This window comes from Equus przewalskii, chromosome 14 (assembly GCF_037783145.1).
Source record: "Equus przewalskii isolate Varuska chromosome 14, EquPr2, whole genome shotgun sequence".
NCBI classification, from domain to species: Eukaryota; Metazoa; Chordata; class Mammalia; order Perissodactyla; family Equidae; genus Equus; species Equus przewalskii.
The window spans coordinates 1,853,849-1,925,937 of NC_091844.1; the positions used below are offsets into that span (position 1 = coordinate 1,853,849).

The window sequence follows — 72,089 nt, forward strand, 5'->3', positions numbered from 1 at the left end:
AGTGGTTTTCCTTACTTCATCAGGAGACTACACTGGTGCAAATTCATAGAAGGGTAGAGTGGGAATTAATGGTAATTGGAGAAGCTCTCCTGATATAGCAGCCCTTTTTGCAGCTGAATCTTCACATTATTCCCTTTTATGGCCTCTGATTTCCAACTTTGAGGGTCTTTACAATGGCCCACAGCTACTTCCTTGGAGCCCTGTACCACTTCTAGCAGTTTAAGGATTTCTGGCCCATGTTTGATTTCTTTACTACTGCTGTTAAGAAGTTCTGTTTCTTTCCAAATGGCTCCACTGAGCATGAATTACAGAGAAAGCATATTTACAGTCTCTGTATATTGTTATTATTTTTTCTTTTCCCAATTTCAAAGCTCTGGTTAATGCAATTATTTTTGCTCTTCAGGCCGAGGTGCCTGGTGTCAGCCCCTTGCCTTCTATGGCCACATGCAGAGACACTACTGCATAACCTGCTTTTCTTTGTCCATTACTCATGAAGCTGCTCCCATCTCCAAACCACACTTGCTCTGCATTAGGCGATGGTTTACTCTGGAGATCTCTGTGACTGGAGTAAACCTGATAAAGCACTTCTGTGAAAGAATGAGTAATAGGCTCACTGGAATCAGGGAGCAGGGTAGATGGGTTTAAGGTATGAGAGGGTTTTAAAAAAATCTGAGGGGAATCTAGCAGTATAGCTTGATATTGTAGTATTCTATTCTGGGAGAGCCAGAGATGTCCTTTGGTCTCCAGTAGGCTAATGACTTGATGTGGGATCCACACCATCATAGGTTGGCCCATAGTCAGATTTTTGGCTTTCTTGAAGAGGCAGGTGGATGCTACAGCTCTCAAGAATGGGGGCCATCCTTTCATCATGGTGTCTAGCTGCTTTGAGAAATGGGCTAACACTCTTTTTATGGATCCCAACATTTGGGTTAGTACTCCTATAGCTATTCCCTGTCTTTCATGAACATATAGATCAAATGTTTTGCTCAGGTCTGGTCAGGCCACTGCAGGTGCTTATTGAAAGCTTGGTCACACAGCTTATGCCATTCCAAGGGGTCTTTTTCTGTCCCTTGTAGTTTATCATAGAAAGGGTTAGCAACTAATCCAAAGTTAGGGATCCAAATGTGGCAAAAATTAGCCATCCCCAAGAATCCTCATTGCTGCCTACAAGTTTACAGTAGAGAAAGTTGGCATATTACCATTTTCTTCTCTGGGGGAAGGCAATGTTTTCCCCTTAAAATGATGAGCCTCAAGTACTTTACAGTCTCTTTAGACATTTTTCCTCCCCTTTAGACACCTTATATCCCTTACTGGCTAAGAAGTTTAACGTATTTAACTTAATTTTGACACTGTCTACCTGGGGATAGAATCAAATCCCACAGGATTACCCTTTAGCCCCCTATTTTAGATGCCAATTGCAAGTTCAAGTTGTCACCTGTACTTCTGGCCAACTGGACACAGGCCAGAGGTTCCCACAATCCCCTCTGTGGGTTTGATTAATTTGATAGAAAGGCTCACAGAACTCAGGAAATCATTTTACTTAACAGCCAGATGGAAGAGATGCATAAATATGTGGGGAAGGGATGTGGAGCTCCAAGACCCTTTCTGGGAGTGCCACTCTGCCAGAATCTCCATGTATTCACCAACCTGGAAGCTCTCTGAACTCCAACCCTTTGGGTTTTAGTGGAAAGCCCACCACAAAGGCACAGTTGATTAGATCATTGGCCATTGGCAATCGAAATCAATCTTCAGCCTTTCTCCCCACCCTGGAGGTATGGGGAGGGTGATGGGGCTGAAAGCTCCAACCCCCAAATCACACAATTGGTTTCCCTGGCAACCAGCCCCGCACTTAGGGGCTTTCCAAAAGTCACCTTATTAACATAATTCAGGTTGGGTTGAAAGGGGCTTGTTAGGAATAACAAAAGACACTCATTTCAACTTTACTGCTCTGGAGTTATTTCAGAAAAGGAAGACTAAAGTAGTTATTATTATAAAAGTTGCTCCTATGGCTCTTATATGGGAAATTACAAGAGTTTTAGGAGCTCTGTGCTAGAAACAAGATGAAGATATTTACTAACATAAACCCAGGACTGTACAGTATTGACAGCACTAAGGTCTTGAACAAATCTATATCCCCCTATTCACAGGCTTTTAATGGGTACCATGGGAGTGTTCCATGGGAATCTCCATGGCCTGATTGATTCCTGTTCTAAAAGCCTATTGATTACAGGAAAGATTTCTCTTTATGGCTTCTGGCTTCAAGGGGTATTGTTTTACCCAGGGCCAGCAATCTACCTGCTTCCATTTTACCTTTACTGGTGTGGCACTGGCTGCTCACCCTACCTGTCCTTGTGCCCCTAATTCTGAGTTAGCTCAGCTTAAAACATTTAGGTGGGGGGCTGGATCCGTGGCCGAGTGGTTAAGTTTGTGCGCTCCACTGCAGCGGCCCAGGGTTCAGATCCTGGGCACGGACATGGTACCGCTCGTCAGGCCACGTTGAGGCGGCATCCCACATCCCACTACTAGAAGGACCTGCAACTAGGATATACAACTATGTACAGGGGGAGTGGGGGTTTGGGGAGATAAAGCAGAAAAAAAAAAAAAAGATTGGCAACAGTTGTTAGCCCAGGTGCCAATCTTTAAAAAAAAAACCAATAAACACAAAACATTTAGGGGAATCTCTTCCTTCTCAGGTGCTGGTGTATAAAGCCAGTAGTCCTATCAAAGTGTTCTCAGTCAGTGGCAACAACTCGCTGACCCCAGAGCTTGGGCAGTGCCCTCATCCCAAAATAGGCCCTGATAGCAAGCCCCACATGCCCGAAGATCCTAATGGAAGTCAAGTCCAGAAACCCAAACTGGGCTGACTCATGAAGAGCTATCTCTGCCAAAGTGAACCTGTAAAGTCTGGAAGAGGAGACTGCTGATTCAGATGTGCAGATCCCAATGTAAGGAATTGAGGATCATGAAAAATCTGGTAAATATGACACCACCAAAGGAAACTAATAAAGCTCTAATAAGTGACCCTAAAGAAATGGAAATCTACAAACAGTCAAAGAATTCAGAATAGCCCTCTTAGAGAAGTTTAGTGAACTACAAGAACACACAGAGAGGTGACTAAAAATTAGGAAAATAACACATAAAGAAAATGAGAAGTTCACAAAGAAATAGAAACCATTAAAAAAAAAAACAGAAACAGAAATACTGGAGCTAAAAAATATAATGGCTAAACTGAAGAATTCAATAGAGAGCTTCAAAAACAGACAAGACCTTGCAGAAAAAAGAATCAGTGACCTAGAACATCGTCACACTTGAAATTATCCAGTTAGAGAAGCAAAAAGAAAAAAGAATTAAAAAGAGTGAAGAAAGTCTATGGGCCTTATAGGACACAATGAATAAGAACAGTATCCGCGCTATGGGAATTCCAGAAGGAGATGAGAAGAAGAAAGGGACAGAAAGTAAATTTAAAGCAATAATAGCTGAAAACTTCCCAGACCTGCTAAGAGAAATGGACATCTAGATCCCTGAGGCCCGAAGGACCCTAAATAGGTTGAACCTGAATAAGGATACACTGAGACACACGTAATTAAATTCTCAAAACCAAAGACAAAAAAAAGAATTTTGAAAGCAGCAAGAGCAAAGAGAGAAATTATATATGACAGAATCCTCATAAGACTATTAGCACATTTCTCAACAGAAACGTTTCAGGCCAGGAGAGAATGGGATGATATATTCCGAATACTGAAAGAAAAAACTGTCAATCAAGAATTCTATACCTGGCAAAGTTTTCTTCAGAAATGAAGGAGAAATAAAGACATCCCTGAACAAATAAAAGCTTAAGGAGTTCATTAGCAAGAAATGCTAAAGGGAATTTTTTGAGTGGAAGTAAAAACATACAAATTAACACCATAAAAAATTAGAAGGTAGCATAAAACTCACTGGTAACCAGTTATATAGTCAAAGTTAGATTCTCTAACATGGTATTGGTGGTGCATTACTCACTTACAACTCTAGTTTAAAAGTTAAAAAAATGTAGTAAAAATAACTATAACTACAATAATCTATTAGTTATGCAATATTAAAAATATGTAAACAGCAATGTCAATAACCTAAAATGAGAGGGGGAGGAGAAGTAAAAGTGTAGTTTAGGAATTCTACTGAAGTTAACTTGTTATCAGTTTAAAATAGGGTATTATAATTTTAAGATATTTTATGTAAGCCTCATGGTAACCACAAGGGAAAAACTTTTAGTAATTAAACAAAAGAACATGAAGGAGAAGTCAAAACATCCCAATACCAAAAGGCATCAAAATACAAAAAAGACAGTAGAGTAAGAAACAAGGAACAAGGAATCTACACAACAGCCAGAAAACAACAAAATAGCAATAGTAAATCCTTGCCTATCAATAATTTTTTAAATATAAATGGATTCAATTCTCCCATCAAAAAACATAGAATGGCTGAATAGATAAGAAAACAAGATCCAACAATATTTTGCCTACAAGAGACTCACTTTAGCTTTAAAGACGTACATAGACTGAGAGTGAGGGGTGGAAAAAGATATTTCAAGCAAATGGTAACCAAAAAAAGTAGTGGCAGCCATACTTATATCAGTATACTTATATACTATACTTATATAGATTTTAAACTAAAAATGTTAGAAAGAGATAAAGAACGTCATTATATAATGATAAAGGGGTCAATCCATCAAGAAAATAGAACAATTGTAAATATTTGTGCATCAACATCAGAGCACCCAAATATATAAAAGAAAACAGAGCTAAAAGGAGAAATAAACAACAAAATGATAATAGTTGTGTACTTTGATACTCCCTTTCAACAATGAATAGATCATCCAGACAGAGAACCACTATCATTCTCAAACTACTCTTGTAGTTATACTTCTGGGACAAAGTCTTGGCTTCTTTAATTCTTTCTAAAACTTAGTTCCTAATTAAGAAGTGGTAGGACATAGCCTCTCAGAGCATGATCTGTGAGGCTGTGTGGCTGGGTGCACAGACTATTTTGCCATTTATTAGCTAAGACCTTGGGGAGGTTTCTTAGTCTTTCTATGCTTCAGTCTCCTCGGAAGTAAAATGATAACAGTAATAATAGTAACCCTTCTGGTATTGGCTATTGTTAAAGTTTAAGCTAATTTTTGGTAAGTTGGTTCTTAGGATTATGTAAAGCACTTGTAGCAGCTCCCAGAACAAAGTAAACAATATATGTGCTGATTATTATTATTTTTGGAGGTTTTGTGTTACGTTTATTTATTTGTTGAGGTCACATTGGTTTATAACATTATATAAATTTCAGGTGTACATCATTATATTTCAACCCATGTATAGACTGCACTGTGTTCAACCAAAAGTCTAGTTGCCATCTGTCACCACATACATGTGTCCCTTTACCCCTTTTGCCTTCTCCCCACCCCTTTTCCCTCTGGTAACCTCCAACCTGTTCTGTGTATCTATGTGTTTGTTCGTTTATCTTTTGTATATGAATGAAATCATACAGTAATTGTCTTTCTCTGTCTGACTTATTTTGCTTAACATAATACCCTCAAGGTCCATCCATGTTGTCGCAAATGATATGCTTTTGTCTTTTTTATGGCTGAATAGTATTCCATTTATACACACACACACACACATATACACACACACATACATACCACATCTTATTTATCCATTCATTCATTGATGGGCACTTAGGTTGCTTCTGAGTCTTGGTATTTACCCAAAGAACACAAAAACACTAACTCAAAAAGATATATGCACCCCTGTGTTCATTGGAGCATTACTCACAACAGCAAGACAATATTTTTTTTATTTTGAGTTGCTGAGCTGTTGATCTAGTTGAAAATCTAAATGTTTGTGAAAACTCCTGGGGGCAAGGGGAAGATCAAGATGGTCATTTAATAGTTGCATATGTATATGATTTCGACTATTCTGGCCATAAAAGGTGACCCTTTTTCCTGAACGGCTTCTTGATATAGAGTCAACAAATTACAGTGAGGGAAGTTCACATAAAGTTGAGGGCCAAGCTGTCCTAGTCAAGCCAGCTGAAGTCAAGTGTGAAGCTTGATCAGCCTCATCCATCCCTCTTCTTGTTCAACACAGGCTCAGAGAGACTGTCCATGAATAGCTCAGGGACAGAGGGAATCTGGAGTAGGAGATGGCTGAGTGAAGTAGTCCTTTAGTCAGATTTTCTCTGCGTTATTCCTAAAGGACCAAAGGAAACATCTGTTGGGCGTGCTGGCAAAGATCAGTAGTTTTAGGGTCGTATAGATCAGGTATATTAAAAGAACATTGTCTAAAATGAAAAAAGAGAAATATTAATATGAAAGTTCATATTAATGAGCCAGGAATTGAATCCTGAGGGTATCCAATCCAGAGATTCTAAGTCAGTGGGTGGAAATCTTTTGATTACATAGCACTGTTTGTTGAGTTTCTTGAAACTAAGATGTCTCTTGGTGATGTTGTCCACAGTCTTGGTTACTTTTTGTGTAGGGCACATATTTTATCAGACTGTCTTAGTAGCCCAGGCAGTGGCTCACACAGGGAAGAATCTGGCTCGTGCATGGTCTGCCATGGTGATGTGTCCTTCCAGGTTTATATCAAGTTGTTGGGCTTCACCTCTCAGGGCTTTTTCAGACCCTGAGAGAAAGGACACCTTCAGGGTAACTAGAGTCCTGATGGGGACCTGGGCAGTCAGGCTTCAGTTCTTAGTGACACCAAGTCAGGAGGGAGAGATAAAAATTGGAAACATTAGTTTGGAGGATTGTGGGAAACTAGAAGATCTGAGAATTTGGTAAGGGTTGACAACTTATACAAAGTGACAAGATCCAGTCCAATTTACAGGTAGGCAATAAAACAGTTTTTTTCAGAGTGGGAGAAGAAGTCAATTATATCTCTACCAGACAAGACAGAGTTTACGTATTCATTAGTTACTGACAATTTTCAAAGAGGTGAAAAATAACTAAAAGACAATGAATAGAACCAGAAGGATGCTGTCATGTGTTGAATTGTGTGCCCCAAAAAGATACGTTCAAATCATAACCCTTGGTACCTGTGAATATTACCTTATTTAGAAGTAAGCTCTGTATTAGTCTGTTTGGACTGCCAAAAAAAAAAAAAAATACCATAGGCTGGGTGATTTAAACAACAGAAATTTATTTCTCACAGATCTGGAGGCTGGAAAGTTCAAGGTCAAAATCTAGCAGGGTTGGTTTCTGTTGAGAGCTCTCTTCTTGGCCTGCAGATGGCTGCCTTCTTGCTGTGTCCTCACATGGGCTTTCCTTGGTGCATGCTCTCCAGTGTCTCTCTTATAAGGACTTTAATCCTATCAGGTCAGAGCCCCACCCTAATGCCCCCATTTAACCTTAACTACTTTCTTATGCCAGATACAGCTACACTGGGGCTAGGGCTTCAGCATATGAACTTGGTGGGAACACAGCTTAGTCCACAGCAGGGTCTTTGCAGATGAAATCAAGTTAATAAGAGGTCTGGGAGGATTAGAGTGGGCCATAATCCAAAGGCTAGTGTCCTTATAAGAGGAAAATTTGGAAGCAAATACATACAGGGACACATAGGGGACAAATACACACATAGGGAGAAGGCCATCAGAAATTGAAGGGATGCATCTATAAACCAAGGAAGCCAAGGATTTCTGGCAACCACCAGTAGCAAGAAGAGTCTCAGAGGGAGCGTGGCCCTGTTGACACCTTGATTTTGGATTTCTAGCCTTGAGAACTGAGAAAATAAATTTCTGGGGTTTTAAGCCACAAAGTTCGTGGTACTTTTTGACAGCAACCCTAGGAAACTAACATAGATGTGTTAGAGTTTTCTAATGAAAACCAAAATGCATCCTTACAGTTATCCCCACCCCTTCTTCTGATCAAAGATAATCTTGAAGAAAGAAGATTCTTGAGAAAAATCAAAAAATAAGGCTGATTTCATTAGATTTGGGCTGATTATATAGACACACGAATAAGGATAATTTGCTGTACAGGACTTTAAAACTTTGCTTTGCTGTAAGTTTCCATAAGAAATATCAGATTGGACTTTTGAAAGCTTCTTGGAAAGCAAACCAAGAACTTGCCATTGGATTTCACCTGCAAGATCCTAAAGATTTGTATGAATTTTTCTTTTCTTGAGGTACCGAAAATATACTGTTTCCTAGGGCTGCTAGGAAGTGACCTTTCTTTTTTACCTGTAAAGCTAGAAACCTGTAAGCCAAGTACCAGACTGGTTTTCCCAAGAGGTTTTGTAGGCGTTGGCACCATGAAGTCCACCTTAGCTCCTTAAAAGTGTATGGCTACATCTTATTAAATGAGTGTTATATGATATCCCAGGCAAGGCCTTGGTTGCATAACCACTGCTTTTAATTATATCCTGTTATCAAGGAGGACAGACTCTTATTGAACCTATGCAAATAACTATATTACCATGAAAATAAAAACACTCAACATTTTCTGAATTCTGGAGGGGTCAGGCAGGGAGAAAAAGATGTGTTTTATCTTTGTCAACAAATGCATAGTCTATTAAATTGTTATGAATTATAGATAGTTTAAGAGATAAGGGAAAAAGATTCCTTATATCCAGGAAATAAAACATTAAAACATCGACAATATTTCAAACAAAACCCATAATCATCCTTCATCAGTTTATTCAGTCCTGTGTAATTAATTCTCATTCCACTCACCTTGGATAAGCAGTCTCATGAATTCATCTGCTTCGTGACTAATGGTTGTGGAAATTCATTGTTGTGGTCTCAAATTTATCTGGGCGACATCATCAGAAGCCTGTGCCTGAGAGTACCTGGAACAGTCCATTTGTATGGGCCTCTGAGATAGTCTTCTTTTGTTGAAAATGAAGCATGTTGGTTTGTAATTGATTTGTAGGTGTTTTCAAGGAAGCATCAGAGTAAAAAAAAATCCCCCCGAACAAAAAACCTTTCTGTAGATGATGAAAGATTAAAATGGCTGTGATCATTACTAGTAATTTTCAAAAGTGAAAGATCTGATGAAAATTCATAACAAAATAATGCAACTGACAAGGAAATTTGTTGTTTCTGTGACATTCAAGAAGAAATAAAATCAATATGAAATTTTTTTCTAGATAAAATATCTATAAAATAGTGATTAATCGTACTTTCCAACAAGAATGGATATTATATCTAATTTATGAAAATGGATGAACATAATCCTTCTAGAGAAAAAATCCATAATAATCCTGAGATATAATATTCCATGAATATATCAAACATATTTTTAGGATATGACAAGAGTATATCGAGTATACCAACATTATTAAGTAAACAGATTTGGTAAATTAGGAGTAGGTCATAAACATCTGTATATTAATAAAAAACCCTGTAGGTAAGTGATATGAATCTCCAATTGAAAAGATTTTTGCTTTTATTATCTACCTCCATATTTTTGAATAATATTTTTCATACTTAATAGATAATATTTCTATTTTAAATGCCATCTCTTGATTTCCTATCATGGACAATGATAAGTTACTTCTATTAACTTCCCTGTATATGCACACACTTTCCTTTCCACATTCTACCAAAATAATTCAATCACATTTAAAAAAAATCATGACTATTTAAAACTTCTTCTAATCTGAACCACAAAAGGAAATATGATCACTTTTTTCTTCTTTTTTAAAAGGCTTTTGTTTTTTCTGGAGTTAGTGATTACCTCACTTTCTTTTCATATGTTCAGTTTTTTAAGGACCTATCGCTAATTTATTACCAAACTCTGTGCCAGAACTCTAAAACTCTTACTAAGATCAAACGTCTTTCATGCTTTTTCAGTCCCACGTTTTCAGTTGAGGATATCCTTCATCTGTCTGTTTCTACCTGTACCGGTTGCTCTGTGAGTTTGCTGCACAGATATCATCTTGGGATTTCTCCAAACTTTTGTCTTTTTTCCTTTGTTTGTCTTTACAGATGATTGATAGTTCAGCTTCTCAAATGCTAGGTTAGAAGTCATTTTCATCCTTTTGCCTTCCAGTTTTCTGCATTACTGTTGAGAAGGCCTATGATACTCAGTTTTTTGACACTTTATACATTTTAAGGATCATCCCTTATTTCTGGAGTTCTGAAATTAACTATTTGCTCTAATATGCCAGAAATTCTGTGCTTGTCAGTCAGGAATATAACATCTTTCAGTGTCTTCTTGTATATTTTCTTTGATAGTTCCCCCCATTATTGTTTTTATTTAGTGAAATACTGAACACGATAAATTAATCATACTACTTTTTTTTAACATTTCTTATCTAATTTCCATGTACTTGCCTTGCTTGATTTGCTTTTGGGAGGTTTCTCCAACTTATTCACATTCTTTTAAAAAGTATTTATTCTCTTCTAGCTTTTGTATTTTCAAATTTATGTTCTCCTAGCTTTAATTTCAAAGAATATTTTCTTGTTCTCTAAATGTCACTTTTAAAATATCATCCCATTCTTTGATGTCTGTAGTGTAGAGAAAAATATTTCTTGCTAGGATGAATTCTTACTTTCACTTTTGGAGGTGCTGTAATGGTATCATCTAAGAGAAAAAAATGGAAGATTCTGCAAACACAGCTCTGTCCCGTCCATATTTGGAATTGGCTCTTTACTTCAGTGGGAAGACAATGACTCCGGTTGTGGGGTTAAGCGTGCCTGCATATGTACATTTGGTAGTTATTTAACTGATTAAACAGTGTAGCAAACATTTGTTCAGTGACTATTATCTAGTGGTAGGGAAATACAGATCCTACCTTCAAATAAATCATTCTGTGCCCCTCATCCTCCCTCTTGGTGTGACTATCACACAACTGGTTGTAAGGGCTTTGATAATAAGAACAGAGATTAAATACTGGAGGCCTGGGGTAGCCTGAATGAAAACAATACAATAAAAGAGATTTTGTAGGGGTTAGAATAACAAGTGCCTTAATCCTAGGGGGTTATATTTATGGACTGTAAAGGAAATGCCCAAGTCTCTCAAGAGCTTGTGTGAAAGGGATCCTGGGCTAACAGCTCGTACAAGGCTAATCTTGCCTCACCAAATTTTGTCTGTAATTCACAGCATTGAAATAAAAACGGTGCTCCTTCATCCTCTACCCATAAAGACTTTATTTTCAGTATGCTAATCCCAATATCAAATTACTTCATGCCCCAGTGGATTTCAGAGCCAGGATTTCTTTTCAGAGACTTTTACATAAGCATTCACGTAAATTATCCTTTTTGTTTTATACCAAGTCATCTCAAGGCTTCTGGGAAATAAAAAATTATTTTCTTAAAAAAAAAAGCTTTGGGAATTCTGATCAAAGTATTCAGTGTAGGTAACCATCTCAGAAGTAAATATAGATACCAAGGATAGATAAATTTTGTGTCATTGCCTCGCACTTTTCCCTTAAGGATTGGGAGACATGGTGAGGTGCACAGGAGTTTTATGCTGTAGAACTGTGATAATGTGGAACACTTAGAAATCAAATAATAATACATGAAGCAATCAAGCTATAATTATGTGCTGTACTTGCTCAGATTAGAAAAATGTTAAATTTAGACTGTTAGTCCAATAGCTTGAAGAATGGGCATGATACAAATGGCTTCTCATTCTATGGCCTTTAAGACACCGGTCCCAGCCAAATGCTTACAAACCTGTAAAATCACATGCAATAAATGGTATATCCTCTTTATTGATTCTTTTGTGTTACCAGCAATACGTAGTACTAAGTTATTTCTAGAAAACAGAGCATCGTGCCATCTGACCTCATTGCTATCAGAACAAACATAAGCTGGATAGAACGTTATCCCTAGGATGGAGAATTGAGATTTATACCACAATGATCTCTCATCCTCTGGATGCAGGACATGTTTCCGGGCTGCATTCCAAAGCTATGCCTTGTAATAGATGGTGAAATACATCACACTCAGCAGTTATGCCTCCCATAATCTGTATTTAAATTAAGGAAGAAGGATGCCGTCTGCTTTGTGTTATTAACTTCCAGAACAATTTCCCTCTAAATGTTATAGTTTCTTTTAGATGTTGATTTAAAAGAAAATATAAAAACTGGGAAGCTGATTTTTTTTACATTATGGCCCAGGAGTGTCCATTGCTGTTCCCACCTCCATTTCCTTCTTGATCAATAGCCAAGAGACAGTTTTTTAAATCCATGTTTCCATCCTCTGCATACATAGATCACAGTGGTGACACTGTTTTTCTGCATCACACTCTGTGCATCATGGGAAGTCAGAGTGGGTGCTGCCGGGAAAACACTTAGTAGGGGGTGGGTCTATCTGTATTCCTGGGCAACTGCAGTCCCAGGTCTGCTCGTGCGTCACTACAGTGCAGGGGTGCGGTGGGGCCAGAAACGGCTTCTGCAAACACACATCTGGAAAGACTTTCCTCTTTAAGCTTTTATTTTGTATCTTCAATTTTTTTGACAAACTAGAATTCATTTTTCATCTAAGAAGTTTATTTTTTCCTCCAAAATTGTCCTGAGAAGCTCTGAGAAGGACAGGAAACACCCCAATTGGAATCCGTTTCCTCACCAAAGGTTACTAGGGATGTCAAAGCTGGAAGAGAAACTCCTTGACAAAGTAGTTTAATGTTATATATTTCTATTCTTATATTCATATGTACTAACATTATAGAGATCTGGCCAGTACATACACACACCAGTTTTAACATTGTGGTTACCTGTGGGGAAGGACAAGGAGAATTGGACTGAGATGTTACAACCAGGCTTTCAATTTGTTTGATATGTCTTATTTCTTTTTTAATAAGAAATATTTGATGCAAATATGGAAAAATGTTAACATTGCATTGCTGGATGGTAGGTACATAAAAATTTGAATATTTTTCTACACTTTTCAATATGCTTGCAAGATTTTATAATAACATTTATATTTTTAAGAAGAAGAAACTAGATTCTGACATTAAGATGTTTATCATTATTAGCAAGGGCAATAATTGTTCCCTTTTAAAATGCTCACTCTAAAAAGTGTAATGATCTGCTGTTGCCTTCCTAGCTGAGAGCCAGGAATCACAGACTGACAGGCCTTGACCACAGAATGTGGCAGCAAAAGGGGGCCAAACACCCAGTGCAAGTTGCTGGGGAGAAAAAGGATGACTGAGTGCTGGGGAGCAGTTGCTTCTTTGAGGAAGACTCTTAAGAATTGATGATAAAAGTAAAGAAATGGTTAGTGCCCCTTCTGAACTATCCATGTAGCAATTAGAGACCAGATTGCTTTCCTTCATAATGGATTTTTCTGTGTGGCTTTCCAGCATTCATGGGGCAGAGTGTTGGAATCTTGCTATATCATAGTTGCTGGTATGCTGGGGCAGAAAAATCACTTGGGAAGAACTAATCCGAAGAAGAAAGTAACCCAGAGGAAAGTAGATCTGAGAGAAACAGAGGAAGTTTTCAAAGAACATCGTTTGAATCATTTAAGTCCTTGAATCTGATTATTCTAAACTCAGCTGTACCAGCTCCCCCGTATTTTGAGCCAATATGTTCCCACTTTTTTTTCTTAAATTATTTTGAGTTGAGTTTTGCCATTTATAATTAAAAGTCTCAAATAATACTTTTTCAAGAGTTGGGTATATTTTGCCTTGGTTCTCCATATCTTTCCTTAGACTTCAGAGGACATAACTACTTTCCTCTGTACCACCTGTTTCACTCCCTTCTTTTGTCTTCAGAAAGCCCCTCCCTCACCCACCCACTAATAGACTTCTAAGCGCCCATCTCAAGAACAGCTGGCACTACACCCAGCGCCTTATTTAGAATACGAAATAGGGCATCCGTCTTTCAACTGAGGTGTTCTATAAGCTCAGGAGTCCAACTGCAGGTAAATATGAAGAAGCCCTCTATTCTTCAGCCAACAAGTATTTTCAAATATTCCCCTCCCCTTTTCCCCCCTCTCATGCCCTATAAGAAAGTGGGAGTTGGAAACATAGACACACATACACACACACGCACACACACACGTACACACACGCAGAGCCAGAGAGAGACACTGAGAGACTAAACATCCCTCTCCCACATCCCCGATTTTCCTTTAAACTGCTATGTTCATTTTCACTTTTTGCATTGACACTGTCCAAGTTTAGCTTCTCAACAAATGACCTATGGCAATATTTTCGTGATTGTTTCTGTCTTTTCTTGTGCTACATCAGACAGTGCTCTGCAGTTGTTCATATACTTTTTATGGAACTTTTCAGAAGTGGGTGAACAAGTCCTTCTTCCTAGTCTGTCTTAGTCTGGAAGCTCTGCTGAATCCCGTCCACCATGGGTGCCCTTGCTGGTATTTGAAATCCCGGTGGCAGAGCTTTCAGCATCACAGCAGCATGCAGCCACCTCTGTATGGCAACCTACAGACCCGTGGTTTGCTTCCCTGACCAGGAACTGAATCTGGGGCCTGGTGGTGAGATCACGGAATCTTAACCACGAGACCACCAGGGCTGCCTATTACAATAGGTGGAGGAGGTCAAACACCTACACATATCGAAGGCCCATGAGGGAGCATGTGGGTGCGTGGGAGTAGTTCAAAGTTTGGGGCATACTAGGTTTGAGGGACCTCTAGGGGAAGATGCAAGGAGAAATCTCCAGTAGGAGACTTGTGCTCTCTGAAGCCTTGTTCTTTGGGGAGTCATGAGCATTTAAGTGGTTCTTCTTAGATGAGATCACCCAGGACTTGAAGAGTGAGCTGGAAAAAGGGCTAGGGAGAAGCAGGTAGAGGAATGAGAACTCAGCCAGGCTTTTTAAACTGGAGATCTGTGAGAATTAGGTCTGAGCTTCCTAAGGTAATGGCTTTTTGAACTCAGCCTGCATCTGAATGACCTCAAAGCCCTGTCAAAAGACTAGTTGCTGGGTCCCACTCCCACAGTTCTTGACCCACTGGGTCTGGGTGAGCCTGAGAATTTGCATTTTTAACAAGTTCCCAGGCGACATCTGTGTTGCTGGTCTGGGGACTACACTTTGAGTACCATACCCTAAGGCATCCATTGCATGCAATGAAATAACTTCTTTCCTTTGCCTCAGAGATTGGTAGTAGTTATGAATCTTCTGGTACACTGGGACTTGGGAAAACAGTCCCTCAAACAGGGTTCTTCGTTTTCTATGTACTGTGGCTCAAATAAGGAGCCCCAGGAGGGAAAGGCTGGGCTGAGAAGAGGAGGACAGAAGGCTAAGAGAAGAAAGCAAGAGGTCAGTGAAGGCAGGAGATGAGGACATTTGAGGAGAAGGCAGTTTGGAGGACCCAGGACTGCTCCTAAGTCAAGTAGAGGAGAAAACATGTCAGTGATTACTTAAGTAAATTAGAATCATGCCAGTGTCATGCACCTCCCAGGCTTCTTGCAAGAACTCAGTGAGATAATCATAGATGAAAGTATTTGGTAAGCAAAATATCAGAAGGTAAATATAAATCATGCTTGTTACTCTGCAGTGGCATCTCTTTGATCATTTGTACTGCTTTTCATCCACAATGAGCCTTAATGGACATTCAAGATTATGTACCAGAATCTCCTTTTTCTGAAGAAATATTAATGGTAAAACATAATTTTTCACCTTTATAGTATTTAACAACCTAAGTGTTTGCACCTGCTTTATTTGATTTCAATTGATACTAAAAAGTCATCCCTCTTTAGAATAAGTAAACTTAGTTTCAGGACAGGGAACTTGGGATGGCTGGGGTAGGGATGGCATCTTTTGGCTCATGAGGCAGTGCCCACTCTACTGCTTCAGAAGGGCACCTAAGAGGTGTCTGAGATGGTGACAGGTGCAGAGCCTCAAAGCCGGCCTGTGTGTGTGGCAAATGCCCACCCCATGTTACTTGTGGCTTCTCTGCCCCTTCAAGAAAGTCAGCCTTGCAGCAACTAGCCTGGGTGCTCAGAGGTCTGGAGAGCTGCATGGCATAATGGACAGGCCTGAGCTTCCGGAAGAAAACCTTAGTTAGGACATCAATTCTATCAGAGCAGGAGCTTGCCTGGAACTCCTCCAGCCCTAGAAGTGTGGTCAATGACTGTGATTGCCCTGACCTTGGGGATCCTGTGTCCTGCCTCTTGTCCTCCGGGACCAAGCCAGTGCTTGGTAACCTTCCATGAGCTGGGCTACTGGGCTGCTTATCTAAAGCAGAGACCACAGTTTGTTTGCTCATTCCATACAGGAGGTGTGCAGCACTTTCACTTGGTCTCAGTGTATTTTCAGGTACATTCTGCTGAGCTCCATAGGGATCTTTCCAACTCCGATTCCTTCCTTATAAACAGTTCTAGTCTTTCATTGAAGAGAACTGTTATCCTTCCAGTTCCATCTTCTGCCTGTGGCATGTCTGGCGACCTCTCCCCACAGTGTCTTTTCTTCCGCCCTTCATTGCTGCTGCAAAGCTCTCCAGCCTTGCCCTGAACCTCAGGCTTCAGGAATTCAAGCTGGTCATCTTCATGAGTTAAGAAAAGGTACTTCTTCAAATCAAAGTTGAACTAATTTTTCTCCTTAATGTCATTATTTGCAATGATAGATAACAGTTATTGAAATGTTGCATTTCATGTAGGATTTATTTTACGTACACAATCTGAATTATTTGTTACATATCAATATAAAGGACTTACCCTCATTACTCCTGTATCTCAGATAAGGAAGCTGTGACTCAGAGAGATGATGTGACTGGTTCAAGGCCAGAGTACTGGTGAATGGCATGGTGGGACATGTGCCCTGGTCAGCCCCGCCCCCAGTCTCAGCTCCAGACAGCCATGTCATGTTGTCTTTCTGAGAGCAGAAGGGCCACCCCTTCTCCTACTTCCACCACTTGGATACTGGAGCACAATGATGTGACGAAGTATAACCATCCTTAAATGTTCCTTTGTCCACGTGTCCATTTCAGGCAGTCAGATAAATGTCTCAATGAGGATGGAGTGTTAATCTGCCTTCAGGGAAGCCCTACACCCCATGCTTGGTCAAGTTGTCCCTAGGACAAGCCTCTGTAAATCTAAAGGATAATGAGCATTCACGGAGAAAGGCCTTGCGGTGGGCAGAATGATGGCCCCCAAAGATGGTCAGATCCTAGTCCCTATAACCTGTGAATGTGCTACTTTACATGACAAAGGGGATGTTGCAGATGTGATTAGCTTAAGTATCTTCAGTTGAGGAGGTTTCTCTGGATTATCTGGGTGAGCCTGATGTAATCACCAACGTTCTTATAAGGAAAAGAGACAGACAGGAGGCCAGGGAAGGAGATGTGACACTGGAAGCAGAGGTCAGAGAGACAGACTTGAAGATGCTATGCTCCACTTTGAATATGGAGGAAGAGACTGTGAGCCAAGGAATGTAGGCGCCCTGTAGAAGCTGGGAAAGGCAAGGAAACAGAATCTTCCCTAGACCGTCCAGAAGGAACGCATCCCCGCCAATTTATCTTTATCTTTATCTTGGGATATCTAACCTCCAGAACTACAAGGTAATAAGTTTTTCTTGTTTTAAGCCATTAAATTTATGGCAGTTTGTTATGGCAGCAATAGGAGGTTAATGCAAGCTTCAAGAATTCTTGAGAAACTGACAATAATCTGACTTTTTATGACCAGAGTATAAGTCTTACATTCTAAATGTTTAAATCTACTCTTCCCTAACTTTTCTCGTACCCTTGGGAGAAGGGGACAAGGCTGAAGTACTAAAAGCAGAAAGGAGCAGAGCCTGCCTGGGGAATTCTGGAGCCGATGGGATTGCTGGAGTGATCCCAGTCAGATTTGGTTAGAGAAAGCTGAGAGCCAAGTCCTGAGAAAGCCAAATGCAAAGCTGAGTTCTAAGTCAGGTGAAAGCTAGGAGCAGAGGCAGAGTCTGGTTTGTTGAAAGATGCTTCCAGCAGGAGGTGAGTGGAAACAAGTAGGAATGTCCACGTGAGCCCCCTGGGTCTGAATGTGGTTCCCAGACACTGGTCTCTGCTTCAGGAGACCCTGCCAGGCTTACCTGAAGCTCTGTGGCTCTGGGTCCCCATCCCTGCCTCCTCGCAACAGACTTAGATGTGTCTTCTGTGGACATGAGTGTAGAGTTCATCCAACTTGTTGCTTGTTTTCTGTTTACAGCCATTAGGAAATGTAAGTTAGTGGTTTAAAATGGAATTATTTAATGCCCAATTTATTAGATCTCTCAGTGTGTGCCTTGGCTAAGAGTGTCTCAGATTGTACCATAAGCTGCCATATTCAAAGTCCAACTTTTAGTCTGTGAACTCTGAATAAATAGTTCTGTGTGTGGTAGATCTCTTGCCTGAGCCTGTTTCGTGGTTAGAAGGCACTGAGCATGAGGTCTGTTCTAGGTTGCCATAAATCAGAGACAAAGGCCATGATTCTCTGCTAGTGTGTTATATTTGTGGGCTTGTATCAGTGCAAAAATGTTGGAGTTATTTGCAATAGAGTGTGTGGTGTGGTATATAGTTATGAGTGAGTGTCCTGTAATTGAATGTAATCGTAATATTCATAAGAACTTTCAGCCCATCACTTCCTCATCTGGTACATAATTGAATTGAATTCAATTGATTCTTTCACTAATAGGCACCCTATAGTTTCTTTGTTATTTTATTGTTGTCAGTATTGACAATATAAACTATTATACTAAAATTCAAAAAATAACTGATCTGGGTAGAAACTTCATGTCATTTTGAAGAATCATATAATAAATGATAGATAGCCCTCTAGTTACAATTTAATTCAACAAACATCTTTTGAGCATCTACCATGGGCAAGGTACATTCCCAAGTTCTTCAATATCATCAGTGGTTAAAAAAAAAATGACAAAAATCTGTGCCAGTGAGCTACTTTTTCAGCCATAGATGTACAAGATTGATCTTACAGTGAATTCACCTCCTTTAAAAATGTGTGTTTGTGGGCCGGCCCTGTGGGGCAGTGGTTAAGTGCACACATTCCGCTTTGGCGGCCCGGGGTTCGCTGGTTCAGATCCTAGGTGTGGACATGGCATTGCTTGGCACGCCATGCTGTGGTGGGCATCCCACATATAAAGTAGAGGAAGATGGCATGATGTTAGCTCAAGGCCAGTCTTCCTCAGCAAAAAGAGGAGGATTGCCAGCAGTTAGCTCAGGGCTAATCTTCCTCAAAGGAAAAAAAAAAGTGTATTTGTAAATGATTTCCAGTTGCGTCTTGTGCTGGTAATATTTTATAGTTCTCACAGTCACCCATGAAAAACTTTCTGGGGCATACAGGCTAGATCCTTAATAGTCACACTTTTTAATTCACAGTTTGAAAAAGGCCACAAAGTATGACTGCTAAGGTTAAATTTGTGTACCTACTGCCCAACACGTCAAAGATCAGATTGTCCTTACAGTCTCACTCAGAAACAACACATTCAGATTGTGGTGCGAGAAGCTAGACTTTTGATCCCAACGCCCTATGTGCCAGGGAACTCTCTTTCTGAGGGGCATTTCCATGTTAGAGCCAGCCATAACCTAGGCATCTCTTATGAGAAAACCATGCCTGTAGAATTCTGGTGTCTGGTCTGTTGGATACATGTGGGAGGACTTGAATGTAGCCTTTGTTAATCATTTCCACTCCCAGCCATGTGATTGCTGGGCTTGGGCAGAGGGTGAGAATGGTCTTTCTGGAGCCTACATTCCAGGAGAGGCAAATAATCACAATGAGTAAATTATAGAGTGTGTTAGAAGGGGATACATATGATGGAAAATCAGAGCAGAATAAGGAGAATCAGGAGTTCTTGTGACAAAGGGATTGAATTTTAACTAGAGTGGTCAGGGAAGACTGGACTGGAATGATACCTCCTGGCAGAAATGTGAATGAGAGGAAAAGTGAGTCATCTGGCTGTCTGAGGGAAGGATAAGCTGGGCAGAGGAACAATCTTGGCCCAAGCCCCTAAGTTAGGAGCGTGCTGGGTGAATTCAGGGGATAGTGGGAGGCTAATGACCTGAAGCAGAGCAAGTAGACAGAGAGGTAGGAAGATGGTCAGAAAGGGACCTGGGAGAGATGGTGTAGGACCTCAGAGGCCATCATACAGTTTGGCTTTTGTTCTGAATGAGGTGGGTAGCTGTTGCAAAGTTCTGATCAGCAAGGAGATGTGAACTTCTTTGATGCAATCCATTTAAAATTAAAACCCATATTGTGGCTGAGTTGAGAATGACTGTGGGGTAATGGTCAAGGGTGAAAGGAGAGAGATTAATTAGGATACTATTGCAATATTCCAGGCAAGAGATGCCAGTGGCTCAGATGAGGATGTTAACAGTAATGTTAATGATCATATAACATTAGTAGTGGTCATATTCTGGATATATTTTGAAGGTAGAGCCAAATGGATTGCTTATGGATTGGATGTGGTGCACAAGAGAGAGGAATAAGATAATTCACCAGTTTTGCCTGAGAAACTCCAAGGATGGAGTTGCCATTTACTGACCTGAAGAAGACTGTGGATGGATCAGGTTGGGGGTAAAATCAGTAACTCAGTTTTTGACTTTTTCAGTTCAAAATATATATTAGACATAGAAGTAGAGATATGAAGTGGGTGGTTAGATTGATAATTCAGGAATTTAGGGTTCAGATCTGAGATGGAGATATAAATTTGGGAGATAGATAGTACCATGTAGAAAGAATTTAAGTTCATGAGACAGCATGAGATCATCCAAAAAGTGAGGCAGAGAAAGAAGAGATTGAGAGCAGAAGAGACAAATGGTTATAATATTGTGTTTTTTCCCCCTGTGTTTATGATTTTTCCTTTAATAGGGTCATTTATTATTTTTTTGTCACATTCTTCTAATGATCCTACCCTCCATTTTTCAAACATATGAGAATTTTCCACCCTGTCTTTATTCTAGTATTCTCCACACCTGCCACTCCACCTCCCCAGATTTTAAAGGTGCATTTTAATCCTATAAGTAATGTTTATTTAATATTTTGCCTTTTTGTTTTGGTGAGGAAGATTGGCCCTGAGATAATATCTTCTTGCCAATCTTCCTTTTTTTTGCTTGAAGAAGATTATCCTTGAGCTAACATCTGTGCCAATCCTCCTCTACTTTATATCTGGGATGCCACCACAGCATGGCTTGATGAGCAGTGTGTAGGTCCATACCTGGAACCCAAACCTGTAAACCTCGGGCCGCAGAGTGGCGCATGCAAACTTAACCAGTACACTGCCAGGCCAACCTGGAATCTCTTGCTTTTTAAGAAGAAAAAGATAAAAGATACTGAGAGCCAATTGAAAAAGTAACGAAGTCTATATTTACATTTGGAGATAACAAAATAGGTGAGAACTAGATAGTTATAAAGTTATCTGTGAATAGGCATTGGACAATTTCTTGCAAATTTTTAACATAATTCCAAAATCCTAATGTTCTTGGAGAATGTGCAAATATCTTGTATTAGTTTAAATTTCCAAGTCAATTGTTAATGTCAGAAAACATGATCAAATCTGTGTCAAAAAGTAAAAGAGAATATCACAAATATGAATATTTGAAGTACTTACACAGGATTTTTACAAGTGTGTTAGTCTGGGTCCAGCTGGGAGAGAGAAACCACACAGTAATTTGAACAGAGAAAGTTTCACATACACAGCTCCTAACTATACAGGAGTTTGGGTAATGAGGGATTGGCTAGTGAGAATTAAAAAAAAAACAACCACCAAACAAACTCTAAAGAATACAGGAATAGCAGATAGAAGGAGCAGCATTACCCCTAGGGCTGAGATAGAGCTCTCAAGAAAGAGCCTCTCCCCTGCTGGCCGCTGGGGCTGAGGTCCAGACCTTGTAGGAGAGGGCTTGGCTGTGGCTCATTGAACAACAGAAATTATTGTGGTTCAGATCTGGCAGAACATGCTGGACCACTCTCTGAAACTCTCTCTCTCTCTCTTTTATTTTTAAACACATACTTCTCCAACAGATTTATTAAGTTTTTTGAAAGGAATAAATTTTGAGGAATAAAAACATGGGGCAGAGAAGTATAGAATAAAAAATAAATACAAAGTAAGCTGTTTTGCTGATTATTTTATACCCACAACAAACTAGTACAGAGAACACCCTGTACAAAGAATAATAATAAAGACTTGAAAGATCAAGGTGTTCCTTCAGGCAAGGCTGAAGATTTCAGTTTGGGCTGCATCCTTGTCTTTGAGTGCATCTCTGGGTGTATGGCACAGTCCTCACGCTTTTAACCAGATTTGAACAGAAGAATGGCCACTTGGCCCAGGCAGAAGTAGATGAAATGCTTCGTTTCATGTGTCACCAAACTCCTGAAGTTCCTCCCCGCAATGTAATGTGAAGTGGGGCTGTATTTCTTATCAAACTCCTTCCTAATATGGGCTGCAACATCCTTCTCTATGTTATATTTCTCCAACACCTGAGTAGCACACTCCACTGAGTCTTGTTGCATTTCCTCTGACAGATTCGCATTTTTGATCGTGGCCTTTTGGATGCATGTGGTTATGGTGGAGCAGTGATTGCCTGACTGCAAGGGTCTCCTGGGGGAGGGGCTGGCAAGGCTCAGACCCAGTGGGACCTACTTCCAGGGGAATCGGCTGGACCACTCTCTGGATCTTGCAGGAAATCTACACCCTAGGGTGCTAGAAATCTGTTCACAAGGATCTGTCTCACTGAGGCATTCCACTGCAACACCATCTTAGGGAGATGATGGAGACACTACTGGATGTCCACACCACAGGAGCTGGACACTGGGGAAACCACACGTGCTACAGGAGCTGGACCTGGAGGAGCTGCCCACAGGGGAGAAGGACTGCAGGAGCCTGGCAAGTGAACACTCTCAAACCGAAAGTAAAACGTTTTCCTACTGCAGCATCTCTCCAGCACTCTCTACTGTCAGTGATTAATGTCATGCTAGCTGGCAAAGGAAAAACACTTAGAAGATGGGTTCACTGTCACAGAGCAGGCACAAAGAGTGAAATTTTGAGCTGAGAGGCAATCAATCGATAACTGGCATAACATGAAACAATTTGTATAGGTTCACGTAGTTTTTATAATATTATTGGAGTCTCTAGGAAACAAGTTTCAAAGGGAACACATAGGGGCTTGTCCTGTGGTGTAGTGGTTAAGTTCACTGCCCTCCACTTTGGCGTCCTGGGTTCGGATCCTGGACATGGACCTATGCCACTAGTCGGCCATGCTGTGGCAGAGACCCACATGCAAAATAGAGGAAAATTTGCACAGGTGTTAGCTCAGGACAGATCTTCTTCAGCAAAAAATAAATAAATAAATAAAATAGGAACACATATAGTTAAATAATATGGCATTTCAATTGCTTTCCATTATTTTCATTACATATATTCCAACAAACATGCAATTTCCATATATTTTGCTATGGACCCAAAAGTGTCTTGCACAATCAAACAGAAAATTTAGGAGAGAAAAATACTACTTTCCTGGAAGTGTGTGATTTTTTTTGTATTCTATGTTAGTAGTATAATGACCATAAAAATTACACATTTAAAAAAAATGTGGTAAAATATATGTAACATAAAATTTAGTATTTTAACTATTTTTAAGTGTACAATTAAGTGGCATTAAGTACATTCACAATGTTGTGCAATCATTATGACTATCCATTTCCAGAACTCTTCCATCATCCCAAAGAGAAACTCTTTTCTCATTAAAAAACATCTCTCCATTCCCCACTCTCCCTAGTAACCTCTATCCTACCTTCTATCTCTGAATTTGACGATTCTAGGTAACTCATATAAATGGAATCATATACACTTTGTCTTGTTGTGTATACCTTATTTCACTTAGCTTGATGTTTTCTAGTTTCATTCATCTTGTAGCATGTGTCAGAATTTTATTTCTTTTTATGGTTGAATAGTATTCCATTGTATGTATAGACCACATTTCCATTCATCTGAAAAAACTTGGTTTTTTTCACCCTTTGGTTATTGTGAGTAACTCTGCTATGAATATTGTTGTACAAACATCTGGTTTAGTCACTGCTTTCAGTTTTTTTGGGTAGATACCTAGGAGTGGAATTGCTGGATCATCTGGTAGTTCTATGTTTAACTTTTTGAGGAACTGTCAAACTGATTGCCACAGCAGCTGTACCATTTTACAGTCCCACTAGCAATGCATGAGGGTTCCAGTTTCTTCAAATCTTCTCCAACTCTTACTACAATAGCCATCCTAATGGGCGTGAAGTGGTAGCTCATTGTGGTTTTGATTTGCATTTCCCTAATGACTAATGACAAGCATCTTTTCACATACTTATTGGCCATTTGTATATCTTCTTTGGAGAAATGTCTATTCAAGTCCATTGCCTATTTTTTAATTGTTTGTTTTTTGTTGTTATAGAGTTGTATGTACTCTTTCTATACTTTGTATGTTAACCCTTATCAGATATATCACTTGCAGATATCTTCTCCCATTCTGTGGGTTGTCTTTTCACTGTCTTGATTGTGTTCTTTGATAGACAAAAGTTTTTAATTTTGATGGCGTACATTTAAAACATTCTTTTCTTTGGTTGCCTGTACTTTTGGTGTCTAAGACACTAATATCCACTGTCCAAGCCCTCAAATGCTTTTGCATACCCACCCCTCCCCCAAGGATTCTGGGATACCACATGATAAAGCAACTAAAGGATTATTGCCTGACACACCAGGGAACTCCAGAACTCTGCTCTAGTATGTCAGTCATCAGCTGGGTTCTCCAAGAAGCAGATGTAAAGACATGAAAAGATGTATAAGAGATTTATTGGGAGATATGCTTATGAAAAATAATAGGAAGAGAGAACAGGAGTTGTCAGGAAGACCCTCAGACTGATTTGAGCTTAATACTTGTGAAAAGAGAGAGAGAGAAGTGAAGGAAAGGTGGGGCAGGAGGAGTCTCAGACTGCTGTGTCGTTCTGAGAAAGTCTTGGCCAGGCCAGTGAAGGATCACTGAGCAAAGGTGCCCATCACAGGAGTTGCACATGAGGCATAAACGACCTGGCCCTAGTACTCCTGCTCAGCCTAGTCATTGGCTGGGGTCAGCTTGGGGAAGTATGACCATTGCATGAACACTAAGATGGATGGATCCAAAGGTCCAGGGCTGGAGGTTGTCAGTCAACTCTTGAATGGACATCTGAGTGGTATAGGAGTCTGATGGATTGGTTCCCAGCCAGGATCTATTGTCAAAAATCTTAAATTATTCTCCTGATGGAAGGGTTTTAAACAGGGGAGTGGTTTGGTGAGGTATTGCTTTAGAAAGAACACATTGGCTCTAGTATGAAAAGGAAATCAGATGGGGATGAGAATGGAGTCAGGAAACTGATGAGAAGACCATGGCAGAAAAGGACAAGATGGTAGTAGATGAATTGTTTTAGAAATTTCAAGATTAGAAAATGTTTGTAAACCTAGATGTGGGATCACAGTGCTCTAGAGCTGGAAGGAGTTTTAGAATGCTTCCAGACTGTGGTTGGTGAAACCGTCTAGCTTGTTTTTATGTGTAGGATATGAGTGACAGGAAATGGAGAAACTGCATTTAGTTTTTAATTTACATTTACTTAATAGGATGCTGAATTTGAGAAATTTGGGAATTAACCATTAAATTCATGATAAGTAATGTTGACCCTTACCTACTGACATTAGATTCCTTAAGCTGCTGTCTTGACCCAATCTCTCTTTTTTTTTTTTTAAAGATTTTATTTTTTCCTTTTTCTCCCCAAAGCCCCCCGGTACATAGTTGTGTATTCTTCGTTGTGGGTTCTTCTAGTTGTGGCATGTGGGACGCTGCCTCAGCGTGGTCTGATGAGCAGTGCCATGTCCGCGCCCAGGATTCGAACCAACGAAACACTGGGCCGCCTGCAGCGGAGCGCGCGAACTTAACCACTCGGCCACGGGGCCAGCCCCTAGACCCAATCTCTCTTATTTCTGCTGTTGGCCAGAGCTGGAGTGCACTATTTAACTAAAGTTTGTAAATTCTTTGAAGCAATAGTGTATGATTAAGAGAATCGATTCCGAGTCAGGATTAATTGGTTTCAAAATTTGTCTCTGCTTCTTATAATTATGCATCCATGCCAACAAAAGAAACTATTAAGCTCAATTTCTGTAAAAAGAGAATATTCCTCCCTAACTCACGGTTGCTGTGAGGACTAAATGTAATAGTGCATACCCAGTGCCTGGACTTGGGAGTATGTGTGCCATCATGCTGTGTTTCTGACCAGCCTCACTATGAGACCAACCACAGGTAATTAGCCACTGGCAGCCAGAAGAGGGCAGTGATGAGCTTTCTGCATAGAAATGTCTCACATTAGAAGAAAACCTGGAGGAAAAGGAGATACTCTTTTGTATTTCTATTGTGAGAACAGAGTTCAAAGGGCAAGTTTTGAAGAAATCCTGAGCTGAAAACAAGGAAGGAAGACACCAGTCTGATACCAAAACTTAACATCCCAGAAAATGAAGAGATTCAGGAAAAATTGTGCATCAGAAGGGCTACGTGGATAGAGGTGATTTGGTGATGTGTCTGGGACAAGGGAAGTCTCTTTTTGTGTCCCTTACCGAAGATCTCTGCTCCTTCTTATGGAAAATCTCTGACTTTGGGTTCTTGGAACCACTGTCTCATGTGATTCTTTGGCACCAGTAACAACTCTTACTCTACTATCTGTTGAGATTCCCCTACACTGACCCACACCATTGTAAATAGTCTTGTGAACAAATCCATGTACCTGATTTGAGAGTGACTCTCATTCTGTTTGGGATCCTGACAGATACATATTCCCTCAGAGAGGAATGTTATTACTTACAGCATTAAATACCTAGGATTGATCTAATAAAAGATGTGGAAGACTAGCACTAATTTTTATAAGATATTATTGAGAATATTAAAGATGCCTAAACAAATGGAAGGATATACCATCTTCATAAATCACAAGGCTAAATATGGACAAGATGTCAATTCCTCAAAACTGATCTATAGATTCAGAGCAATCCTAATCAAAATTCCAGTAGGAGTGTGTGGCTGTGGGGATGTGTCAATTGATGAGCTGATTGTAAAATTTGCACAGAAATGGACATGGCCAAGTAAAAGATTCTCTGCTTCAAAATTCAGCAAGAAAATACAAATTTAATACACAATGTGGACTCTTACACACCCAGTGACATTACAAAAATTCAAAAGATAAACATTACAAAGTATTTGCAAAGATTTGGAGCAACTGAAATTTTCATATACTCCTTATCAGAAAACTGGCAGAATTCACTTGCCCAATCCTGATTCTAACAATCCCATTCCTAGGAATATAACAAACAGAAATGCACACATGTATTCATTAAAAGTGCCACATATATCTATATGAATGATCATAGTGGTACTACTTGCAGCAGCCGAAAGCTGGAAACAACTTAAATATCCATTGACAGTAGAATGCATAAAGTTTGGTGTATTTATCCAATGGAATAATATATACCAATGAGAATGAATGCACCATACAACAGTATGGATGAGTCTCACATATATAATGTCGAACAATATTATATTGAAGCCAGACACAAAAGAGTATATCCTTTCAAATTCTATACAGATGAAGGTCAACTTAGAAAAACACCTACTTTATGGTTCCACGAGAGTGGGGAAGTATTCACTGGGAGGGGGCAGGAGCATTGCTTCTGGCATGGTAGAAATACTCTATTTCTTGATCTGGGTGCTGGTTGCATGGGTGTATTCACTGAAAATTCATTGAGTTTTACATTTATGATTTGTGTACTCTTCTTGTTTTTTGTTAAATAGCAGCTTATTGAAAAATAATTCACATTCCATACAATTCACCATTCTAAAATGAACAATTCAGTGTTTTTTAAAAACTTTCACAGAGTGGTACAATCATTCCTGTTGTTTAATTTCAGACATTTCATCATTTCAAAAAGAAACCCCATACCCATTAGCAGTCACAACCCATTATCCCCTTCCCAGAAACCATTAATCCACTTTCTATCTCTATATATTTGCCTATTTTGAAGATTTCATACAAATAGAGTCATATAATATGCAGCTGTTTGTGTGACTTCTTTTACTTATCATAATGCTGCCAAAGTTCGACTGTGTTGTAGCCTGTGTCAGCACTTCATTTCCTTTCATGGCTGAATAAATCGTGTTGTACAGATATACCACAGATATACATATAGATATGGATTTTGTTTATCCATTTATCAGTTGATTTGGGTTGTTTCCACTTTTTAATTATTATGAATAGTGCTGTGTCTAAGTTTTTGTGTGGCTATATGTTTTCAATTCTCCTGGATATATACCTAAAAGTGGAATTTCTGGGTCATATTGGAAACTGTATGTTTAAATTTTGAGGACCTGCCAATTGTTTTCCAAAGTGGCAGCACCATTGTACATTCCTACCAGAAATTTGTGAGTATTCCAATTCCTCCATATCCTCACCAACACTTATTGTCCATCTTTTTGATGACAGTCATCATAGTGGGTATGAGTGGTATTTAATCGTGATTTTTATTTGCATTTCCATAGTGACTAAGGATGTCGAATATTGCACTTTTCAATGTGTGTGTTATGGATCAACCAAAAATTTAAACTATGGTTTGCTTTTAATTCATTTTTTAGGACATACCATGTATAATGATATTTGGTAATTAATTTTGCCTGAGTTTTAATCAGTGCTTAATGTAGTTAAATATTCTTATACAGTATTTGTTATGTGTATATTTAATACTGAATACTGTATATGTATTTTAATGATTGTTTAATTTGCACGAATTTTTTTGAGAGAGGAGGGGTAAAATGACTTCAGAATTATTTTAGAACTTAATCAATATACACAAAACAACCTGTAGCCATATTTTCAACATTTACTCTGACTTAATCAAAAGAAGAGAGAAACTGTAGAAATTCAGAAAATCTAAAGAACAAATGCCCTAGAATAGAACTTCCCAAAGTGAGTTCAGTAGATTATTAAGGATTGCTAAAGGCAAATGGGCCCACATAGTTAAATAAAGATAGGAAACACTTGATTTAAAGATGTGAAAGAGATATTATGTTAGCTGGAATACTTTCTTTTTTTATTGAAATATAGTTGACATATAATATGATGTTAGTTTCGGGTGTGGAATACTTTCAATGCTCTAATACATGTGCATATTCCTGAATAATTTCCTCTATTTACCTTAAACAGTTACAAGAGAGTCATTTTCTACCAAAAAACAGTGACTGATACTCCTAAAAGTTAGCAAATACTTAAAAACTTAGTAACTCAGGCCAACCCTGGGGGCCTAGTCATTAAGTTTGCTGCATTCTGCATTGATGGCCTGGGTTCAGTTCCCAGGTGTGGGCCTACATCACTCTGTTAGCAGCCATGCTGTGCTGGGCAGCCCATGTACTAAAAAAATAGAGGAAGATTGGCACAATTGTTAGCTCAAGTCAAATCTTTCCCAGCAGGAAAAAAAAAATAGTAACTCAATACTGATGAAGATGCAGTTAGATGGTCACGACTGAAAAGCTGCTGGTGGAAGAGCAAATTGGTATAATGTTTGCAAAAACAATGGAGCAATATGAGACTTAATGAGTTTAAGCTCATTGAACCATTAGTTATACATCTGGAAACAAATCTTAATTCACTTAGAGACAAAGTATTTGTTGCATTATTAAATTAAAATGGTAAAATTGCAAAATTATCTGATTGTTTGAAATTGTGAAATGAATCATAGTAAAAAGATAAAATGTAAAGATAAAATGAAATCTTAATCAGCCACTGAAAATTGTGTGTACAAATAATTATTAATAAAAGAAAAAATGTATGACAATAGCAAGTTGTTAAGAGTACTTTTTCTGTAGCAGTCATGGGACAAACATTTTATGTGGATTATCTCCGATAAGGCTATCAAGAAGCCTTTGATATTGGTGCTATTATCACACATAATATATTTTATAGGTGAGGAAATAGAGGTACAGTGGTGTTCAGCAACTTGCAGCTAATGACAGGTGGAGTTGAGATTTAAATCCAGATATTGTGATTGCAGTAGCTGTGCTCAACCACTGTACCATTTTGCTTTTCTCTAGTTCAGGGAGCTTAAGTGTCTTATCCAGAGCAACAAGGCTAATAATTAGTAAAAGCAGGCACTAGCCTGAAACAACAGCAAATTCAAAGAGGTCCTGCAACTGCGTTGCTTACAGTGTCTCAAAATCTCAGATGAAGGGGGAGTGATGTCAGCATCATGGTGGAGTGAGGTCTCTCAGAAATCTTTCCCTTGAAGTATACAACAACGAAAAAATCCATAATCTAACAGAGGACATCCAAACACAACACAGAAAACGTCAGAGAGACTCAAGCAGCCATACGACGAAGGGCAGAGAGACCAGAGCCACCCTCAGAGGAGGTGGAACGGGATAAGCAAGAACTTCACTCCCTCCCCTTAAAGACTGCAATCTGGGACCACTGGAAGTTCTGTAAAGGAAGGAATGGGGGAGGGGACATTCATTCTTGGGAACATCAAGGACTCCCAAGGGCCCTTGCAACCTAGAGGGAAGCTCTCTACTGGGGCAAAAGCTTTCAGGAGGGCTGACCTTATCAAGACAACACCCCAGGAGAGAAGATAGTGGGAACAGAGTGAGAAAACCCTGAAAGCATGCAGGAGACACTGCCCCTCCCCTCACCTGCTCAGCACTGCTCCAGCCCCTGGGATTTTGGCTGAAGGCAGAGGGCTCAGAATACAGGGCTCTTGACCTCCACCCAGTGGCAATAGGCAGTAACTGTGACCAAATAATGCCAGGATGTGAAAGAGCAGAGCCACTCCCTCTAGCAATATCAAACATTATATTAGATCTCCAGACCAGAGAGAAAATGACAAGTACCCAGAAATCAGTCTTGAGGACACAGAAATATGTAATCTAAATGACAAAGAATTCAAAACAGCTATCATCAAAAAACTCAGCAGGGCAAAAGAGAATGTAGGGAAACAATTCAACGAATTCAGGAGCTACTTCACACAAGACATTGACATTATAAAGAGGAATCAATCAGAAATATTAGAGATGAAAGACACAATGGAAGAAATAAAACAAAATATGGATTCCATGAATGCTTGAGCTGACACCATAGAAGAGTGTATCGGCATAATCAAAGATAGACATGTTGAAATGCTCCAGATAGAGGAGGAGAGAGAACTAAGACTAAAAAGAAATGAAGAAAGTCTCTGAGAAATATCCAACTCAATTAGGAAATGGAACATAAGAACTAGAGGTATTCAAGAAGGGGAAGAGAAGGCAGAATGGAGTATAAAGCTTGTTCAATGAAATAGTAGCAGAGAATTTCCCAAACCTAGGGAAGGAAATCCATGGGGAAGATGCTGCCAGATTTCCTAAATATGTCAATGTAAAAAGACCTACTGCAAGGCATATAGCAGTGAAACTAGCAAAACTGAATGATAAAGAAAGAATACTAAGGGCAGCAATGCAGAAGAAAATAACTTACAAAGGAACCCCCATCATGCTTTCAGCAGATTTCTCTGCATAAACCTTACAGGCTAGGAGAGACTGGAATGACATATTCAAATCTTTGAAGGACCAAAGCTTTCAGCCAAGAATACTCTATCCAGCGAAAATATCCTTCAGATATGATGGACAAATAAAAACTTTCCCAAACAAACATAAGCTAAGGGAGTTCGTAGCCACGAGACCCTCCTACTCTTAAGAAATCCTCAAGAAGGCCTTCAAACCTGAAAAAAAAAAGAGAGAGAGAAAGGGGTTACAAAGCATGGAGTAAGGAGGTAAATAGACAGAATCAGAGCAGAATAGCAAATATTCAAGTGTAGCATTAAAGATAAAGGAGAGGAAACACCACCAACAAAGATAACCTTGTCTTTTTAACCATAAAATCATAACACCAGGTGGAATAAGATGTGAGAAAAACAACTTAGGAGCGGAAGGGGAAAGCGACTGAATTGGTTTAGTCTAAGGAAATTAGAGGCTGTCAGAAAAGGGACTATCTTATCCACAAGATCTTGAATACAAACTTCAGGGTAACAACTAAACAAAAAAGCAGAACAGAGACACAAAGAATAAATAAGGAGAAAACAATGAAACACAACATAAAAAACTACACAACTTGATTGGTAGACCAAAATACACAGGATGAGGGACAAAGGAAATGCAGGAGAACTGGAAAATGAGTGATAAAATGGCAGCATTGAGCCCTCCTTTATTGATAATCACCACAAATGTAAATGGATTGAATCCAATAAAAAGACACAGAGTGGTGAGGTGGATTAAAGAACAAGACCCAACAATATGCTGCCTCCAGGAAACACATCTCAGCTCCAACGACAAACACAGGCTCAGACTGAAGGGATGGAAGATGATACTCCAAGATAATGGGAAACAAAAGAAAGCAGGTGTTGCCATACTTATATCAGACAAAGTAGACTTCAAAATAAGACAGATAAAGGGAGACAAAGATGGTATATAATAATTGAAGTGACATTCTATCAAGAAGAAATATCACTTATAACTATCCATGCACCCAACACAGGATCACCAAAGTACATAAAGCAACAATTAACAAACCTAAAAGAGGACATTAATAATAACACAATAATAGTAGGGGACCTCAACACTCCACTCACATCAATGGATAGATCATCCAGATAGAAAGTCAACAAGGAAACAGTGGAATTAAATGAAAATTAGACCAGTTGGATTTAATAGATATATACAGAACACTCATCCAAAAGCAGCAGAATTCTTCTCAAGTGCTCATGGAACATTCTAAAGGATAGACCATATGTTGGGAAACAAGGCAAGCCTCAATAAAACCTCTTAATGAAATGGGGATAGAAGGAAATTCCCTCAACATAATAAAGGCCATATATGACAAACCCACAGCAAATATCATTCTCAATGGGGAAAAGCTGATTGCCATCCCCCTGAGAACAGGAACAAGACAAGGATGCCTACTATCACCACTCTTATTCAACATTGTACTGGAGGTTTTGGCCAGAGCAATTAGGCAAGAGAAAGGAATAAAGGGAATCCAAATAGGGAGTGAAGAAGTGAAACCCTCACTGTTTGCAGACAACATGATCTTATATATGGAAAACCCTAAAGAATCCATCAGAAAATTATTAGAAATATTTAACAGCTACAGTAAAGTTGCAGGGTACAAAATCAACTTACAAAAATCAGTTGCATTTCCGTATTCTAATTACGAATTTACAGAAAGAGAACTCAAGAATACAATTCCATTGACAATCGCAAAAAAAACAAAGAATACAGTACCTAGGAATAAATTTACCTAAGGAGGCAAAGGACTTAGACAATGAAAGCTATAAAACATTATTGAAAGAAATAGATAATGACGTAAAGAGATGGAAAGAGATCCCATGCACACAGGTTGGAAGAATAAACATAGTTAAAATGTCCATACCACCCAAAGCAATCTACAGATTCAATGCAATCCCTATCAGAATTCCAGTGACGCTCTTCATGGAAATAGAGCAAAGAATCCTAAAACTCATATGTGGCAACCAATGACCCCAAATTGCTAAAGCAATACTGAGAAAAAATAACGAAGCAGGAGGCATCACAATCTCTGACTTCAAAAACATACTACAAAGCCATAGTGATCAAAACAGCATGGTACTGGTACAAAAACAAACACACAGATCAATGGAACAGAACTGAAAGCCCAGAAATAAAACCGTATGAACATGGACAGCTAATCTTTGACAAAGCTGTCAAGAACATACAGTGGAGAAAAGACAATCTCTTCAATAAATGGTGTTGGGAAAACTGGACAGCCACATGAAAAAGAACGAAAGTAGACCATTATCTCATGCCATACACAGAAATAAACTGACAGTGGATCAAAGACTTAAAGATAAGTCCTGAAACCATAAAACTCCTGGGAGACAATATAGGTACCATCATATCAAATACCAATTCTTCTCAGACAAGGGAAACAAAAGAAAAAATAAACAAGTGGGAATTCATCAGACTAAAGAGCTTCTGCAAGGCAAAAGAAACTAGGGTCAAAACAAAGAGACAGCCCACCAACTGGGAGAAAATTTTTGCAAATCATGTATCTGACAAGCGGTTAATCTCCATAATATACAAGGAACTCACACAACTGAACAAGAAAAAAACAAAAAGCCTGATCAGAAAATGGGCAGAGGAGATGAACAGACATTTTCCCAAAGAAGATATACAGATGGCCAATAAACACATGAAAAGATGCTCATCATCACTAATCATCAGGGAAGTGCAAATCAAAACTACACTAAGATACCACCTTATGCCTCTTAAAATGGCTATAATCACTAAGACTAAAAATAAACGTTGGAGAGGGTGTGCGGAGAAGGGAACCCTCATACACAGCTGGTGGGAACACAAACTGCTGCAGCCACTATAGAAAACAGTATGGAGATTTCTCAAAAAGTTAAAAATAGAAAAACCATATGACCCAGCCATCCCGCTTCTGGGTATCTACCCAAACAACTTGAAATCAACAATCCAAAGTAAAATATGTACCCCTAGCCAAGACATGGAAACAATCCAAGCGCCCATTGACTTTTGATTGGATAAAGATGTGGTATATGTATATACAATGGAATACTACTCAGCTGTATAAAAAGACAAAATCATCCCATTTGCAACAACATGGAAGGACCTGGAGGGAATTATGCTAAGCGAAATCAGCCAGGCAGAGAAAGACAAACACCAGATGATTTCACTCATGTGTGGAATATGGACAAAGGAAACAGTTCAGTGGTTCCCGGGGGAAGGGGGCTGGACATAGAGGGTGAAGGGGAGCACCTATGTGGTGACAGACAAGAAACAGTGAACAACTGAACTCTCAAAATGATTGTAAACTATTATGAACTCAAATAATAATAATAATAAAAAACTCAGATGAAGGGAAGTCTGGTGGGGGAACATAATATCTTCAAATATTTGAAGAATGGTAATATGGAAGCTGGGTGGACAGGCTTGAGTATTCTCAAAGAACAGAATTACCACATGCAGATTCAAATTTCAGATAAATTTCAACAAACTGCATTTAATTCAGAAATTTGAACAATCAGAGCTATCTGACTCTCAGGCAAGAAGTCTTAAAAAGAACGGTAGAAACATTATGTCCAAAGGTACAAACCAAGCTACAACATCCTCTCTCAGGGATCCTGCGCTAAGAATTTCTTCACTGAGACAGAGGCTCTAAATTTTAGGAACCTACCAAAATGCCGTGGTTCTTTTTCAGAATGCTAACCTAAGCAGAGACATATATACTAATATTCGTGAAGCACTTGGCATTGTAAGTATTCACCTTTAAAGACAAACTGTGTCAATGTTATAAGCACACATATCAGCTTATGTATATATATAATAAATTAATTAAATAATACTAATTATAAATAGATATGAAAATAAAAGTGAATAATTATGTATCTTTTAATATTAGATAGCATCCCTCGGGGGATCAGCAAACTATGAACCAAGTCTGGTCTGTTTTTGTATAATCAATAAACTAAGAATGGTTCTTATATTTTTAAAGAGTTGTTTAAAAGAAACAAAGCAAAACTAAAAACAAACCAAAACATGTGTGACAGACTGTATGTTCTCTGAATACCTAAACTATTTACCACCTGCCCTTCCCAGGAAGTATTTGCTGATCCCTGCCACACATTAAACAATTAATTACCACGTAACAACTTGAAATTTCTTTGTCTAGAAAATTAAACAATATTCTGCCATCTGAATTACTTGTCCATTTAGCATCTAACAGAATTGTAAAATCGCAGTTTGAACACTAGAGGGAGACTTCAGTTTTTTTTTTTTTTGTAAATTTTTGAAACACTGACAAAGAATGCTCAAAGGAACACCAGTTCTAAACTTGAGTTTTTCCTTGAGTTTGCCTTCAATAGTTGTGGGAACAATGGTGTGTTTTCCTAAACCAGGCTAATGGCATTGTGTCAGATTCCCCTTACCCTGCTCACACCCTTTTGGTCTTCCCAGTCTCTGGTTCTAGCTCTGTCTTGGTTCTGCTGGCCTTTCTGTAGGTGCTGCCTAATTGTTCCTCCCCTCCTGCCCATACTACACATCTCTGCCTCCTGTCCCAAGGACTTGCCTTCCGTGCCCGGCTGTGTGCAGCCTAGAAATGTGAGGAGTTAATATTCCAAGAGGTCCACCTCTGGCCAGTGGGAGTGGGAAACCTGTGGATATATTATTTCTCCTTTGCCTCCTTTAAGGGACAGTCCTGGCATGCTGTTTCTATGGCTTTTTGGGCTGTGTTTCCACGGATTGAGTAATCAGTCACATTTTTATTTATTTATTTATTTATTTTTTAATTTTTATTTTTTTCGGATGTACATCATATTTCAAATTCTGGATGCATTACATCATGTTCACCACCCAAACACTAATTATAGTGCATCCCCTCACATGTGACCCTAATCACCCCTTTTGCCCTCCCCCCTCCCCCAATGGTAACCACCAGTCCAATCTCCAATGCTATGTGATTTCTTTTTGTCCTTTTTATCTTCTACTTATGAGTGAGATCATATGGTATTTGACTTTCTCTCTCTGACTTATTTCACTCAGCATAATACCCTCAAGGTCCATCCATGTTGTCACAAATGGCTGGATTTCGTCATTTCTTATGGCTGCATAGTAGTCCATCGCGTATAAATGCCACATCTTCTTTATCCATTCGTCCCTTGATGGGCACCTAGGTTGCTTCCAAGTCTTGGCTATTGTGTAAGATGCCTCAGTCAACATAGGGGTGCAAGTATCCTTATGCTTTTGTGTTTTCAAGTTCTTGGGATAAATACTCAGCAGTGGAATAGCTGGATCATATGGTAGATCTATCCTTAATTTTCTGAGGATACTCCAAACTGCTTTCCATAGTGGCTGCACCAGTTTGCACTGCCACCAGCAGTGAACAAGGGTTCCCTTCTCTCCACACCCTCTCCAGCATTTGTTGTTTCCTGTCTTGTTAATTATAGCCATTCTGACCAGAGTGAGGTGATACCTCATTGTAGTTTTGATTTGCATTGCCCTGATAGCAAATGATGTTGCGCAAAGAACTCATACAGCTCAACAACAAAAAAACCAACAATCCAATTAGAAAATGAGCAAAATCTGAACAGAGATTTCTCCAAAGAGGAAATACAGATGGCCAGCAGGCATATGGAGAGATGCTCAGTCACATTTAGCGGGGGCAAGTTGGGTAATGTGTCCTTGTCCTGGGTTTCCTGCCTTCCCTCTTCATTGAATTTGCCCCTCACCTCTGCTGCATGAGCTTGTAGTTCAATAAAATAATAGTTCATAAGCTGTCTACCTTAGGCTCAGTTTTTTGAGAAACCCAGGCTAAGAGAGATAGTGAAAGAAAAAAAAAGATTCAGCTTCAATGTACTGGAACCAGTTTCATTGTACTGGAATCAGTCTGGTTACTTGGATTTTGGTGTTAGAACACTTAAAATATACCCTAATTTTCCCATATACCTGGGAAAAGTGGACTGTGTTTCAAATGTGGTGAACATTCTTAACATAATTACTTAGGTCAATAAATAAACAAGTCAAGTTAACATTAGTGTAACCCAGATGAACTGACTATCCAGCCACACACTCCCGCCCTGCTTCTTTCTGAGAATTGCCTCGCCTGTTTCTCACATGTTTCTAGAAGCGGCAGTGAATATAAAATGTGATCTTGCTCCCTGGCCAAAGGAATCTTAAAAAATGGAGCCAATCAGAGTCCTTCCCCAGGAATGTGGATTTGGTTTCAGAGACTGCAGCTCAGTGTCAGCCAGCCTGTGGATCAGATTGGGTGCGAACACATTCCTGTCTCACTCCAAAGTCAACACTTCTTTTGTTATGGTGGAACCTATTCTTTTTATAAACAAGTTAACATCTGCCATTTATTTTGTTGCTAGAATGAAAAATGTAAATTTTTGATGCCTTTTTACGGGTCATTCATTTAAAAATATTTCCTCAATAATTTTTTACACATTTTTTACTAACTTTTAAAAAGAATTTTTATTGAAGGATAGTATACAAATAGAAAAGTATATTAATTATAAGTGTACAACTTGATTAAATTTCACAAAGTAAACACACAATTGTGATCATCGCTCTCAGTAAGAGAAAGGACCTGACTAGCTCCCAGGAAGACTCCCTATGTCCCCTTCCTGTACTCCTGCCTTCTGCCCCTGCCATCAGGGAGAGCCACTGCTGTGACTTCTAACCCTGGAGATCAATGCTGTCTTTTCCCCCAGTTTTACTGAGATATAATCAACATACAGCACTGTATAAGTTTAAGGTATCCAACATGACGAGTTGACTTACATGTATCATGAAATCAATATAAGTTTAGTTAATATGCATCACCTCATATGGATACAAAAAAAAAAAAAGAAAAGAAAAAATATTATTCTCCTTCTGATGAGAACTCTTTGGATCTACTCACTTAGCAATTTTCACATATACCATACAACAGTGTCAGCTATAGTCATCATGTTGTATATTACACCCCGAGTAAACTTCTTAAATCTTACAACAGGAAGTTTGTACCTTTTGACCATCTTCATCCAATTTCCGCTCCCCATACTATCCACCTCTGGTAACCACAAATCTGTTTTTTTCTTATGAGTGTTTGTTTTTTTTAGATTCCACATATGAGATCATACAGTATTTGTCTTTCACTTTCTGACTTATTTCACTTAGCATAATGCTCTCGAAGTCCATCTATGTAGACTCAAGTGGTGAGATTTCCTCCTTTTTATGGCTGAATAATATTCCATTGACTATATATGCCACCTTCTTTATCCATTCATCCATAGATGGGCACTTAGCTTGTTTACATGTCTTGCCTATTGTAAATCATGCTCCTATAAACACGGGGGTGCAGATATCTCTGACACACTGTTTTCATTTCCTTTGCGTGTATTCCCAGAAGCAGAATTGCTGGATCATACAGTAGTTTTATTTTTGATTTTTTCATGAACCTCCATACTGTTTTCCATAGTGGCTTACCAGTTTACAATCCCACTAAGACTGCACAAGGGTTCCCTTTTCTCTACATCCTCATCAACACTCGTTATAGCTTGTCTTTTTGATGGATAGCCATTCTAACAGGCGTGAGGTAGTATTTCATCATGATTTTGATTTGCATTTTCCTTGCGATTAGTGATGATGACTATCTTTTCATGTACCTGTTGGCCATTTGTATTTTTCTTCGGAAAAATATCTATTCAGGTTCTTTGCCCACTTTTAAATTGGATTATTTGGGGTTTTTTGCCATTAAGTTGTATGAGTTCTTTATAAATTTTGAATATTAACCCTTATCAGATGTATGGTTGCAATTTTTTTTCCATTCCATAGGTTGTCTTTTCATTTCTTTTTCTTCACAGAAGCTTTTTAGTTTGATGTAGCACCACTTGTTTATTTTTGATTTTGTTTCTTGTACTTTAGGTGTCATTTCCAAAAAACCATTGACAAGACCCATGTCAAGGAGCTCTCTTCCAGGAGCTTTGTGGTTTCCAGTTTTATATTTAAGTCTTCAACCCATTCTGAGTTAATTTTTGTGAGTGGTGTAAGGTAGGGGTCTAGTTTTATTCTTTTATGTGTGAAGATCCAATTTTCCCAGTACCTTTGTTGAAAAGACTGTCTTTTCTCCGTTGAGTATACTTGACTCTCTTATCAATTAGTTGATTGTATATGCGTGGGGTTATTTCTGGGCTCTTGATTCTGTTCCATTGTCTATGTGTCTGTTTTTTCTGCCAGAACCATACTGTTTTGATAGCTATAGCTTCATAACATAGCTTGAAATGAGGAAGTGTGATGCCTCCTGCTTTGTTTTTCTTTCTCAGGATTTCTTTGGCTATTAGACATCTTTTGTGGTTCCATATAAATTTTGGGATTGTTTTCTCCACTTCTGTAAAAAGTGATGTTGGAATCTTGATAGAGATTGCATTGAATCTATAGGTGGCATTGGTTAGTATGAACTTTTTGACAATATTAATTCTTCTAATCCATGAACGCAGGCTAGCTTCCTTTTATTTGTGTCATCTTCAATTTTGTTCATCAGTGTCTTGTAATTTTTAGTGTAGAGAATTCTTTCACCTCCTTGGTTAAATTTATTCATAAATATTTTATTGTTTTTGATGCTCTTGCAAATGGGATTATTGTCTTTTTCCTTTTTTATCAAATAATTCGTTGTTAGTGTATAGGAACACTACTGATTTTTGTGTTAATTTTGTATCCTGAAACTTTACTGAAATCATTAATTAGATCTAACGGGGTTTTTTTTTGTGTGGAGCATTTAGGATTTTCTACATATGAAATCATGTCATCTGCAAATAGAGACAATTTTACTTCTTCCTTCCCAATTCTGATGCTTTTTATTTATTTATTTTTCTTGATTGATTCCTCTGGCTGGAACTTCCAAACTTATATTGAACTAGAGGAAAAATTTTCAACCTTTCAATGTTGAGTATGATGTTATCCAAGGGCTTGTCATATATGGTCTTTATTATGTTGAGCTACCTTCCTTCTATAACAAATTTGTTGAGTTTTTTTTAAATCATGAGTGGATGTTGAATTTTGTCAAATGCTTGTTCTGAATCTATATTATCATCTATTAAGATGATAATATAATTTTTTCCTTTTGCTCTATTAATGTGATGCTTCACATTGATTGATTTGCATAAATTGAATCATCCTTGCATCTCAGGGATAAATCCCACTTGATTATGGTGAATAATATTTTTAACTTGCTGCTGAATTCAGTTTGTTAGTGTTTTATTGAGAAATTTTACATCTCTATTCATCAGGGGTATTGGCCTCTGCTTTATTTTCTGGTATGGTCCCTTTTTGGCTTTGGTATCAGGGTAGTCCTGGCCTCAAAAGTGAGTTTGGGAGTGTTCCTTCTTCTTCAATTTTTTGGAAAACTTTGAGAACGATTGGCATTAATTCTTCTTTAAATGTTTGGTAAAATTCACCTGTAAAGCCATCTGAACCTGGGCTTTTTTTGTTGGGGATTTTTGATTATTGATTCAATCTCCTTACCAACAATTGGTCTGATCAGATTTTCTACTTCTTCCTGATTCAGTCTTTGTAGGTTGTGTGTTTCTAGGAATTTTCCCATTTCTGCTAGGTTGTCCAGTTTGTTGTCATATAGTTGTTCACAGTAGCTTCTTAGGATCCTTATACTTGTGTGGTATCAGCTTTAATGTTCCTTTTATAATTTATAATTTTGTGTATTTTAGCTCCTCTTTCTTTTTTCTTTGGTTAGTATCACCAAAGGTTGCCATTTTTTTTTATCTTTTCAAAGAAACAACTCAATTTTGTTAATCATTTCTATTTTTTTCTTGTTCTGTATTTCATTTATTTCTGCTCTAACCTTTATTATTTTCTACCTTCTGCTAACTTTGGACTCAATTGATTCTTCTTTTTATAGTTCCTTAAGGTGTAGAGTTATGTTGTTTATTTGAGGTCTTTCTTGTTTTTTAATGTAGGCATCTATTGCTATGAACTTCCCTTTTAGAACTGCTTTTGCTGCATTCTGTAAGTTTGATGTGTTATGTTTCCATTTTCATTTGTCTCAAGATACTTTTTAAATTTCTCCTTTAATTTCTTCTTGGGCCATTGATTGTTCAGGGCAGCAGTGTTTAACTTTCATGTATTTTAGTTTATCTTCCAGTTTTTTTCCTGTTACTGACTTCTAGTTTCATACCATTGTGAGCAGAGAAGATAGTTGGTATGACTTCAATCTTTTTGAATTTGCCAACAATTATTTTGTTGTCTAACATATGGTCCACCCTAGAAAATCCCCTATATGTCCTTGAGAAGAATGTGTATTCTGCTTGTGTCAGATAGCATATTCTGTATATGTCTTTAGGTCCATTTGGTCTATAGTGTTGTTCAAATCCACTGTCTCCATCTCTGTCTAGATGATCTATCCATTATTGAGAGTGGGGTATTAAAGTCCCCAACTATTATCATATTGCTGTTTATCTCTCCTTTTAGGTCTGCTAGTTTTTGCTTTTTATATTTAGGAGTCCTGATGTTGGGTGCATAAATATTTACAATTGTTGCATCTTCTTGATGTATTGACCTCTTTATCATTATATAATGACCTTCTTTGACTCTACTTAATTTTTTTAGTTTAAAGTCTATTTTGTCTGATGTAAGCACAGCTACCTTTGCTTTTTTCTTTTTCGAGGAAGATTAGCCCTGAGCTGACATCTGCTGCCAATCTTCCTCTTTTTGCTGAGGAAGATTGGCCCTGAGCTAACATTTGTGCCCATCCTCCTCTGTTTTATATGTTGGACACCTGCCACAGCATGGCTTGACAAGCAGTGCATATGTCTGCACCTGGTATCTGAACTGGCAAACCCCGGGCTGCCAAAGCGGAATGTGTGAACTTTACCACTGTGCCACTGGGCTGGCCCCTGCTTTTGTGTTTTTGATTATCATTTACTTGAAATATATTCCCTTCCCTTTCACTTCACTTCCTCTTCTTCTCTTTCAGTCTTTGTGTGTTTTTAAGGCTAAAGTGAATCTCTTGTAGGCAGCATATTGTTGGGTCTTGGTTTTTTAATCCAGTCAGCCATTCTATGTCTTTTGATTGGAAAATTTATTTTATTTGCATTTAAAGTAATTATTCATAGGTAAAAACTTTCTATTGCCATTTTGTTAGTTATTTTCTGGCTGTTTTGTAGATCCATTGTTCCTTGTTTCTTATACTTCTCTGTTTTTTGTGTTTTGATGTCTTTTGGTATCAATATGCTTTGACTTCCTTATTATGTTCTTCTGTGCTATTACTACAGGTTTTCCCTTGTGGTTACCATGAGTCCTACAGAAAATATCTTAAAGTGATAACACAATTTTAAACTGATAATGACTTAACTTTAGTAGGATTTTTAACCTTTACACTTTTACTTCTCCTTCTCACATTTTAGGTTGCCGATGTTACAGTTTACATACTGTTAATATTGAGTAATTAATAACAGATGGTCACATTTATGATTATTCTTACTATGTTTGTTTTTTAACTTTTAAAGTAGAGTTGTCAGTACATTACACACTACCTTTACCACATTACAGTATCTAACTTTGACCATATATTTACCATTACCATTGATTTTTATGCTACCTTCTTATGTTTTTATGATGTCAATTAGTGTCCTTCTATTTCCACTCAAGGAATTTCCTTTAGCATTTCTTGTAACCAGGTCTAGCGGTGATGAACTCCCTCAGCTTTTATTTATTTGAGAAAGTCTTTATTTCTCCTTCATGTCTGAAGGACAGGTATGCTAGGCATAGAATTCTTGGTTGCCAGTTATTTTTCTTTTTAATATTTTGACTATATCATCTCTTCTGGCTTGAAGCATTTCTGTTGAAAAATCTGCTGATAGTTTTATGGGAGTTCTTTTGTATGTAATTTCTGTCTTTTCTCTTTCTGCTTTAAAAATTCTTTTGAATTTGGCTTCTGACAATTTAATTACATTGTGTGTCATTATAGCCCTATTTGGGTTCAACCTATTTGGGGTCTTTTGGGCCTCCTGGATCTGGAGGTATATTTCTCTCTCCAGGATTGGTAAGTTTTCAGCCATATTGCTTTAAATATATTTTCTGTCCCTTATTCTTTCTCCTCCCCTTCTGGAATTCCCATAATGCAGATATTCTTTCTTTTGATTATGTCCTATATGTCCCATAGACTTTCTTTACTCTTTTTCATTCTTTTTTTTTTCTCCTCTGACTGGATAATTTCAAATGCCTTGTCTTCTAGGTTACTGATTCTTTCTTCTATATGGCTGAGTCTGTTTTTGAAGCTCTCTTTTGAATTCAGTTCAGTTATTGTGTTTTTCGGCTCTAGTATTTCTAATTTTTTGAAGGTTTCTCTTTCTTTGTGAACTCCTAGTTTTGTTCATGCATTGTTTTCTGAATGTTTAATTGTCTGCCAGTGTGCTCTTGTGGTTCACTAAACTTCTTTAAGAAGATTATTCTGAATTCTTTGTCTGACAGTTCATAAATTTCCATTTGATTAGGGTCAGTTATTGGAGAGCTTTTCTTTCCTTTGGTGGTGTCATGTTTATGAGATTTTTCATGTTCCTTGATTGCTTAAATTGATGTCTGCTTATGTGAATAAGTGATATCCTCTGCCAGACTTTACAGGTTTTTTTGGGCAGAGACAGTTCTTCACCAGTCAACTCAGTTGGGGTTTCTGAATGTGCCTTCTGGTAATGCACTTGTGTGGGTGGCACTTGTTATCAAAGTCTATTTTTGGGTGAGACCACTGTCCGAGATCTGAGGTCTGGAGAGGTGCCACTTGCTGAGAATAGTTGGATAGGACTGCTGGCTTGATTTCCTGCCTAAGTGAGGCTATAGGATGTGTTCTACAGTTTCCTGGGTTCTCTGGTCAGGCTTTCTAGACAGTCAGGACTGGGTATTATATTCAGCAGTAGATGGGGTATGAATTAGCTGTCTGTTCTGGCAGGCCAGCAGAATGGATCCTAGGTCCTGCATTGCCCACTGTTTGGGGACTCGAATCAGGCAAGACTGTATGCTGAATTCCCCAGCCAGATGGGGCCATGGGTTTTGCTTTGCAGATAGGGAGATTCATGAGTTCTGTTCAAGTGCCACTGTAAGTAGTATTGTTGGATGGGCTATTCAGCTTCCTGTGTGCTCTGGTGAAGTTCTCTGGTTGGATGGACTGATAGCTGTATTCAGCAATGTGTGAGGCTACCAATTAGTTTCCCTGCCTGGGTTCCATGGAATAACCATCTCCAAGCTCAGTAAGGCTCTTTGTTCGTGGTCTTTACTCAAGCCAACCTGTGTCCCAAGATCCCTGGCCAAACAGAGCCACTGTCTTTGTTCTGTGGACTATCAACTCTCCCTTCTCTTCAAGTGTTCTTGGGCTATGCAGCTACCCAGGTTTTCTGGCCAGGACTTATGGTCAGAGCTGTACTTAGCTATGGGTGGGGCTATAAATTAGCTCTGCCTAGGCAGGGCTGGGGAACCCTCCATGCCTGGCACTTACTTTGAGGGTGATCATCTTTGCCTGAGTACTCTCTGCTCAGGTGTTGCTAAACTATGCACCTTCTAAGTGTTCTCACCAGCCTTTTAGGTTGGGTGGGGCTGGGTGATTCACTCAGCAGTGGGTGGGGTTATGACTCAGCTCTCCTGCCTAAGTGGGGGCAGACCAGTCTCCAGGACCAGTAAATCTCTTTGTTTGAGGACCTGAATCAGGCAGACCTACACCCCTACAGAGTTCCCTGGTCAGATTGCACTATCAACTTGGTTCTGCAAGTAAGCCAAGCTACTGGTTGGGACTACTACTTGGGCACTGCAGTTTGGAACTTGGTCTGCCAAGATCTGAGTGCTGGTTGTTGCAAACCCCTCGCCACCTCTTTGTCATGATCAGATTCCCAGTGGTCAAGCCACAAAGATTCTCCTGCAATCCCATGGGGCAAGACCAGAGTGGAGGGTCCCAAAAACTGACCCCCAATGCTAGGGGAGCTGGATGTCCATTCTGGGCTCTATTTTCCCACTAGAGTGACTGTAGGCTTAGACGAGACCTCTCACATGGTTCTGTGCCAGGGGTAATGTGATCAGCATTTAACTGTTTCTCTTATCCTTCTGATTCAGTCTGTCTTGGTCTCTGTGGTGCACGGGGGTGCTTCAGCCTCACCCTTATGTTCTAGGATTCTCTCAGTCGTATCTCGTCCATGAATAGCTGTTAGTTGTTCTTCTTTTGAGGGGGAACAAAGTCAGGAATGCCTTATGTCACCATCTTGGTGACGTCGCTCCCAGTGTTGTCATTTTTGAAACTTAAATGGAGTTGTACATTGTGTACTCTTTTGTGTCTTGATTCTTTCACTCCCATTTTGTTTCTGTGATTCATCCAAGTTGTTGTATGTAGTTGTGTATTAATCTTTCTCATTGCTTAATAGAATTTCATCGTGTATATAAACCACAGTTTGTTTTTTCTTCAACTAGTAATGGGCATTTGAGCATTTTCTTTTTGTTGGCATTACAAAGTGCTTATGAAAATTCTAGTATAAGTCTTTTGATGAACATATGTGGATAATTTTACTGAGTATATCCCAGGATTGGAATGGCTGGGTCATAGGAAATGCATATCTGCAGCATTAGCAGACATTGCCATAACGTTTCCTAAAATAGTTATAACAGTTTATAAGTCCCTAGTAGTGTACGAAAGTTCCAGTTGCTCTACATTTGATAGACTGTTCTTTCCATTTTAGTCATTCTGATGCATGTGTAATGGTACTACATTGTAGTTCTAATTTTCATTTCCATGAAGATTAATGATGTTGAGGACGTTTTCATGTGTTTAGTGGCCATTTTGATATCTTCTTTTGTGAAAAAACTTAGTTTTCTATTGTGTTTCTTTCTTGTTACTCTGTAAAAATTATTTACATATTATGGATGTAAGTCAATTGTAAGTATTGCAAATATCTTCTCCCAAACCACTGGCCTGACAGTTCATTCTTTTAATTTTGTCTTTGACAGACAGATCAATTGTAGACCAATTTATCAATATTTTTCTTAGTGATTAGAGCTCTTCTGTCCTGTTTGAGAAATCTTCACTTACTACAAGTTCATGAGGATGTTCTCCAGTGTTCTTCTACTAGTTAACTGTTTTACTATTTACATTAACGTCTCCAGTCTGTTTGGAATTTATTTTTCAGTCAATCGGAAAGTAGGAGTCAATGCCAATTTTTTTCCATATGGATATTCAGTTGACACAGAACTGTTATTTGACGAGACCATTCTTTCTCTATGGCACTACAGTTTATCATAGATCAGATATGTGGGTCTGTTTATGAATTTTCTATCCTGTTCTCTTTGTTTATTTGTTTCTCCTACCACCTACACCACACAACCTTAATTACTATAGCTCTAGAATGTGTCTTAATATTTGCTAGCATAAGTTACTTGGTGTTGCTCTTCTTTATAATTGCCTTGATTATTTTTGTTTTTTTGCATTTTTATGTAAACTTTAGAATTAGATTGTCAAATTATACAGATATACACACATAACTTTTCTGGGACTTTGACTGGAATTCCACACTTACCGTGTGGAATCTCTAGGCTAACTTGGGAAGAATTTAAAACTTTATTATATCATATGTCCCTATTTATTTAGGTTTCTATATTGTGATAATATAGCATAGAGATCTTGCATGGCATCTTTTGTTAGATTTATTGCTAATAGTTATATCTTTAATTTCGAAATTAATATTCCTTTTGTTTATTTTTGGTATATAGAAATGTAATTACTTTTACATGTTGACTTATATTACAACCCTTGCTAAGTTGCTTGTTAATTGTAATAGTATAATTGTAAATTCCGTTGTGTTTTCTACATGTATAGTGTAATGTATATGAAAATTAGGACAGAGTTATTCTTCCTTTCTAGTTACTATAACTTTTATTTTATTTTGTCACTTTATTTCACTGTTCATTCTCCACTTTTAAGTAGAAGAGAAATTGTTAAGATGGTCATCCTTATTTTTTTTAGAACAGAGTCCACCAATTTAATAAAGTTTTCTTCTATTCATAGCTTGATAAGAGGGCTTTTTAAAAATCAAGAGTGAATATTGAAATTTATCAAAAGCTTTTTCTACATCTATAATGATTTCTTTCTTCCATTTTTTCCTTTCTGTTACCATGATGGATAGCATTGATTAATTTTTGGATGTTAAACCATTCTTGCAGTTGTAAGATAAAACTAGTTTGTTTTTGATATCTTTACATATTGCTAGATTTTATTCAATAGCATAAAAAGAGATTTTTTGCATTATTTAGAGAGAGATGGCCTAAAATTTTTAAGTTTTTATAATATCCTCGGCAAGTTTTCACATCAAACTTACATTGGCATCATAAAGTAAGTTGTGAACTCTCTATCTTCTTTTCTGTATGATTTTATTAAACACTAGTGTTATTTCCTCTTTGATTGTTTTAAAAAGTTATCAAGTGAAACCTTCTGGTTCAGGATATATCTTTGTTAAAAGATGTTTTAAAACTAGTTTCAATGTCTTTAATAAATATAGGACTGGTTAGATTTTATATTTCTTCTTGTTATAACCTTGATAAATTTGATTTTTAAAAGAAAATTATCTATTTATAGTAGATGTTCAAATTTATGGGGAAAAAATTTGTCATTATATTATTTTATTATCTCATAGGATCTCTAATGATGCTCTCTTTTCCCTTGCTGATATTGATAATAAGTGTTCTTTCTCTCGTTGAAACTTGGTAGAAGTCTATCAGTGTTATTTGTCCATACCAAGAACCAATTTTTAGCTTTATTGATTTTTTTGCTGTTCATTAATTTGTTTTCATCTTATTATTTCCTTTCCCTTTCTTTCTTTGTTCTTATTTGCTATTCTTTTCCTAATATCTTGAGATGGATATTAAAAACTCAATTTTTAACATTTCTTTTTTAATATAAAAATTTAAATCTATAAATTTTCTTCTGAGCACAACTTTAACTGCATCTCTCTCTAAGTTTTGAAAATTCATATTTTCATTTTGATTCACTTCAAAATACTTCCTAATTCCTGATTTGATTTCCTCTTTGATCAAATGTAGAATTGCCATATAATGGCCAAATACCAATATATACCTAATATATTCACAAATATGAGAAAAACAATAAGTTATTGAATAAATGTTCAGATTGGGACATTTTACTGCAATTTAATGATTAAGAAAGAACAAATTATTATTTTCATAAGTTTACTATGATAAATTATTGCTTTTTATAATAAATTAAGTAATATATATAATGGTAAACTATAGAAAGAGTAAAGTAAAATATAGCTACACAAAGGATTAAAAGCTGGTATTGATTGTTTTATTTTCAGAGACACACAAAAATTAAATGTTTTTTATTCTTATCTTAAAAATGCCTTTACTTCCTTGATGAAAAGACATTGGGCTCATTTGATGGACAGAAGGAAAAAATATATGGAGAAGAACCCTGTGTTTTTAGACACTGAAATAGATCTAATTTTAAGGTTTAACTCAAGGCTAGTCTCTTTCTTGTCTTTTTTTTTTTTTTTTTTGCTTTTTAGTTTGATGTAGACCTACTTGTTTATTTTTGCTTTTGTTGCCTTTGTGTTGCCATCAAATCCAAAAACCCATTGCCAAGATCAATGTCAAGGAGCTTATTCTTTACGTTTTCTTCTAGAAGTTTTTCAGATTCAGCTCTTATCTTCAAGTCTTTAATCCATTAGTTGATTTTCGTGTATGGTGTAGGATTGAAGTCCAGTTTCATTCTTTTGCATGTGGCTGTCCAGTTTTCCCAACATTATTTATTGAAGAGACTATCCTTTCCACACTATATATTCTTAGGTCCTTGTAATACATTTGTTGACCATATAAGTGTGGGTTTATTTCTGGGCTCTCTATTCTGTTTCATTGATCTATTTTTATGAAAATATCACACTGTTTTGATTACTATAGCTTTTTAAGATAGCTTGAAATCAGGAAGTGTGGTTCCTCCAGCTTTGTTATTCTTTCTCAAGATTGCTTTGGCTGTTTGGGTCTTTCGTGGTTCCATACAAATTTGAGAACTGTTTGTTCTGCTTCTCTGAAAAATTCCATTTAAATCTTAATAGCGATTATATCGAATCTGTAGATTTCTTTGAGTAATATGGATAATTTAACAATATTAATTCTTCCAATCCATGAGCGTGCAATATCCTTCCATTTATTTGTGGATTCTTCAATTTCTTTCATCAATGTCTTACAGTTTTCAATATACAGATCTTTTACCTCCTTGGTTAAATTTATTCCTAGGTATTTTATTATTTTTTTATTTTTTTATTTTTTATTTTTTATTAAGGTTATAAAAGTTAACATCCTTGTGAAATTACAGTTGTAGGTACACCACTTCACCCCTAGTGACCTCCCCCCACCCCCCTTTCCCCTGACAACCACCAATCAGTTCTCTTTGTCCATACGTTAACTACCACCTATAAGTGGAGTCATACTGAGTTCGTCTTTCTCTGTCTGGCTTATTTCACTCAACATAATACTCTCAAGGTCTATCCATGTTGTTGTGAATGGGACAACTTTGTCCTTTTTTATGGCTGAGTAGTATTCCATTGTATATATATATACCACATCTTCTTTATCCAATCATCAGTTGCTGGGCACTTAGGTTGGTTCCATGACTTGGTTTTGATCCATTTTGAGTTTATTTTAGTAAATGGTGAAAAGGAATGGTTGATTTTCATTCTTTTACATGTGGCTGTCCAGTTTTGCCAGCACCATTTGTTGAAGAAACTTTCTTTCCTCCATTGTAGGCCCTCAGCTCCTTTGTCAAAGATTAGCTGTCCATAGATGTGTGGTTTTATTTCTGGGCTTTCAATTCTGTTCCATTGATCTGTGCATCTGTTTTTGTACCAGTACCATGCTGTTTTGATTACTGTGGCTTTGTAGTATGTTTTTTTTTTTGATTTTTTTTATTGAGTTATTGATAGGTTACAATCTTGTGAAATTTCAATTGTACATTAATGTTTGTCAGTCATGTTGTAGGTGCACCACTTCACCCTTTGTGCCCACCCCCCACCCCACCTTTCCCCTGGTATCCACTAAACTGTTCTTGGTCCATAGTTTTAAATTCCTCATATGAGTGGAGTCATACACAGATTATCTTTCTCTTGCTGGCTTATTTCACTTAACATAATTCTCTCAAGGTCCATCCATGTTATTGCAAATGGAATGATTTTGTTCTGTTTTGCAGCTGAATAGTATTCCATTGTATATATGTACCACATTTTCTTCATCCATTGGTCTGTTGATGGGCACTTAGGTTGCTTCCACGTCTTGGCTATTGTAAACAGTGCTGCAATAAACATTGGGGTGCACAGGACTTTTGGGATTGCTGACTTCAGGCTCTTTGGATAAATACCCAGTAGCGGGATGGCTGGATCGTATGGTAGTTCTATTTTTAGTTTTTTGAGGAATCTCCATACTGTTTTCCATAGTGGCTGCACCAGTTTGCATTCCCACCAGCAGTGTATGAGGGTTCCTTTTTCTCCGCAACCTCTCCAACATTTGTTGCTATTAGTTTTAGATATTTTTGTCATTCTAACGGGTGTAAGGTGATATCTTAGTGTAGTTTTGATTTGCATTTCCCTGATGATCAGCGATGATGAGCATCTTTTCATGTGCCTATTGGCCATCAATATATCTTCTTTGGAGAAATGTCTGTTCATGTCTCCAGCCCATTTTTTGATTGGGTTGTTTGATGTTTTGTTGTTGAGTTGTGAGAGTTCTTTATATATTATGGATATTAAGCCTTTGTCAGATATATGACTTGCAAATATTTTTTCCCAGTTAGTGGGTTGTTTTTTTGTTTCAGTCCTGTTTTCATTTGCCTTGAAGAAGCTCTTTAATCTGATGAAGTCCCATTTGTTTATTCTTTCTATTGTTTCCCTTCTCTGAGAAGGCATGGTGTCCGAAAAGACCCTTTTACTACTGATGTCAAAGAGTGTACTGCCTACGTTTTCTTCCAGAAGCCTTATGGTTTCAGGTCTCACCTTTAGGTCTTTAATCCATTTTGAGTTTATTTTGGTGAATGGTGAAAAAGAATGGTCAATTTTCATTCTTTTACATGTGGCTTTCCAGTTTTCCCAGCACCATTTGTTGAAAAGACTTTCTTTTCTCCATTGTATGCCCTCAGCTCCTTTGTCAAAGATAAGCTGTCCATAGATGTGTGGTTTTATTTCTGGGCTTTCAATTCTGTTCCATTGATCTGTGCACCTGTTTTTGTACCAGTACCATGCTGTTTTGATTACTGTAGCTTTGTAGTATGTTTTGAAGTCAGGGATTGTGATGCCTCCCGTTTTGTTCTTTTTTCTCAGGATTGCTTTAGCAATTTGGGGTCTTTTGTTGCCCCATATGAATTTTAGGATTCTTTGTTCTAATTCTGTAAAGAATGTCATTGGGATTCTGATTGGGATGGCGTTGAATCTGTAGATTGCTTTAGGTAGAATGGACATTTTAACTATGTTTATTCTTCCAATCCACGTACATGGAATGTCTTTCCATCTCCTTATGTCGTCATCCAATTCTCTCAGAAAGGCCTTGTAATTTTCATCATATAGGTCCTTCACTTCCTTAGTTAAATTTACCCCAAGGTATTTTATTCTTTTTGTTGCGATTGTGAATGGTATTGTATTCTTGAGTTCTTTTTCTGTTGGTTCATTACTGGAGTATAGAAATGCTACTGATTTATGCAAGTTGATTTTATACCCTGCAACTTTGCTGTAGTTGTTGATTATTTCTAACAGTTTTCTGATGGATTCTTTGGGGTTTTCTATATATAAGATCATGTCGTCTGCAAACAGCGAGAGTTTCTCTTCTTCCCTCCCTATTTGGATTCCTTTTATTCCTTTTTCTTGCCTGATTGCTCTGGCCAGGACCTCCAGTACTATGTTAAATAAGAGTGGTGATAGAGGGCATCCTTGTCTCATTCCTGTTTTCAGGGGGATGGGGTTCAGTTTTTTCCCATTGAGTATGATGTTGGCTATGGGTTTGTCATATATGGCCTTTATTATGTTCAGGTAGTTTCCTTCTATGCCCATTTTGTTCAGAGTTTTTATCATAAATGGCTGTTGCATCTTGTCAAATGCCTTCTCTGCATCTATTGAGATGATCATGTGGTTTTCATTCCTCAGTTTGTTGATGTGGTGTATCACGTTGATTGATTTGCGGATGTTGAACCATCCCTGTGTCCCTGGTATGAATCCCACCTGATCCTGATGTATGATTCTTTTGATGAATTGCTGAATTCTGGTTGCCAAAATTTTGTTTAGAATTTTTGCATCTATGTTCATCAGTGATATTGGCCTGTAGTTCTCTTTTTTTGTGGTGTCCTTGTCAGGTTTTTGTATCAGCGTGATGTTGGCCTCATAGAATGTGTTAGGAAGTGTTCCATCTTCCCTAATTTTTTGGAATAGCTTGAAAAGGATAGGTATTAAATCCTCTCTTAAAGTTTGGTAGAATTCCCCAGGAAAGCCATCTGGTCCTGGGGTTTTGTTCTTTGGGATGTTTTTGATTGCTGTTTCAATCTCTTTCCTTGTGATTGGTCTGTTCAAATTGTCTGCCTCTTCTTGAGTGAGCTTTGGGAGATTGTAGGAGTCCAGGAATTTATCCATTTCCTCTAGGTTATCCATTCTGTTGGCATATAGTTTTTTGTAGTATTCTCTTATAATCTGTTGTATTTCTGCAGAGTCTGCTGTTATTTCTCCTCGCTCATTTCTGATTTTGTTTATTTGAGCTTTCTCCCTTTTTTTCTTTGTAAGTCTGGCTAGTGGTTTGTCAATTTTATTTATCTTCTCAAAAAACCAGCTCTTTGTCTCATTGATCCTTTCTACTGCCTTTTTCGTTTCAATAGCATTTATTTCTGCTCTGATTTTTATTATTTCTCTCCTTCTGCTGACTTTGGACTTCATTTGTTCTTTTTTCTCTAGTTCAGTTAGGTGTGCTTTAAGGTTGCTTATTTGGGATTTTTCTTGTTTGTTAAGATGTGCCTGTATTGCGATGAATTTTCCTCTTAATACAGCTTTTGCTGTATCCCATATGAGTTGGTATGGCATGCTATCATTTTCATTTGTTTCCAGGTATTTTTTTATTTCTTCTTTAATTTCTTCAATGATCCATTGCTTGTTCAGTAGTGTGTAGTATGTTTTGAAGTCAGGGATTGTGATGCCTCCAGCTTTGTTCTTCTTTCTCAGGATTGCTTTAGCAATTCGGGGTCTTTTGTTGCCCCATATGAATTTTTGGATTCTTTGTTCGATTTCTGTAAAGAATGGCATTGGAATTCTGATTGGGATAGCGTTGAATCTGTAGGTTGCTTTAGGTAGTATGGACATTTTAACTATGTTTATTCTTCCAATCCATGTGCATGGAATGTCTTTCCATCTCTTTATGTCGATGTCGATTTCTTTCAAGAAGGTCTTGTAGTTTTCGTTGTATAGATCTTTCACTTCCTTAGTTAAATTTATCCCAAGGTATTTTATTCTTTTTGTTGCAATCGTGAATGGGATTGAGTTCTTGAGATCTTTTTCTGTTAGTTCGTTGTTAGCATATAGAAATGCTACTGATTTATGTATGTTGATTTTATACCCTGCAGCTTTGCTGTAGTTGTTGATTGTTTCTAATAGATTTTGTATGGATTCTTTGGGATTTTCTATATGTAAGATCATGTCGTCTGCAAACAGCGAGAGGTTTACTTCTTCGTTGCCTAGTTGGATTCCTTTTATTTCTTTTTCCTGCCGAATAGCTCTGGCCAACACCTCCAGTACTATGTTGAATAGGAGTGGTGAAAGTGGGCACGCTTGTCTTGTTCCTGTTCTGAGAGGGATGGGTTTCAGTTTTTGTCCATTGAGTATGATGTTGGCTCTGGGTTTGTCATATATGGCCTTTATTATGTCGAGGTACTTTCCTTCCATACCTATTTTATTGAGGATTTTTATCATAAATGGATGTTGGATCTTGTCAAATGCTTTCTCTGCATCTATTGAGATGATCATGTGGTTTTTGTTTCTCATATTGTTAATGTAGTGAATCACATTGATTGACTTGCGGATGTTGAACCATCCCTGTGTCCCTGATATAAATCCCACTTGATCATGGTGTATAATCTTTTTGATGTATTGCTGCATTCAGTTTGCCAAAATTTTGTTGAGGATTTTTGCATCTATATTCATCAGTGATATTGGCCTGTAGTATTCTTTCTTTGTGTTGTCCTTGTCAGGTTTGGGGATCAGGGTGATGTTGGCTTCATAGAATGCATTAGGGAGTGCTCCATCTTCCTCTATTTTCTGGAACAGTTTGAGAAGGACAGGTATTAAATCTTCTTTGAATGTTTGGTAGACTTCTCCAGAGAAGCTGTCTGGTCCTGGACTCTTATTTTTGGGGAGGTTTTTGATTACTATTTCTATTTCTTTACTTGTGATTGGTCTATTCAGATTCTCTATTTCTTCCCGATTCAGTTTGGGTAGGTTGTATGAGTCTAGGAATTTATCCATTTCTTCTAGGTTGTTCAATTTGTTGGCATATAGTTTTTCATAGTATTCTCTTATGATCCTTTGTATTTCTTCGGTATCTGTTGTGATTTCTCCTCTCTCGTTTCTAATTTTATTTATTTGAGACTTCTCTCTTTTTTTTTTAGTGAGTCTGGCTAAGGGCTTGTCGATTTTGTTAATTTTTTCAAAGAACCCACTCTTTGTTTCATTGATCCTTTCTACTGTCTTTTTTGTTTCAATATCATTTATTTCTGCTCTAATTTTTATTATTTCCCTCCTTCTACTGACTTTGGGCTTTGTTTGTTCTTCCTTTTCTAATGCTGTTAGGTGTCATTTGAGGTTGTTTATGTAAGATTTTTCTTGCTTATTGAGGTGAGCCTGTATTGCAATGAATTTTCCTTTTAGGATTGCCTTTGCTGCATCCCAAATAATTTGGTACAGTGTGTTTTCATTTTCATTTTTCTCCCGAAAATATTTGATTTCTTCTTTAATTTCTTCAATAATCCATTGTTTGTTCAGTAGCATGTTGTTTAGTCTCCACATTTTTGGCCCTTTCCCAGCTTTATTCTTGTAGTTGATTTCTAGTTTCATAGCATTGTGATCAGAAAAGATGCTTGATATTATTTCAACCCTCTTGAATTTATTGATGCTTGCTTTGTTTCCCAAGATATGGTCTATCCTTGAGAATGTTCCATGTGGGCTTGAGAAGAATGTGTAACCTGCTGTTTTTGGATGAAGTGTCCTATATATATCTATTAGGTCCATGTGATCTAATTTTTCACTTAATTCTATAATTTCCTTGTTGATTTTCTGTCTGGATGATCTCTCCATTGGTGTTAATGGGGTGTTAAGGTCCCCTACTATTATTGTATTTCTGTTGATGTCTCCTTTTAGTTTTGTTAAGAGTTTCTTCACGAATTTTGGTGCTCCTGTGTTAGGTGCGTATATATTTATGACTGTTATGTCATCTTGGTGGAGCGTCCCTTTTATCATTATATACTGCCCCTCTTTGTCTTTCGTTACCTGTTTTGCTTTGAAGTCTACTTTGTCTGATATAAGTATGGCAACACTTGCTTTCTTTTGTTCATTATTGGCTTGGAGTATTGTCTTCCACCCCTTCACTCTGAGTCTGTGTTTTTCTTTGGGGCTGAGGTGTGTCTCCTGGAGGCAGAATATTGTTGGATCTTGTTGTTTGATCTATCCTGCCACTCTGTGCCTTTTGATTGGAGAGTTCAATCCATTCACGTTTAGTGTGATTATTGAAACGTGGGGGCCTACTGTTGCAATTTTATCACTGCTTTCTGGTTCTTTTGCATTTTGTCCTGATGGAGAGCTGTTACTTTGTATTATTCCTTCTGCTTATCTCCTTTCTTCTGGATTTTGTAACCCCTTCCCTTTTTTTGATTTTTCAGGAATGAGTTTCTTCCTGAGCAATTCTTGTAGAGGAGGTTTTGTGATGATGAACTCCCTTAACTTTTGTTTGTCTGGGAAAGTTTTTATTTCTCCATCGTATTTGAAGGATATTTTTTCTGGGTAGAGTATTCTTGGCTGCAAGTTTTTATCTTTCAGAGTTTTGAATATTTCATTCCAATCTCTTCTAGCCTGTAAGGTCTCTCCTGAGAAATCTGCTGATAGCCTTATGGGGTTTCCTTTGTAAGTTATTTTCTTCTGCCTGGCTGCCCTTAGTACTTTCTCTTTGTCTTTGACTTTTGCTAGTTTCACTACTATATGTCTTGGGGTTGGTCTCCTTGCATTAATAAAGCTTGGAGATCTATTGGCTTCTGTGACATGAAGTTCCATCTCTCTTCCCAAGTTTGGAAAGTTCTCAGCTATTATTTCTTTCAACAGGCCTTCTGCCCCCTTCTCCTTCTCTTCTCCCTCTGGTATACCTATAATCCTTATGTTGCATCTCCTAATTGAGTTGTATAATTCTCGGAGAGTTTCTTCATTTCTTTTTAGTCTTAATTCTCTCTCCTCCTCTGCCTGCAGCATTTCTACATTCCTATCCTCCAAATTGCTAATTCTGTCCTCCATATTATCGACCCTACTGTTCAGAGAGTCCAGATTTTTCTTAATCTCCTCCATTGTGTTCTTCATCTCCAGTATTTCTAATTGGTTCTTCTTTATGGTGTCAAGCTCTTTTGTGACATAGCTCCTGAACTTGTTGAGTTGTCTATCTGAATTCTCTTTTAGGTCCTTGAGTGTTTTCATAATGGCAGTTTTGAAATCATCATCATTTAGGTTGTAGATTTCATTGTCTTTGGGATTGTTTTCTGGATGCTTATCATTTTCCTTCTGTTCTGGAGATTTAATATATTTTTTCATACTGCTTGATGGTGTGGGTTTGTGCCTCCGCATAGAGATAGAGTTTAGTCGCTGCTTCCACTTGTTGCGACTGGTGTGTGTGTGGGGGCAGCCGTTTAGACTGCCCCAACCAGGAACCCTGTCAGCTGTTACTGACTGGGTCTGGACCCCTCCTCGTAGTCACAGTGGTCCTGTGGGGTCCCTTGTAGGTTGTGGGGGCTATCGCAAAGGGGCATCAGGCTGCTGGTGCCTACTGCGGCAGCCCACCTAGACGTGCTCCCTCCTTGTGGTCTGCAGCAGTGTTGTGGGCTTTCCCATCAGCCAGGAGCAGGATCACCTATAATTTCCAATTTGTCACTAACAGAGCCCACCAGATCACACTTGTCCACTATAAGTCCCAGCAGAGCTATGGGTATCTTCTGCAGTCCGTCATTAACTCACTTAGCTGTGCTGCTTTTGCCCCAGGGCCTTCCTGCCTTGTGATTGCCAGTCGGGACCTCTCCACTAGTGCTGTGCAGAGGCTTTCACTGAGGCTGCTGTAAGAACCTGGAGTTCCCCTGTGGGCTACGTAGTCATGTCACTGGAGCTCTACTCTGCCCCACTTTACTCTCATGGGATCTCTGGGAGCCCCTTGCCTCGTCTGGGACACAGCCAGAGTTCGTAGGTCTGGTGGTGGCTTGTAAGCTGCTGCCTTGTGGGGAATTCTGCTCTAGGGAGCTTCCTGGTGTTCTGAATGCTGTGTGGGGCCTCCCTGCCAATGACGATCAGAGGCCCTCCCTGTTGGGAGGGTGTGGGACCCTGGAGCAACCCCGCAGGCCACAGAGCCAGGTGTTGGAGCTCCACCCAGTCCCCAGGTGTGTCCACGGGATGTCTGGGCACCCCCTGTACTGACCCGTGTGCAGGAGACCATGAGCTCAGCAGCAGCTTGCGGCCTGGAGCCGCCCTGGGGGATCCGCTCACTGGGAGCTTTCCTTTTTCCTGGATTCTGGGTGTGGCCTCTCTGCTAATGGCGAGCAGAGGCTTTCCCTGCCAGGGAGGTGTGGGACACTGAAACCTTCCCCCACGCCACAGAGCCAGGCGCTGGAGATCCAAACGTGTCCCCAAGCACGTCTACAGGAAGTCAGGATGCCCCCTGTACTGAGCCGTGCGCCGGAGACCGTGAGCTCAGTGGCAGCTTGTGGTCTGGTGCCGTGCCAGGCCCGCCAGGAGCTTCTCTTTGTTCTGGCTTCTGGGTGGGGCCTCCCTGCTAATGGTGAGCAGAGGCTTTCCCTGCTGGGGAGATGCAGGACCCTGGATCCTTCCCCCATGCCACAGAGCCAGGCGCTGGAGCCCCAACCGTGTCCCCAAGCACATCTACAGGAAGTCCGGGCACCCCCTGCACCGAGCTCTGCTCCAGGGACCGTGAGCCCAGTGGCAGCTTGCAATCTGGAGCCACCCCAGGGGATCTGCCCACCGGGAGCCTCCTTTTTTTCTGGATTCTGGGTGTGGCCTCCCTGCTAATGGTGAGCAGAGGCTTTCCCTGCCAGGGAGGTGTGGGACCCTGAAGCCTTCCCCCGCACCACAGAGCCAGGCGCTGGAGATCCAAACGTGTCCCCAAGCACTTCTATGGGAAGTCAGGGTGCCCCCTGTACCGAGCCGTGTTCCAGAGACCGTGAGCTCAGTGGCAGCTTGTGGTCTGGTGCCATGCTGGGCCCGCCAGGAGCTTCTCTTTGTTCTGGTTTCTGGGCGGGGCCTCCCTGCTAATGGCGAGTGGAAGCCTTCTCTGACAGTGGGTGCGGGGCCCTGAGGATTTCCGCCTGGGCCTAGGTGTGATCATGGGGGGCTTGGGTAGCGGTGTTGTCACCTGTTTCCACCCTTGCTCTGCTGGTGAGTGCACACTCCTGTCCTTGGTGTCTGGCGATGCTATGGTGGAGTCCGTTGGAAGAGAGCCTCCTGCAGGAACTAGGCTGTCCGGGGGTCGGGGGTCGGGGGTCGGAGAGCTTTCACCTATTTCCACCTCCTCCCGGGGCGGGGGGAGGTCTGTCCACGTTCTGATGTGTAGTAGCACGAGACTTTTAGACGTCTTGAGATGCTATCTGGATATCCTTTGTTAATCGGTGAATGTCCAATTAGTTGTAGATTCGACGGGGGAGAGACAAAGAAGACCTCTCACTCTGCCATCTTGGTCCCGCCAGCCCGGTATTTTATTATTTTTGATGCTACTGTAAATGGAAAATTTTCTTAATTTCTCTTTCTGATAGTTCATTGTTACTATTTAGAACTGGTTTTTGCATATTGATTTTGTATCCTGAAACTTTACAGAATTCATTTATTAGTTCTAACAGATTTTGGGCGGTGACTTTTCATATATATAAGTTTATGTCATCTTCAACAGAGAAAATTTTACTTCTTTCTTTCTGATTTGTATGCCTTTTATTTATTTTTTTATTGCCTAATTGCTCTGGCTGGGACTTTTAGTACTAAGTTGAATAAAAGTGCCAAGAGTGGGCATCCTTGTCTTGTTTCTTGTTTTGGAGGAAAAGCTTTTAGCTTTTCACAGCTGAGTACGATGTTAACTGTGGGCTTGTCATCTATAGCCTTTATTATGTTGAGGTGTGTTCCCTCTATGCCTAGTTTATCGACAGGTTTTGTCATGACTGAGTTCTTTATATATTTTTGATATTAATCTCTTATTCAATATATCATTTGCAAGATTTTTCTCCTATTCTGTAGGTTGTCTTCATTCTTTTATTTGTTAAATGTTGCCAAATACTTTTTCTGCATCTATGAAGATGATCATATAATTTTTATCCTTTATTTTTTAATGTGGTATGTCGTATTGATTGATTTGTGTACATTGAACCATTCTTGCATCCTTGGAATAAATCACATTTGATCATGGTTATGATCCTTTTAATGTACTGTTGAATTTGCTTTTTCTAAATTGATACATTTGACATGTAACATTGTATAAGTTTAAGGTGTACAGCATGTTGCTTTGCTACATTTATATATTGTAATATAATTACCAAAATAGTAATATTTATCACATTAGCTAATTATAGTACAATATTATTGTTTGTATTCATTATACTGTGCATTAGATCTCTGTGGCTTATTTACTATCTGTAACAAGTTTGCACCCTTAAGCATCATCACTCTTATTCCCCTCATCCTCTGGTAACCATCATTTTACTCTCTGTTTTATGCAAGTTTAACTTTTTTAGATTCCACATGTGAGTGATATCATAGTACTTCTCTTGTTACGTCTGACTTATCTTGCTTAGCATACTGTGCTCAAGGTTCATCCATGTTGTCACAAATGGGAGGATATCCTCCTTTCTTATGGCTGAATATTATTCTGTTGTGTATATATACCACATCTTTTTAATCCTTTCATCTGTTGATGGGCATTTGTATTGTCTCCATATCTTGGCTATTGCAAATAATGCTGTGATAAACATGGCAATGCATATATTTTTCTGAAATTCTGTTTTTATTTCCTTTGGGTATATATCCAGAAGTGGAATTGCTGGATTGCATGGTAGATCTATTTTTAATTTTTGCGTAATCTCCATATTGTTTTCCATAGTAGTTAGATCAATTTACATTCCCACCAACAATGCAGAAGCGTTCCCTTTTCACCATATCCTCACCAGTGCCTGTTGTCTCTTGTCTTCTTGATAATAGCCATTCTAACAGGTGTGAGTTGATATCTTATTGTGGTTTTCTTTTTGCATTTCCCTGATGACTAATGCCATTGAGCATGTTTTTATGTGTCTGTTGGCAATTTGATGTCCTCTTTGGAAAAATATCTGTTTAGTTTTTCTGTCTATTTTTTAATTGGATTCTTTGTTTTTTTGTTATTAAGTTGACTGAGTTCTTTATATATTTTTGATATTAATCTCTTATTCAATATACTGTTTGCAAGATTTTTCTCCTATTCTGTAGGTTGTCTTCATTCTTTTATTTGTTAATTTTATTGTGCAGAATCTTTTGAGTTTTATGTAGTCCCATTTGTTGATTTATGCTTTTGCTGTTTGTGCTTTTGGCATCATGTCCAAAAAATTAATGCCAAGAGCAATATCAATGAGCTTCTTCTCTATGTTTTCTTCTAAAAGTTTTATGATATCAGGTCTAATGTTTAAGTCTTTGATCCATTTTGAGTTAATCGTTATGAGTGGTGTGAGATGGGGGTCCAATTTTATTGTTCTGGATGTGTTTCTCTACTTTTCCCATTACCATTTGTTGAAGAGACTATCCTTTCCCCATTGGGTATTCTTGGCTACCTTGTTGACTATTAGTTAATGGTATATGCTTGGATTAATTCTGTTCCATTGGTCAATGTGTCTATTTTTGTGTCAGTAGAATACCATTTTTATTACTATGGCTTTGTAGCATAGTTTGAAATCTGGAAGTATGATTCCTCTGGCTTCATTCTGTTGTCTCGAGATTACTTTGGCTATTTGGGGTCTTTGTAGTTCCACACAGATTTTAGGATTATTTCTTCTTATTTCTATGGAGAATGCCTTTGGTATTTTGGTGGGGATTGCATTGAATCTGCAGATGACTTTAGGTAGTATGGCCATTTTAACAATATTAATTGTTTCAGTCCATGAGCATGAGATATCTTTCCATTTGTTGTTTCTTTCAGCAAAGTCTTGTAGTTTTCATTGTATAGATCTTTCACTTCCTTGGTTAAATTTATTCCTGTGTTTTATTGTTTTTGATACTATTGTGAATATGATAGTTTTCTTTATTTCTTTTTGAGATGATTTATCATTAGTGAAAAGGAAAGCAATTGATTTCTGTATGTTGATTTTGTATCCTGTCATTTTACTGAAATCATTGATTAAAAGCAACAGGTTTTTGACTGACTCTTTGAGATTTCCTATATACAAGGTCGTATCACCAGCAAATAGCAAAAATTTTACTTCTTCCTTTCTGATTTGGATACCTTTTATTTCTTTGTCTTGCCTAATTCTTCTAGCTAGGACTTCCAGTACAACATTGAATTGAAGTGCTGAGAGTGGGCCTCCTTGTCTCATTCCTGATCTTAGAGGAAACACTTTCCATTTTTCTCCATTGATTATAATGTTAGCTGTGGGTTTGTTGTACATGGCCTTTATTATTTTGAGGTATGTATTTGGTTTGCTAATATTTTGTTGACAATTTTTACCTCTTTGTTCTTCAGGGATTTTAGTCTATAGTTTTCTTTTCTTGTAGAGTCCTTGTCTGGCTCTGGTATCAGGGTAAGACTGGACTTGTAATATGAGTTTGGAAGTGATCCCTTTTATTTTATTTTTTGAAAGAATTTGAGGAGAATTGGTATTAAGTCTTTTAATGTTTTGTAAAATTCACCAGTGAAGCCAGGATTTTTCTTTTGGGATGCTTTTGATGACTTATTTTTAAATACAAGATTTTCCATTTAAGAATGCTGCTTTCCACTGATTTTTGTTGGTTATCCTCTATAAAGTTACCAAGTTTCCTTCTATTCCTAAGAATTTTTTTAATTTTAAACTATGAATTTTTTGGTGAATTTTATCATATGATTTTTAGGCAGCTGTGGGGATGATCACAATTTTCTCCTTTAGTACATTAGTGGGATTGAATTATGCTGTCGGCAATGGGGTTCTTGGTGGTAGGGGGAGCAGGGTAGTATTGCCACTGGAGTGGCAAGGAGAGCCAAGTTTTCAGTGACGGTCCTCATTAAATGACTTTTCTTGTTTTTTATGCCTGGTTCTTTATTCCTCCCATCAGTTCTGTGAGCCACCAGAGAGCCCTCCAATAACTTCTGCTTATACTTAGGTCTTTTTCCCTCTTTTTGGTTACTAAAGGGGATAACTGATTGAGACTATCCCTTCAAACTGAGAATGCGGACTAGATGCACATGAATGACTCCAGTGGGAGGAGAAAACTACAGCCTCTTTCCTCTGAAATCAAAGAAAGAGTTTCTAGGTTTGTGTAAACTTGACTGTCCCAGATCCCACTAAATGGATACAGACAAATTGAGTCCTGGATAACTGGGTTCCCTCCCTCATCTGCTCAGATGGTGTGGTTTTGGAAGATACTTAAAACTGCCTGGAAGTCCCTTGTCTGAAAAATGAGGCATGGTGAAGGAAAACCTATTGGCCTGGTTCCCAGGGGAGATTCAACAGGTTCACTGGTCCAGTCACCACCTGAGAGTCCTGGTCCTGGGCTGGCTTTTTGTCCATCTTACCCCAGCTGATCCATCCCGTCACTGTGATCTCAGGCATCAGAAGGAGAGTATAGCTCATTTTGTCTCTAGGTTGCACAGATAATCCACAGGAACTGGGCATGTGAACCTGTGTAGAAACATGGGTAGGCCTGCTTGATGTATAATTTTGAAATATTTAGACATTTTGATATAGGAGCCTCCATTTGTACTCACCCAATACCCTGAAATGTTGAGAGTGGGACTAGAGTTCCGGCAAAGAGACACAGTGCATTGTTATAGGCAGAGGTCTAGCCCCTTTTCTGCAGAGTGTGAATTTGGTATAAGTTGCCAAGTCCTGGAGTCCTGTCTGGAACTTTCATATGGAGCTGGATGCTCAAGCTGGGACCACATTGCTCTGGCATTTCAGATGTCTGTGTTTGCTTAGTCAACCAGAGAGATATTTATTTCTATTCTTATCTCATCAGTTTGAAATTAAGTCTTCATGACTGTGTATATGGATTTCAGGAACTACTTGGTGACTTGAAAAACTCTAGACTATACTTTCAGCACTTTTCTCTAGCATTGTATGATAAAAGAATAACATGATGGAAGTTAAGTGAATAACTTTTCAAACGTTAAATCAAAGCTTCACCCAATCAGGATGACTATGTCCCATTTCATAGCTTGGTCCACCTGGGGATGAGAAAAATACTTTTGGTTGGTTTGCTTGTTTTAAAGAAATCAACCTGATGTGGAAATCATATCAGAACAGAAGGATGAGGGAGTGGGGAAAAAAAGGCCATGAGACTTTAGCTAACTTACCCAGGGACTCAATTTTAAAAGCCTTAGGGGCCAGGAGTTAAATGTACAGCAGATTCGGGGCAAGACAACAGATAAACATGGGGATCATCATGATCTGGAGAGTATACGCCTCACCTAAATGCATTAAAAGTGAGTGCATTCTTTAGTAGTTTTTTTTTCATAGAATTACAACTTATAAACATAAGAGTGTACAACCCAATGGAATTCAAAGTGAACACTTCTGTGTAACTGACATACAGATCAAGAAATAGAATATTGCTAGCATTGCAGAAGCCCACCTCTGCCCCTTCAAGTCACATCCTCCCTGCCCTGTTGCTCCCCTGGCATAGTGTCACCACTATTCTGTTCTTATACCATAGATAAGTTTTCTTGGTTTTGAATTAGAAATAGATAGATAAATAGATGATAAGAGATTCATGTTTGGCTTCTTTCACTCAATTTACATTTTGGGGGTTCATCTATCCTGTATTTAGCTACAATTTGTTCATTCTTATATCTATATGATATTCCATGGTATGAATCATGTGTGAAAGTGATTCATTCCATGTGTTGGGCTTTGGGGTTGTTTTCAGTTAGTGCCTGCTGCAAATAGTGCGGCAGTGCTTTATGAACATTCTGGTCCATATGTTTTAGTGCACACATGTATTTATTTATGTTAGGGACATACATAGATAGGGATTTGCTGAGCTGTAAGGTGGATGTTTCTTTTACTTTGGGAAATCTTGCCAATTTTCCATAGTGCTTGTGTCGGTGTACACTCCTCCCAGCAATGCTTGGGCATTCTGGCTGCTCTATACACTCACCAACTCTTGGAACATTTCCTCTTTTTATTTTGACTGTTCTGGTGGGTGGTAAAGCTATTTCATGTTGTTTTACCTTGCATTTCCCTGAAGACTAATGAAGTTGATTTCCTTTACATATATTTATTGGCCATTTGGATATCTTCTTTGGAGAAGAGCCTGTTCAAGCTTTTTCTTTTCTTTTCTTTTTTAGGCTTATATTTCTGTTGAGGTTTCTATCTTTTCCTATTGAGTTATGGGAGTTCTTTGAACACATTTATATTCTGGATAAGACATCTTTTATTGGAGATGTGCATTGCCCATATTATATCTTACTCTATGGCTTGCCTTTTTATTCTCTTAATAGTGTCTTCTAAGATGAATGGAAGTTATTAATTTTAATCCAAACTATTGATCCATTTTTTCTTTATAATTAGTGCTTTTTTTATCCTGTGTAAGAAATCTTTGCCTGGGTGTTCTAAAAGCTTTATGTTTTATGTTTTACATTTAGATCTACAATTCATCTGGAACTGATTCCTGTATATGGTGTGAAGTCATGGGAAGGAATTAGTTAGAAGTCGGTCTGTAGCTCATTCTCTCTTTCCTCTTAAGGCTTTTTTTTCACCTCAACTAAACCTCTGTTAACACATTGGTAGGATTTTCTAGCTCCGACTGTTGGGAGATGCTATATGATAAATTCTTATCTAAAAATGCTTAGCAGAACATACCTGATTTGATTAGATTGTTTACTATAGGTAATCCTGTAATTTATGACTATGGGGTGCAGCTGTACTGAACAAAAAGGGATAGTCATGAAGGCCCTCTGGATGTGCAATCAATGAGTTTAGGAACCTGGAGACCCTGAATCTGAGCACCTTCCCTGAGGTGGTTTGTGCTGCACAGAGAGTGCTCTTCTGTTCCTCCAAAACCAAATGTCTCCCAGCACAGAGAATGTGACCTTTAGGATACTGAGTCTGATAGTTTTGGGCCTCTCAAATCATGAGCTGTGTTGGTGGCCATTGTTTCTTTCTTTTATCCTTTGATAATGCTAAGTAAAGCTCAGTGTTGGGAAAGACTCATACCCTATGTGAGTCTGTCTGAAAATTCAGGCCTTTGTACTTAGGGCAGGTAGAGGTCAAATTCACTATTTCCCATGTAGATATACATTTGACTCAACCAACATGAAGGCACTGAGGGGAGGGTTCTCTGCATGTTTGGGGAACAGCGAGGACACCCCTGTGGCTGAAGCAGAGAGGGCAAGGAGAAAGTGGCAGGGGATCAAGTAGGGTAGAGTGTCTGTTGGAATGTGTGTCTGGGAACGGATCCCTCAGGTATTACAAGCTGTTATAGGAATTGGCAATTTTTCTGAGCTTACAAGTCACTGCAGGATTCTGAGTTCAGGAGTGGATCACTCTTCTGTCACATTGAGAAGAAACTGCAGAAGATCCAGGGCAAAAGCAGAGTGACCAGTCATAAAGTTCTTGTGATAATCCAGACAAGGCATGATGGCAGCTTGGACTAGGGTGGTGCAATGGAAGAGGTGAGATGTGGTCCAACTAGGATGGGCTTTGAGGTTGGAGAACAAGAAAGGAGTCAAGGATTTGAGCCTGATCATCTAGAATGGACCTTCTATTCAGAAAGGCAGTAATGTGTGTTAGGATCATGGGTATGAGCCAGGCTGCCTAGGGTTGCTTCTTGGTTCTGCTATTTACTTTGTGCAGCCCTTGGCAAGTTACTTCACTATGCCTCAATTTCCTCATTTATAAAATGGTATTAGTGTATTACTTACTTATAGTCTGGTTGCAATCATTTAATTAGTTAATATATGCAAAGTAAGTAGAATATATTATAAACATTGCCAAAATGTTTACATTTATAGTTTACTGAAATGAGGAAGACTTCATGGGATTCTTTTGGAAGGAAAATTACTCATTAATTTTGCGTCCAGTGTTGCTATTTTTTCAAGTGCCTGTCAGTCTTATATATCTGTGAGCCCCTTGAGATGGTCAGGAGGTGACCCACTCTCTGACAAAACTTTGTGCAGCCCCTGGAAGGGAGGAATGCATTGGGGAATGCCTGCTGAGAATGTGAAGCATTGGAGATGCCATGGTAGTCCAGGGGATAACCTGAATGGGGAAACCTTACTTCCCTGTAGTCTCCCTGGTCTCCCAAACATAACGAATGCCACACAAAACAAGAGAAACACTGTATTTGCCATGGAAATTCATTTCAAGTCACCCCAAATGAAGGTACGATCCTACAAAAAGGGCAAGTAAAAGCAGTTTAAAGAATTGCGTAGCCTCCTTGTTCAGACAGAATGGCCTTTCCTGGGTAGAAATTCTGGAGCTACTGTTGTTGAAGGCTTTTGAGGCTGAGGCTTAGCATTTTGAATGCTGTTGGTCATCTGTTAAGGGGCTTCGGGGATGGGAGGATAGCTGATAAATCATTCTGAGCCTTCTAAATTTGAGCCCTCTAAAGGTAACTATTACCACTATCAACATCACAAGATTTGGAATCAAACAAAATTAATTTTGCATCCCATCTCCGCTACTTGTTCAATGCTGGACTATGGGTGGGCTGTGTTTTCTGGGTATGCTTTCTCTTGCCTAAAATGATGAGCATGACAATAATGACTGACTTACGGGGTTATTGTGAGGATTAAATGATGACGTATGTAAAGGCCTTATCATAGTGTCTGGCATATAGTAAGTGTTAAACAAATATTAATTGCAATTATTGTTATTATTATGTCAATTCTTCTGCTATTATAGTCACTATGAAAGCTGGCCTCTTGAAACCAAAGCCAACAATATATCCTCTCTTTCTGCTAAGCATGGGAGGAAGAGATAAAGGATTGTAAAGCATCTTACGTTTTAGAAATATGAAATAGAAATAGATGTATTTAATTGCCCTTGCTACTTCTGAAAAACTTTGCAAACCACTGCTGGATACTGAGTCAAAGAGAGAAGTCCCTGAGTGTGATGGAGGAGCAGCACCCCAGTAAGGGGCAGAAGATGCCGAGAAAGCATAGCGTTCATGAATCATTGGTGTTGGAAAAGACCTTGATGTTCATCTAGTGCAAACTGCTCATTTCACCATTGAGAAACTGTGATCCAGAGATTAAATATCCCACTTCAGGTCACACAGCAGAGCTGAGAACAGAACCCTGGTTCTGGAACCCTGAGTAAGTTTGGTGGTTATTCTTTTACATCGCTGGTTCTCAAATTGTAGCCCCTGGATTAGCAGCATCAGCATCACTTGTGAACTGGTTAGAAATGCAAAGGCTCCAGTTTCACTCTAGACCTGTGGAGTTAGAAACTTTTGGAGTCAGGTGCAGGAATCTGTGTTAAAAGAAACTCCCTCCCAAGTGCTCCTGCAAATGACGCATGATCAAATTTGAGAACCTCTGCTCTTCGGGATGTTGGCTTGTTATTTTCTAACCTAATAATGTCTATTTCTGCAAAGCAAGGCAGGGATGTAAGAAAAACATGAATACAAAAAAATGTACAGAAAGAAGAGTAAAACAGGGATCTTTTGACGTTAATCGAGACAGACATATATATGTATATATATAATTTTTTTCTCAGAGGACAAATATATATTTATTTTATCATCTTTAGGTCCATTACTAAAAGAGCTGCTCTCCTCTTGTGATTTATTACAAAGATACAAGGACATTCTCAGTTCCAGCACTGTTGGTTGGATACAGTAATGGACTATTAGCTCTTCCAACCATGTAAACACAAAATACACCAGAGAAGGCAGCAGGGATGTATGTGTGTGTGTGTGAGAGAGAGAGAAACAGTGTTTGGCCTAATTTTTTATTTTTCTCTGAAAATATGACAACATGAAAAACTAATGTGAAAGTGCCAAGAAATTTTGTTTCATGGCAAAATCACCACTCTATGGAATACTTAAATCACATTACATACAGCTGTCATTTTTTTCTCCCCATAGTGTCTGTGGGTGGTGTATGAAAACAGTGAGTTTAATATAATAATGATTTTTTTTCTTGCTGAGAAAGATTCCCCATGAGCTAACATCTGTTGCCAATCTTCCTCTCTTTTGTATGTGGTTTGCTGCCACAGCATGGCCCCCGACAAGTGGTGTAGGTCTGCACCCAGGAATCAAACCCAGGCCGTTGAAGTGGAGTGTGCTGAACTTAACCACTAGGCCACAGGGCCAGCCCCAATAATGATTTTTCATGGATTTGTCTGGACAGATCTTTCTCACTCATTATCAAACACTATAAAAGTAACTGGTGTAGTTTTAGCTACTGAATTTTGATTATTTAGGACAGAACCGTATAATAAAAGCATTGAATGGGCTTCTAACAATCTTAGAACAAAACAGTTGCATAATTTTTGGAAAAGTTTGAGATGAGCTAGTTTAATGTATTGATGAACCCTGAAAACACGTCAATGAGTGAGATTATTGCCTTAGATTCTGACTAAACTTAAGGGGTTGTAGTTTCTATATGAATGTCTTTAAAACTTTGTGTTTGCGGGCAGGCATTTTAGTTTAAATTGGAGTCTTAATCTTAACCAGGGGTTATGGGTATGGATCATTGAATTGTAGGAAGGATTACACATGTCTGGAGCCTCTTGTATGTTCTGAGCACCTTGATAGTCCTTACCTTTGCTCTTGTTCGTGACCATCATCATCATCAGTATTATCACACTTGGCATTTATTGAACATTAGCAATGTGCCAGGCACTATAATAAGAGTTTTCATGTGCCAATTCATGTAATCCTCACCAGAACTTTAAAGATAAATGCTACCATTGCCCATTTTACAGATGAAGGAATTTAAACAAGAGGTTAAGTAATCTGCCCAGGATTATACAGCTAGTAAGAGAGAGAGTCAGGATAGAAATCCAGGTAGTTTGTTTCCAGAGGCCACTCTCTTGACCTTTATATGATGCTGCCTTTACATTTCATTTAATCCTGCTATCAATGTTAAATTATGTGGCTTGCTATTCCCTCTATACAGATGAGGATACTGAGGCTCAGAGAAAGGAAGAAACTTGCTAAGGTCACAGGGCCAACAAGTGGTGAGACTAGTCTGTGTGCCACTTGAACTTCCTACACTGCCTTCCTCAGTGCCTCACACACATTTTCAGGTATCTTGTGCTTTTTGTGTTTTGACCTTGGTGCCAGTGTGTGACGGCTTTCACATTTGTCCAAGAATCAGACAGGTTTCTGATATTCTGTCCTTTTCAAGTGAAAAAGAGAGTGTACCTGAATACCCAGACTCTAAGAGTTGTTGTTAGTGCTGTCGAGTCCAGCTCCTAGCAAACCCTGTGTACAGCAGAGTGGATGCCTTTTTGCACCATCCTCTCACCTTCCAGTGCTGTGTCAGATAACGCTCTGCTGCTATACATGTTTTCATGGCCAATTTTTTCAGAAGTGGGTGGCCAGGTGTGTCTTCTTAGTCTGTCTATTCTGGAAACTCTGCTGAAAACTGTCCACCATGGGTGACTTTGCTGATATTTGAAATACTGGTGGCATAGTTTTCAGCATCATAGCAACATGCAGATGACAACTGACAGATGGGTGGTGTGTTTCCCTGACTGGGAAACAACCCGGGCCATGGCTATGAGAGCACTGAATCTTAACCACTAGACCACCAGGGCTGGCTACTCTGTTAAGAGACAGTGCAAATCTCCTGATTCCATAAAAAATTATTTTGTAGAATGTGTGAATCGTGCTCCAGAGGAAATAGAAGATTGAATTCCAATGTGAATTCCTGTTGTTTATTTGTGTGCTGGCAGGCTGGTCATCATACCAATATCTGCTTGGATTTATGCTGGCTGCCACCAGATACATTTTTGATATTACTTTTTTTTAAGTAATAAATAAGAAGAGTAAGTATTATCATTTGGTAGACATTCATGAATATGTATATGTATTTATGAATGATGTAATAACCTTTGACCATTCATTTCAACCTTTTGAACCTCCATTTCCTAATCTACAGAAAGCTAGATGATCATAACTTTCAGGGGTGCAGTGACGATTAGAGACTGGTCATGTAAAGTGCTTACTCTATAAATTCTCAAGCTCTGCTATTAATACACCATTCTGTCCCCTTAGCTGGATAACTCTGGGAAGGTGACATTGTTTGCCTTTGCTCCTCAAGTGCAGCTCTGATGCCCACAGGATTGTAAGCTGAGCATTTTACCACATGTTTGGTTTAGCATGGATTTGTGTTACCACCTGGAAGAGACAGAGATGGAAAGCAGGGCTTTTTCTTTTATATCCTAAACTCTGAGGATCTGGAGAAGGTTTAGGTTGCTCAGAGAAGGGAGTTTATTACTCAGTTTCTCCAGGGCTCCTGGGATTTTCCCAGGAACTTGGGAAAAGGAACTCACTTATGTTCAATTTTTCCAAACTTTCATTAACTCCCTACCACTGAACATCTGTCTAAGTCAGTTTTCTCCAAAGTGGAGCGTGCTCTTAGATTTCAGACGAATGTAAGAGGGTCCACTGGGTTGATACATTATATTGGAATCTATTTCTATATATTTTTATTTAACACAAAAAAGAACTATTATTAGCCTTTAATATTGGCACTCTCCCTTGCAGCTTGTATGTTGGAAAGTTTGTCACAAGCTGTCATTCTATTTACTTTTGGCACATAGTGATTTATGGCAGTTTGCTTGGAAACCAATCAAATGGATCTTGAGACTTTGGCTAATGATAACAATACACATATATAATCTGTCAATAAATAAGTCAATATCCCAACTCTCCTATTTATTTCTTTCCTCCATCAGATTAATGCCTCTAATTTTCCCAATCCTGTTTCCCTAATTCTTCACATTGTAGCCAGATTCATGGTTCTCAAACGTAAATCAAATCACATCAGTCCTCTTTGCCCTTGCCCGGGCTTAAAACACTTCAGTTGTACTTAGGACTAAATACCAAATCTTCACTCTGACCTGTGAGGTCCTGTGACCTGACTCTTGCCCACCCCTTCAACCTCGTTATATACCAAACTTCCTTCCTGCTCCCTACTCTGTGGTCACCCTGGCTTCCTCTCCATTC

The 72,089-nt window shown here is 38.6% G+C and overlaps 1 protein-coding gene across 1 annotated transcript; it reads right to left on the reverse strand.

The window, feature by feature from the left end:
• Positions 1–22,135: 22,135 nt before the first annotated feature.
• On the reverse strand, positions 22,136–36,585 carry LOC139075662 (dynein light chain 1, cytoplasmic-like). Its single transcript, XM_070573302.1, has 3 exons — positions 36,516–36,585; positions 35,895–36,058; positions 22,136–22,390 (listed from the first exon to the last, which is right to left on the reverse strand). Exons 1-3 carry the CDS (start codon positions 36,583–36,585, stop codon positions 22,136–22,138), a joined length of 489 nt encoding a protein of 162 aa, XP_070429403.1.
• Positions 36,586–72,089: the final 35,504 nt, after the last annotated feature.

Excerpts from the sequence above, each read along its gene's own strand:
- LOC139075662 (XM_070573302.1), bottom strand. The coding sequence starts at position 36,585 with ATGGACTACTATGCAGCCATAAGAAATGACGAAATCCAGCCATTTGTG. Across the intron at positions 36,059-36,515 it reads AACATGGATGGACCTTGAGG|GCTGCACACAGCCGGGCACG; the intron begins GTATTATGCTGA and ends TCACATTTCTAG. Across the intron at positions 22,391-35,894 it reads ACCAAAAGGGTGTGAGCAGG|GCCACGATCAAAAATGCGAA; the intron begins GTAAGGGGAATC and ends TGCATCCAAAAG.